This window comes from Lolium rigidum, chromosome 7, assembly GCF_022539505.1.
Source record: "Lolium rigidum isolate FL_2022 chromosome 7, APGP_CSIRO_Lrig_0.1, whole genome shotgun sequence".
Lineage (NCBI taxonomy): Eukaryota > Viridiplantae > Streptophyta > Magnoliopsida > Poales > Poaceae > Lolium > Lolium rigidum.
This window is the reverse complement of record NC_061514.1, coordinates 292,102,613-292,174,701: the sequence shown is the minus strand read 5'-3', so window position 1 is coordinate 292,174,701 and position 72,089 is coordinate 292,102,613. Positions and strand designations below refer to the sequence as shown.

The window sequence follows — 72,089 nt, the reverse complement described above, 5'->3', positions numbered from 1 at the left end:
GATGGATCGCTGTTGGGCAGACGCATGCTGGCCAGCCCCGCCGCCGCGTCGGCACCGACGCCACCACCTTCGCTGAGGCTCGCACCATGGATGCATGGCCTCGTCAGGAAATACGGTGCCAGCCACGTCAGCCTCGTCGTCAAGCATGAAGCAGAAAGCAAGAATGGCGTAAAAAGACCAACAGTAGGGACCCACCAAAACCTTCGCTGACCTCGCGGACGCGGTCATCGCGACCGCAGCAGATCCGAGGCTGGTGGAAGCTGCCGGAACACCAGCTGGCACAAGCCCATTGGCCAGTCCCCCACCTACTGCACGTCGGAGAGATGGTGGACCAGCGCACGACTGGGTCGCCGACCAGTTCGAATTTTGTACCACCCACTACGCCACACGACAACCAGGAGGGGGCCAATCCCGATGAGACCAACGGATGTTCTCATCGAGATCCCTCCTTCTCCCTTGATAGTGTGGTACCTGACTCGCTGTTGACAAGGCCTGCTCCCAATGCTGATTCTTTGTCGGGGCAAAGTGAGGCTGCTACCTGACAAGAACCTGCCAATGATTGGAGTCCACTACTAGCCAGGAAGATCCAACACAGGACACCGTGGCAGAGACCGTGTGCCAGGACAATACTCCTCTGGAAGCTACCTCAGCTGGGACGTCCTCTCCAGCTCGGGAACAGGAAGCCCAAGAAGCCCAGCAGCCACAAGACCAATTACTTTAGAGGCCCACGACTTAGACAACGCCCACGAGGCATGTGCTGACGGCCAGCTGTGCACCCCAACTCCGGCAACTGACGATCGCGCAGCTTTGCGATCTGCGCCTAGCCGTTTTGCTTCGCCGCCGATCACGCTGCGTCGCTCCAGAGGCAATGCTGCGGCGCCACCGTAGCAGTAGATCCTGGGAGACTTCCTCAAAGTCGCCACCAAGCACCTAGACGCAGCCCTGCCGACCCCTGGAAGGAAAACGCGTCGGCATCCCCTGAATTTTGCCGCGCGTCGTGAACGCTCAGCCACCGCCGCATCGAATGGTGCACCACCCATGTTTTATAAAAGCGACAAGGAAATAACGAAGAACGATAAAAGAAAGCACAGCAGAGACACGAGATTTAACGTGGAAAACCCCTTCCAACACAGAAGGGGAAAAAAACCACGGGCGCCAGCCAGCAAGACTATATCGGGGAGTGTTTACAAACGCCATGGGTTATCTTATAATATGGTAAACCCTAGCCGGCGGCTTACAAGATGTATATATAGGCGGTGGCAACGATCCGCTAGTCAGAAGTTAGCCTCCTTTTAGTATATGAATTTGGATCACAATATAACACCACGCCTGAGCGCAGAGCCCAGATCCAGGTCCTCCAAACCCTAGGCATAATAGGAGTGGACCAAGTCATCTCAACCGCCGAGATGGCCGCATAAGATCACGTGTTCGCTGCACCGATCCCTCTCGCCGTCTTGACGGCGATCGCGGCATTGGTCGATCAACAGATCCCATCCGCCATCGCTCCATCGCCATTGGCAGCAATCGTCGACGTAGCATGCGAGTGATAAGCACTGCTCTGTATCTTGTCGTCGATCCCCTCTCTATGGATCACGGCCTACGTATCGATATCTGGAATGTTAGGGGTCTCAACGCGCGTGCTAGGCGCCTGGCCATTAGATCGCTGATTGACACTGCAAATGCATCCATTGTATGCTTACAAGAAACAAAGATGAACTTGATCTACTCGTCCATTGTCATGGAACACCTTGGCCCCGAATTTGACGACTACATGTGCTTGTCAGCGCAAGGTACTCGAGGAGGTATTCTCGCATGGAAGAGAAGGGACATGTCTATCATAGATCCAATGTTCACCATGAATGCCATCACTGCCAAGGTCACTGTCGGCACCAACACTCCTTGGTGGATTTCGATGGTTTACGGCCCACAAGAGGAGGACGACAAGGTCAACTTTCTACAGGAGTTACGCGACACCAGGGCCGATTGTCAAGGTCCATGGATGCCATGTGGGGATTTCAATCTCATATATCGCGCAGAAGACAAAAACAATCGCAACCTAAACCGGAGAATGATGGGAAAATTCTGACGCCTCCTCAATGACCTGCTGCTCAAGGAGGTTTACCTGAACGGGCACCTCTAAACAGGTCGAATGAATAGTCGCCTCCCACGCTGGTTCACCTTGATCGGGTGCTATGCACCGCTGACTGTGAGGAAATGCAAGGGGAATGCCACCTTCGATGCCTCCCATCCGTCGTCTCTGAGCATAGCCTTTTACTGCTAGATTGCTCCCCTATGCCCACTGCTCACATGCGCTTCGAGGACCATTGGTTGCGCCTTGACGGCTTCCGGGTAGTTGTGACCGAGGCATGGAATTTGGTTTGGGACATGGATCCTTTCCAGCGACTACGGCTATGCCTCCAGGCCACCGCTCACAAGCTCACGAGCTAGAGCTCACGTTCTTTTGGCAACGTGGGATAAATTGGCTATCTCGTGCGAACTCACTGATGACCCACAAGTATAGGGGATCGCAACAGTCTTCGAGGGAAGTATTACCCAATTTATTGATTCGACACAAGGGGAGACAAAGAATACTTGTAAGCCTTAACAGCGGAGTTGTCAATTCAGCTGCACACTGGAAACGAGACTTGCTCGCAAGAGTTTATCGATAGTAGCGGTTTTATGGCGGTGGAAATAGTGAAATAACGGCAGCGGTGAAATAAAGACAGCAGTAGTGATTGTAGTAAACAGCGAGGATTAAAATACCGTAGGCACAGGGACGGATTTAACGGGCGTTGCATGGATGAGAGAAACTCATATAACAATCAAAGCGAGGGCATTTGCAGATAATAATAAAACGGTATCCAAGTACTAATCAATCAATAGGCATGTGTTCCATATTTAGTCGTACGTGCTCGCAATGAGAAACTTGCACAACATCTTTTGTCCTACCGGCCGGTAGCGGCCGGGCCTCTAGGGAAACTATCTGGAAATTAAGGTACTCCTTTTAATAGAGTACCGGAGCAAAGCATTAACACTCCGTGAACACATGTGATCCTCACATCACTACCATTCCCTCCGGTTGTCCCGATTTCGTCACTTCGGGGCCATTGGTTCCGGACAGCGACATGTGTATACAACTTGCGAGTAAGATCATAAACAACGAATATCTTCATGAATCAATAACATGTTCAGATCTGAGATCATGGCACTCGGGCCGTAGTGACAAGCATTAAGCATAACAAGTTGCAACAATATCATAAAAGTGACATCTACGGATACTAGGCACTATGCCCTAACAATCTTATGACTATTACATGACCAATCTCATCCAATCCCTACCATCCCCTTCAGCCTACATCGGGGGAATTACTCACACATGGATGGGGGAAACATGGCTGGTCGATGGAGAGGCGTTGGCGGTGATGGCGGTGATGATCTCCTCCAATTCCCCGTCCCGGCGGAGTGCCAGAACGGAGACTTCGGCTCCCGCGACGGAGTTTCGCGATGTGGCGGCTCTCTGGAGGGTTTCTGGCGATTTCGACTTCTCCCCGTGCGTTTTTAGGTCGAGGCCGATATATAGTCCGAAGGGGGGCGTCGGAGGCCGGCCGAGGGGGCCACACCACATGGCCGCGCGGGCCCCCCCTGGGCCGCGCCGCCATGTGGTGTGGGGCCCTCGGGCCTCCACCTCTCTTCCCCTTCTGGCTCCGTCAGTTTTCTGGTAAAATAGGGCCTTCTGCATAAATTCCGAGGATTTTCCCGAAAGTTGGATTTCTGCACAAAAACGAGACACCAGAGCAGTTCTGCTGAAAACAGCGTTAGTCCGTGTTAGTTGTATCCAAAATACACAAATTAGAGGCAAAACAATAGCAAAAGTGTTCGGGAAAGTAGATACGTTTTGGACGTATCAACTCCCCCAAGCTTAGCTTATTGCTTGTCCTCAAGCAATTCAGTTAACAAGCGAGCGATAAAAGAACTTTCACGAACACATTTGCTCATATGATGTATATATTCTCATGCTATGGCTAATACTTAAACGAGTTCATAATGAGATACATGCAAATAAGATCATCCAACAGCTATGTCAATCATGGAGAAGTACCAACAATTAATAATAAGCACCATGAATCATGTATATAAGCGAGGATTGCAATGTTCATAAGAGAATATGACAAAGTGGTATCTCGCTTGCCCGTATTTGATCGGCAAAACATAAATGCCGAGGCACCTCTTGAGTTCATAGAAAGACTAGAAGTAGTGATTGTCAAAGATAAAAGCATCAAAGTTATACCACAATTAATCATATTTTGAGACAAGCATATTATACTAAGAATGACAGTTGTGCTCTCAAGATAGTGCTCAAAGAAAGAATGGAGACACAACATAAAAGTAAAAGATTGACCCTTCGCAGAGGGAAGCAGGGATTAACATGCGCTAGAGCTTTTCATTTGTAAAATAGGAGTAAAGTTATTTTGAGAGGTGTTTGTTGTTGTCAACGAATGGTAATGGGTACACTAACTACCTCATCAACCGGACTCACAAGAGCGGCTCCCATTTTATTTATTTTTGGTTGGCACTCCTTCCAACCTTTCTTTCTCAAACCATGGCTAACCGAATCCTCGGGTGCCTGCCAACAATCTCATACCATGAAGGAGTGCCTTTTTATTTAAATTTTATTATGATGATGACACTCCCCCCAACCTTTGCTTACACAAGCCATGGCTAACCGAATCCTTCGGGTGCCGTCCAACAATCACAAACCATGGAGGAGTGTCTATTTAAGTTGATTAATTCGGGATTCGGGAATCCCATTGCCAGCTCTTTTTGCAAAATTATTGGATAAGCGGATGTGCCACTAGTCCATATGAGAGTCTGTCAAAAGTAAATGACAAGGTTGAAAGCTAAACACCACATACTTCCTCATGAGCTATGAAACATTAACACAAATTGAGAAGCATTTTGAAAGTTTTAAAGGTAGCGCATGAGAATTTACTTGGAATGGTTTGAAATGCCATGCATAGGTATTTATGGTGGACACTTTTGGAACAACTTGGTTTTCAGGTGTTTGGAAGCACGAGCGGCGTTCCCGCTCGAGTACAAGTGAAGGCTAGCAAAAGACTAGGGAGCGACAAATCAAGAGAGCGATGAATCGTCATAATCATGCTTGCGGCAAAATAAATTAACGGAGGCATAAAAGTGATACAAGAACTCTGAAGCAATATAAATCATCGAGACTTAATTGACTTTTTGTTCAGTCATATGCATGCGTGAGCATGTGCCAAGTCGATATAAATGAATTATTCAGAGGAGGATACCACAATGCCATACTTAGTTATGAATAAAACAATGCAAGCAAACATCCATGACATGCTACTCATATTAATAAATTGGAACTAAACATGAGAAATCATGAACTACTAGACTTTCTCAAATAACATATACCTCACATGAACCAACTAAGCATGCTCATATGGATGAGTATATGTACAAAAATGAAAGCAAATAGAGTTCATACCAGCCTCTCACCACAATCAGATTGTCGTAGATCGTCATTATTGCCTTTTCACTTGTGTAGCTTGGATAATATGAAATGAAAACCATGCTCCATCCACCGAAGACCATTGAACTCACGATGAACTTTACAAACCAAAGAAGAACAGCAAATATTTTTGGTGTTTTCGAATTAGAAACAAGAGCGAAAGAAAACAAGCAAACAAAGCAAAATCTTTTTGGGTTTTCTCATAGCAAACCAACGATAGCAAACGAAATAAACTAAGAGCAAAGAACCAAATAAACAAATGGTGAAGAGAAACAACAGAAATATTTTTGTTATTTTTGTGTTTTAGGAAAGAAACAAAGTGAAAACAAAAGAACGCAAACTAACAGAAACACTGTAAAAGCAGGATGACGAAATCTGCCAAATCCCGACAGCGAGTACAGAAATCGAAATTAACAAAAATCTTCCATTGCTCAGCTCAAAAAGTGTTCAACTAATGAAAGTTAGATGATAACCTGGGGCACATGCTCAAAAATTGGCAACTCAAAATAACGTTCTGGCTGTGCGTACGTTTTTTTTGGTAACAGCACAGAATCTGTTTTTGGACAGCACTTCCCCAAATATCATCTCCCTCTCATTAGAAAACCACTCTAAGAGACTAAACAAGTATGTACAAGTATCCAGCAACCATAATATGCAAAGAATGAGTGATGCCGGTATACCTCCCCCCAAGCTTAGGCTTTTGGCCTAAGTGGAGTTCATCCCCAACGAGGGTCGGAGTTCCACGCCGGTGGATCATACATGGAGTGGTAATAGGGCCCCTGCGCAGAAGAATATCGCGGAGGTTCCACATGCCCATGATGTTGATATGAGGAGCTCGCTGCATCGGATGAAGAGTCGGGGTGCTCCTCGGCCTCCTCCATATCTTCCCTTGCACGGCGGCTTTCCCTTTCTATGTATGCGTTTAGCTCATTTTCCGTGATCGACCACCCGTTCCTGGCATCAATGTTAAACAAAGCAAGTGCAGGCAAGCGTACTAGTTTTTCAATTTTCTTAGTTATACTCCAACTTTTCTTATACAAAGTTATCCTATAATACAGGTTGTTCAAATTAGATGCATCTGAAATAAATTCATGTCTGATCATGGAGCCAACATCAAGTTTCTCTATAGAAAGCGGAATATCTAAATGGTGAGGTCCTACACCATGCATAGCTAATAAGCGAGAGGCAATAAGACCTCCACAAATTCCTCCTTTCTCACGGTTAGTAGCAAGTCTACAAGCTATTAAAGCACCCAAATTATAAGTCCTATCCTGTTGCAAAGCGGCAGCTAAGAAGGCCATATCTTGAACAGATAACTTACCTCCAGACCTTCTCGCAAGAACGCACTTTGTAATGAAATAGGCAAAGTAGCGGATGGCTAGGCTGTTGAATGCTACTAATCTTACCACTATCATTGGAGAAGCTCCTCCCATTACAAATCCTCGCATAAAGATTTGAGAGCTCCCGCGGTGTTCCCCGATCTTCTCAGCGGGATCCCCACCGCGGCACTCTAATCGCTGTACAAAAATCAACTGAAAGGCAAGTCGATAGTTTTGTTATAAATCTTATACCGGACCATGGGGTCGGTTTGAGACCGGTGAAATTCGAAATCCTGCACAACCGACACCGTTAGTTTAGCATATTGGTGAGGTTCACCAACAGACAAAATCTCCCAATCCTGCATTGGAAATTAGTGTTTGAACGTCTTGCAGGATTCCTGCATTCCGCATAAAGTCCGTGCATGGGTAATAAGAGGGGTATACTCCCTCTTCACGATGAACTCTCATGACTTGCTGTACCTCCAACTCTTCTTGGTTAAGTTGGTGCATACTTCCTTCCATTTTCTGAAATTTTTCAACAATCATTATAAAATTTGATTTCAAGGTATGTAATTGAAGGGAACTACTATAGGAACTTGCTAGAGTACTAAACATGCATCAAAACTAATTTCTTCCACTTAGAACAAGCATGCAAGCTCACTAAACATGTTATCTACAGCAGCAAAATATTCAAGATATACTCAACCAAATGAAATTCTAATTGGACAATCAAATGAGTCACATACCAAAGAGTAAATGTGCCAAATTTCAGACAGAAATCTGGGCTGAGCAAGGAGATCGAAAAATCGCGAGTTCTTGAGCAGAAACACGAGTGAGAGAAACTTGGTACGAGCTTTTTCGGGAGAGAGAAGATGCTGGGAGGAAGAGATGATGTAGTGGGGCAGGGGTGGCCCACACCACAAGGTGGCACGGCCCCCTTGCTGGCCGCGCCGGCCTATGGTGTGGCACCCCCGGTGCCCCACAGGTCATCCTCCGGTGCTCCCAGGTGCCTCGTCGAAAAATAGGACCAACGGTGTAATTTTTGTAATTTTTAGAGAACTTCGAAAAATGCACATTTCTGGGTATTAAATTAATGATTACTGCACAGGAAAATGATTTCTAAAATCTTAAATGACTAAAGCATATTGCAAAACAAAAGTGCTACAGCAAGTAAAATAAGTGGAGGGAGAAAGAAAGAAAGAAATGTTGTTTAGCTCTCTTATGCATTAAAATATACTTGTTAACAAGGTTGATCAAGTCTTGCTACCAAATAAATTTTATATGACATAAGAAGAAATAAACCTCAAATCAATCATGTTACCTTATATTGAATTGATATGGATCCAATCACAAGAGTTTGATATTCTTCTTTAGGCTCATATATAGGACAATCAATGGATCCCACTTTGATAGTTTTCACATTAAAAATTGTATTAACTCCACATACTTTATCAATCCTCTTGGGAAAATAGACGAGTGTGTTCCTTATCATCAACATTGAAAGTAACCATGCCTTTATTGCAATCAATAACAGCCCTTGCAGTATTAAGAAAGGGTCTTCCAAGAATAATGGACATATTATCATCTTCGAGCATTTCCAACACAACGAAATCGGTTAATATCAAGCAATCGTTGAGTAACTTGCACAGGAACATTTTCACATAAACCAACAGGAATAGCGGTAGATTTATCAGCCATTTGCAAAGATATATCAGTTGGTATCAATTTATCTAAATCAAGTCTCTTATATAGAGAAAAAGGCATCACACTCACACCTGCTCCCAAATCACATAGAGCAGTTCTAACATAATTATTCTTTATGGAACAAGGAATAGTCGGTATACCTGGGTCGCCCAACTTCTTTGGGATCTTACCATTGAAGGAGTAATTAGCGAGCATAGTAGAAATTTCCTCATTGGGGATTTTCCTTTTGTTAGTAACAATATCTTTCATATACTTTGAATAAGGAGGCAATTTAATAACATCAGTCAAAGGGATTTGCAAAAATAAAGGTTTCATCCAATCACAAAATTTATTATAATGTTCCTCCTCCTTTGATTTTAGTTTCTTAGCAGGAAAAGGCATTTGCTTTTGAACCCAAGGTTCTCTTTCATTACCATGTTTCTCAGTAATAAAATCTTCTTTAGTGTACTTTTTATTTTTAGCAGGCTTTTCAGGTTCCTTTTCAATTTCTTCTTTATCAGGAGTATTATTCTTATCATTATCTTCCTCATGTTCATTACCACTTTCAGTTTCAGACATCGAAATAGAAATACTATTAGGATCATTAACGGGTTCCAGAGGATTCTACAACATTCTTATGTTTCTTTTTCTTTTTCTTAGATGGAGCACTAGTTTTAATTAGTTGAGAATCTTGTTCAGCTCTTTTGGGATGCCCTTCAGGATATAGAGGATCCTGGGTAGAAGCACCACCTCTAGTTGTTACTTCACAAGCATGTTTTTCTTTAGAATTATTTCCCAACAAGTCATTTTGCACTTTAGTAAGTTGATCAATTTGAGTTTGAACCATTTGAAAATGTTTAACAAGTATCTTAACATCATTGGAGGTTCTCTCCACAATATCATGCAATTCACTAATAGCTCGAGAATTTTCCATTAAATGATTCTCTACTCTCATATTAAAGTTTTCTTGCTTAACAATATAATTATCAAATTCATCTAAGCATTGAGCAGGAGATTTTGAATACGGAATATCTTCCCTAGTAAAGTGTTGAAGCGAGTGTACCTCAATCATGGATGAAGGGGGAATTGTCTCACATAAATCTTCTATAGGAGGTAAATTCTTCACATCTTCGGGTTTAATACCCTTCTCTTTAAGAGACTTCTTGGCTTCCTCATATCTTCATCATTCAATTTAATCATACCCCTCTTCTTCACTATCGGTGTCGGGGTCGGTTCGAGTGTAGACCAATTATCATGATTCCGGCCTATTTTAGCCAATAATTCTTCGGCGTCGTCCGGAGTTCTTTTCCTGAAAACACAACCAGCACAACTATCCAGGTATGCCCTAGACTCAATAGTTAGTCCACTATAAAATATATCAAGTAAATCATGCTTTTCCAAATCATGGTCAGCTGAGCTCTAATAAGAGAGCAAAATCTAGCCCAAGCCTCGGGCAATTTCTCTCCATCTTCTTGGTCAAAATTATAAATTCTCTCGCAAAGCAGCATGTTGAGCACTAGCAGGAAAGTATTTTCGAAAGAAAACATCACGCAAGTCAATTGGACTTTTAATAGAACCAGGAGGCAAATTATTATACCAAGTTTTAGCATCATCCTTTAATGAGAAAGGAAAATTTTTAGCGACAAAATAAGTACGCATCTTGACATCATCAGAAAACACACCACTAAGAGTAGATAACTCAGTCAAGTGTTCAACAACACTTTCTTTTTCAGTACCACAAAAGGGTGTTTTCTCAACAATAGCTATATGAGATAGATCAAGAGAAAAATCATAATCTTTATCCCTAATGTTTATAGGAGATGTGGCAAATTTAGGATCAGGAGGTGGTTTATATCTAACGAACATGTTACGCAAGCAACTTTTTAATTTTTCTTGCATCAGTAGTAGCATTGCATTTTTCAATAAAATCATCATCAAGCTCTACATAATCTTCATTAAGATCATCACTAGAATATTCAACGAGACTCGGGTGAATTAACAGGTGTAGCAGCATTTTCATTAGGAATTTCAAGTATTTTCAATTTGTCTAGACTTAGCAATTGTAGCTTCTAGAAAAGATCCTAACGAACCATCATTATCAAGCACAGCAGAAGCATCATCATAATTATGAGAAGAAATTTCAGATTCAGCAGAAGTACCAGCATTTGAAGCTTGTGGTGGTGAAACAAGTTTACTTATCACAGATGGCGAATCAAGAGCAGCAGAGGTACTAAGAGTTGTACCTTTTCTTGTAGTGGATGGTAATATGGAGATCTTAGTATCGCGAGGTTTACCCATGATGGAGAATTTGCAGCGAACAATATCAATCCAAGTGAACTTCCAAATAAAGCTATGCTCCCCGGCAACGGCGCCAGAAAATAGTCTTGATGACCCACAAGTATAGGGGATCGCAACGGTCTTCGAGGGAAGTATTACCCAATTTATTGATTCGACACAAGGGGAGACAAAGAATACTTGTAAGCCTTAACAGCGGAGTTGTCAATTCAGCCGCACTGGAAACAGACTTGCTCGCAAGAGTTTATCGATAGTAACAATTTTATGGCGAGTGGAAATAGTGAAATAACAGCAGCGGTGAAATAAAGACAGCAGTAGTGATTGTAGTAAACAGCGAGGATTAAAATATCGTAGGCACAGGGACGGATTTAACGGGCGTTGCATGGATGAGAGAAACTCATATAACAATCAAAGCAGGGGCATTTGCAGATAATAATAAAACGGTATCCAAGTACTAATCAATCAATAGGCATGTGTTCCATATTTAGTCGTACGTGCTCGCAATGAGAAACTTGCACAACATCTTTTGTCCTACCAACCGGTAGCAGCCGGGCCTCTAGGGAAACTATCGGAAATTAAGGTACTCCTTTTAATAGAGTACCGGAGCAAAGCATTAACACTCCGTGAACACATGTGATCCTCACATCACTACCATTCCCTCCGGTTGTCCCGATTTTGTCACTTCGGGGCCATTGGTTCCGGACAGCGACATGTGTATACAACTTGCAGGTAAGATCATAAACAACGAATATCTTCATGAATCAATAACATGTTCAGATCTGAGATCATGGCACTCGGGCCGTAGTGACAAGCATTAAGCATAACAAGTTGCAACAATATCATAAAAGTGACATCTACGGATACTAGGCACTATGCCCTAACAATATTATGACTATTACATGACCAATCTCATCCAATCCCTACCATCCCCTTCAGCCTACAGCGGGGGAATTACTCACACATGGATGGGGGAAACATGGCTGGTCGATGGAGAGGCGTTGGCGGTGATGGCGGTGATGATCTCCTCCAATTCCCCGTCCCGCGGAGTGCCGTAACGGAGACTTCGGCTCCCGCGACGGAGTTTCGCGATGTGGCGGCTCTCCGGAGGGTTTCCGGCGATTTCGACTTCTCCCCGTGCGTTTTAGGTCGAGGCCGATATATAGTCCGAAGGGGGCGTCGGAGGCCGGCCGAGGGGCCACACCACATGGCCGCGCGGCCCCCCGGGCCGCGCCGCCATGTGGTGTGGGGCCCTCGGGCCTCCACCTCTCTTCCCCTTCTGGCTCCGTCAGTTTTCGATAAAATAGGGCCTTCTGCATAAATTCCGAGGATTTTCCCGAAAGTTGGATTTCTGCACAAAAACGAGACACCGGAGCAGCTTCGCTGAAAACAGCGTTAGTCCGTGTTAGTTGTATCCAAAATACACAAATTAGAGGCAAAACAATAGCAAAAGTGTTCGGGAAAGTAGATACGTTTTGGACGTATCACTCTCCTTGCGTTTTGACAAGGCCCAGGAGGATAGAGTACTGACAGCGCAAGAGGAGCAGTTTCGGAAACAACTCAAGGTTTCCTACCTAGGCCTTGCTTCCCTGGACCGAACAATCGCCCGACAACGAGCTCGCATTGCCTATCTTAAAGAGGGAGATACCAACACCTCCTTCTACCACCGTCATTGCACCTATAGGAGGCAGAAGAACAGGATCTTCAGCATCACTGCGAGCGATATCAGGTGCTTACCGCCCACGATGACATGGCGGAGGCAGCTTTTGCACACTTTGACACACTCCTTGGCACGAAAGTTAACCGGGAGCACACGCTGGACCTATCAAACCTGGTCGAGCCCCAGGACCTAAGCCACTTCGATGAGCCTTTTGGCGCCGATGAGATCTGGGACACGGTGAAGAAATTGTTGGCACGCAAGGCGCAAGGGCCGGATGGATTTACTGCCGAATTCCTGCGGTCTTGTTGGCCCACGGCCAAGCAAGACTTCGTTGACGTTTTTCAGCAGTTGTTTGAGATGCGTGGTCGTGGCTTCAGTAAGCTGAATCAGGCCCTCCTCACCTTGCTGCCCAAACGTGTTGACGCAAGCCATATGTTTGATTATCGCACGATCAGTTTGATCCACCTCGTCGCCAAGATCTTCGCCAAAGTCTTGTCCCTAAGGCTAGCTCCCAAGCTCGATAGCCTCGTCAGCAACAATCAAAATGCTTTCATCACGGGGAGAAGCCACCACGACAACTTTGTCTTTGTGAGGAAATTTGCGAGGTTGCTGCATCTGATGGGCGCGCCAAGAGTTCTACTCAAGCTGGACATGGCAAAGGCATTTGACTCCCTCTCATGGACCTTCTTATTCAAGGTCATGAAGCAATATGGGTTCGGGGATAGGTTCCTTGAGTGGCTGTCCATTCTCCTATCATCTGCGAGCACACGCGTCCTCTCGAACGGGGAGCCAGGACCACCAATATGGCACCAACGGGGACTACGCCAGGGAGACCCCTTATCACCCCAGCTGTTCGTCCTTGCCATTGACATCCTATGCAGGTTTTAAGCACGCAGTTGAGTTGGGAATCATGCAGAGGTTACATTCCAGGAAGTTGATACCGCCCATCTCCCTATATGCCGACGACGCCGTGCTCTTTTGCCACCCATCTGATGGAGACGCTACGGCTGTCAGGGAGATCCTAAACCTGTTCGGTTGCTCCTCTGGCCTCCGCGTCAATTTTACCAAGAGCTCGGCCACACCACTGCGCTGCAGCCCGGAGGATACTGCGCTGATCTCTCAGTGCCTCGGCTTCCCGCTGGCGACCCTACCTGTCACCTACCTCGGCATCCCACTGACAATCCGACGACCAACTGCTGCTCAGCTCCATCCAATCGTCGACAGCATCGCTAGCCGTTTGCCGACCTGGAAGGCTGGGCTCATGAACTGTTATCACCGGAATTTGACCAAGCCAGATGTGGGCCGCGATCGAGATGGACGTGAAGATTATACATGGAAGAAATACGTGAATCGGCCTTTTATACCAAGTTGGGCTAAACTGCCCATGTATCTGTAACATATTAGATCGCATCTCAGTTTAAAAGTTAGAATCTATCTCGTGCACGGTTTAGTGCACGCCCACATTAGAAAGTCCCCTGGACTATAAATATGTACCTAGGGTTTATGGAATAAACAACAACCAACGTTCAACACAAACCAATCTCGGCGCATCGCCAACCCCTTCGTCTCAAGGGTTTCTCCGGTAAGCACCATGCTGCCTAGATCGCATCTTGCGATCTAGGCAGCGACGAGCCTGCCCACGTTGTTCATGCGTTGCTCGTATCGAAGCCTTTTTGATGGCGAGCAACATAGTTATCATAGATGTGTTAGGGTTAGCATTGTTCTTAGTATCATATGCTCGTCGTAGTGCAACCCTTGCGCATCTAGCCGTCCTTGTACCTCATCATGGGTGCAGGGGCGGCACCCCGCTTGATCGTTATTTAGTAGATCTGATCCGTTACGATTGCTCCTTGATTTATCAGGGATTAGTTTAATATCTGCAATAGTTAGGCCTTACAAAGGGTTGGAGGATCCAGCGGCGTGTAGGGTGTAGTTTGCTGGTCCTAGACAGGATGTTCCGAGGGTCAACCTCGTGTTGGTTTTTAGGCCTTGTCTAGGGTTGGCTTACGATCACCGTGCGCGAGCGCGAGGCCCAATCGTGAGTAGGATGATCCGATTATGCGGTGAAAACCCTAGATCGTCGTGGATCTCATATGCTTTATCTTGATCAAGCGGGACCACCATATATTCGGCCACCTTGGACGAATCATGGGTGGATCGGCTCCATGAGCCGATTCACGAGATAACTCGAGAGCCGATCGAGGCTCGTATTTAACGTGTACGTGTGTGCCCTGCAGGAAACTAAGCGAGGCATCATCCACACCTTCCCGACCGGGTATAGGTCGGGTGGCACGCCCTGCAATTTGCATCGGCGCGCGACCAGGGAGGCTTTGCGGGCCGTCGCTCCGAGGGACCAGGGCCAGCCGCAGCCCTAGTTGTTCCTGGCTCTACGGTGTTGGCCAGTCACTGCCCGCCGGTGGGTTTCTGACGTCAACACATTCTGGCACGCCCGGTGGGACCCATCTTCGACGACAACCACCTCGCCATCCACATCAGAGATGGCGGAAAGCACCCCGGTCAAGCACGAGGACCTGGCTGACGAGCTCAGGAAGAAGCATAACATGGTCAAGGCGGTCCTCGGAACCGAACTCGTTGGCTCCTGTGGGAAGGCCCGTTCACACGGCATCACGCTCGACGAAGACACACGTCCATCGCTTGGCGTCAACACGGTCGACCTCAGCCACTCCATAAGGGAACCAGGGTTCTCTTTCGATGCCAATATGGCGGGGTTCGTGATTCGCCATAACGCGGACCAAGTAGAGAGCAGCCACTCTCGTGGCAAAGAGAAAGAGGAAGCCGGTCCACGTGACCGGCCCCAAGACGACAATAAACGGTACCTGGCCAAGGAGGAGGTGAGAGACCCACGGCATCCACGCCCATTTCCCGAGCATCTCCTCAGCAAATACGATCAGCCATACGACCGACGTCGCCGCTACGGCGAAGGCGATCAAAGAGATCATCGGTCTGATGCAGACGGGAGGTATCGTCAGAACAACGGCCACAACGACGGGTACGAACGTCGCGCCAGAGGGAGGTCTGAGGAGCCGGACAACGTGGATAGGCACTGGGACTGCCCCTTCTTCAGATACTGCTGGGATTCAGGAATGAGCCGATTACCAACAATCGGCAATTGCCCAGAATGTAAACAAAGGAAGAAGGGTACAGCTAAGGTGTCCGTGTTCGAGCGGCTAGGGCCTCTCCCGCCTTGGAGCAAGCACGCTGAGTCCGTTCAGATGGAAGATCGCGAGGAGCTAGAGGACGATGATGAAGAAGACAAGTATCATCGGCCAAGATGGTGTCCTGATGGGCTCAGCCATTCCAAAAAACGAAGGGTTCAGCGACTACGTGCGTTAGAAGAAGCCGAAAGGTTATATCTGCACGCGTTGAGGAAGGCACGGCCGACTCGGCCGCCAAAGTTCAGCGAACCCTGGATGAGGAAGGTCGACCACAAAGAAAAGAGTGGCGCCCTAAGCAAAGGAAAGCCGATGATGAAACATCGGCTGGCACAAACATGGTCTTCATCCTTCCTGCGGAATTTAGCGCTCCAAGGTTATGTGAAGCACCTGTGGCACAATTGGACTGCGGCCCACGGCCGGTCATCTTCGAGAAGCCGCGAGAAAAAAGTTACAGGCATCTGAAGGCCCTGTACTTACGAGGTTACATCAATGGGCAGCTTGTCAATAAGATGTTGGTGGACACCGGAGCGGCAGTCAACATTATGCCATACTCCATGCTACGGCGGTTGGGACGCTCCAGCTCGGATTTAATCAAAACCAATGTGACATTGAGCGATTTCAACGGCCAAGCATCTGACGCGCAAGGTGTTCTAAACGTGGATCTGACCGTAGGGAGGAAGACTATCCCTACGACATTTTTTGTTGTCGACGAGCAAAAGCACCTATGCTTCGTAATACTAGGGAGGGATTGGATCCACGCCAATCTGTTGCATCCCATCCACGATGCACCAATGCCTGATACAGTGGGATGGAGATGAAGTGGAGGTCGTCCACGCCGATGATTCAGCCGAGATTTCAACAGCCGGCATGGGCATTTGGGAGGCATCGGGTCAAGAACCGCTCTCGGGCATCAATTTGGACGACTGCGAACGCATCGATGTGACAAAGAACGGGGTAAGGCTGGTTCTATCTACCGGACTGACCGTATAACGAGAACAACATCGATGGACAAATGTGTTGAGGCTGATCCTTGCGATCGGCCCCAAAAATTTGTGGAGGAACATTATAAAACCTTCACCGAGCAAGCAATGTGGAGGCCGATTCCAGCAATCGGCCAAAATTATCCCCACCATCTATTTCGCTTGGAATCGACATTTGACCCAGCAGGGACTACCTAAAGAGCCGATACCATCAATTCTCTTGACAGAATCGGCTCGGGGGGGCATCTAGATGGATTAAATACATATGAGGCAAGCATAGGGGCCGGCGCACAAGTCGGCCGTGATTAAATACATATGAGGCAAGCATTGGGGCCGGCGCACAAGTCGGCCGTGATTGAATACATATGAGGCAAGCATTGGGGCCGGTGCACAAGTCGGCCGTGAAAAAATTGAAAATTTTTGAGCACAGCCGATGCATGGCCATCGACTCAAGGAATACAACTGTTGCAAATGGAAGCCTAGGGCCACTTTAGTTGGCAGGTTACTCGCATCAGGGCGACGATCAGCCAATGAAGCTCGGGGGGCAACTCACCCTGAAGGTTCTTTGCTCTTGAAAGCCGATCTGGTTAGAATCGGTTGGTCGCTGCATTACGACTTGGGGACTCACAAAAGAGTTGGAGAGCCATTGATGAAAGCTGAAGAAGCTCGGAGGGCAGTTTGCTCCGGAATACCCTGAGAAGCCGATTTCGTTCGGATCGGCTGTTTCTGTAGTGTAACGAGGAAGCCAATGCTGGCATGTCTGGTTGGCTCATTACGGTTCTCGCCTTGACTGAGGCTCGGGGGGCAGTTCGCCCTGAAAGGTCTTTCGTTCTAAGGAGTCAATCTTGTTGGAATCGGCTTTATTACAGTTTGGTCAAAGGTGGCGAAGTTCTTACAGAATAGGACCACTGATTCGAAGAGGAAGCCGTCATAATCGACAGGCTTTGGACCAGTTTGTTGCTGCGAAGAACAGAGCGTCACAAGAAAGACGTAAGCGGTCAAGATTTGCAGCAGTGGTCCTGAAATTCTCCTGAAGGCGTTGACTCCGAGTCTTGCCGATTTAAGCTAACATTAAGCTCGGGGGTTTGGATTTCCGAGGTTTAAGGTTTGCGCGACTACGGTTTGATCCTGATCGACGGGAGTCTTGGGTCTGAATTGATCTATCTCAAAATAGATCATAAGAGTCCGGTGCGTTGCCATCGGCTCATGGAGCATGGGTCGGGATAGCAGTCGGCAAAGCTGAATGAGGAAGAATTGGCTAAATTGGCATACAAGGAATCGGCAAAATCAGACTAAGGAGAATTCTTCATTGATAGCCAGATTCTTACATAAAGAGCTAAAATTGCTCTGAAAAGAAGATGCTAGGGGCTACAGTGCCCTATTTACTACTGCGGATCCTAGTCTAAGGATCCCATCTATGGGCCATTGCTGCCCTCGTCGTCGCCGTCATCACCGCTGTCGGCGCTGCTCCCTGCGGCTCTTCTTCGCTGCTCCAGCGGCCGCCGGCGGGGCCTTCGTTGTCTTCATCCTCCTCGTCAGCGTCGTCGTCGCTGTCGAAGTCGCTAAGGTTCCCCGGCCAGGGGCAAAATCGTTTGGCCGGGGGCTCGTCGGAGGAATGCTCTCCTCCTTCTCCTCCTCCTCGGAGGTGGTGAAGTCCGCCCAGGAAAGGCGGTCGTCGTCGCTCTCCTCCTCCGGGTCCCCGTCAGCAAGGAGGAGGGGGTCACTCTCCCCGTCGGTCAGGGATTTGTCATCCTCTGACCAGACAGAGAAGTCGTGGTCCTCTTGGTCCCACGCCGTTGGGGCAAGAATGTCGTACGCCGCCAGCGTACCCCACTCGAGCGTCGACTCCCGGATGGGGAGGACACATAGGAAGGATCCGATGAGGAGGAAGACGAAGAAGACGAAGACATGGTGGCGAGAGGAGGGTTTTTCGAAGGCTAATGCGAAGGGGATGAGGAAGAGGACTGTTTGATGCGGTTAAATAAAGGGGATATAGTGGAAATTTAATACCCAAGCAGTTTCCGAGGACGTGGTGCCAGAACCGCCAAATCGCGAGGACGTGGTGCCAGAACCGTCAAATCACGCAGAGAAGGCGAGGAGGCGAGATGTCATCATGAAGCATACTGCGACAGTTCTGCTCTGCCACGACTTGACCCGACGAAAGAAAGCGTAATGATTTTGGAAATGTCATTTCCAAAACCAGGGGGGCATGTGTTATCACCGGAATTTGACCAAGCCAGAGGTGGGCCGCGATCGAGATGGACGTGAAGATTATACATGGAAGAAATACGTGAATCGGCCTTTTATACCAAGTTGGGCTAAACTGCCCATGTATCTGTAACATATTAGATCGCATCTCAGTTTAAAAGTTAGAATCTATCTCGTGCACGGTTTAGTGCACGCCCACATTAGAAAGTCCCCTGGACTATAAATATGTACCTAGGGTTTATGGAATAAACAACAACCAACGTTCAACACAAACCAATCTCGGCGCATCGCCAACCCCTTCGTCTCAAGGGTTTCTCCGGTAAGCACCATGCTGCCTAGATCGCATCTTGCGATCTAGGCAGCACGAGCCTGCCCACGTTGTTCATGCGTTGCTCGTATCGAAGCCTTTTGATGGCGAGCAACGTAGTTATCATAGATGTGTTAGGGTTAGCATTGTTCTTAGTATCATATGCTGTCGTAGTGCAACCCTTGCGCATCTAGCCGTCCTTGTACCTCATCATGGGTGCAGGGGCGGCACCCCGCTTGATCGTTATTTAGTAGATCTGATCCGTTACGATTGCTCCTTGATTTATCAGGGATTAGTTTAATATCTGCAATAGTTAGGCCTTACAAAGGGTTGGAGGATCCAGCGGCGTGTAGGGCGTAGTTTGCTGGTCCTAGACAGGATGTTCCGAGGGTCAACCTCGTGTTGGTTTTTAGGCCTTGTCTAGGGTTGGCTTACGATCACCGTGCGCGAGCGCGAGGCCCAATCGTGAGTAGGATGATCCGATTATGCGGTGAAAACCCTAGATCGTCGTGGATCTCATATGCTTTATCTTGATCAAGCGGGACCACCATATATTCGGCCACCTTGGACGAATCATGGGTGGATCGGCTCCATGAGCCGATTCACGGGATAACTCGAGAGCCGATCGAGGCTCGTATTTAACGTGTACGTGTGTGCCCCGCGAGGAAACTAAGCGAGGCATCATCCACACCTTCCCGACCGGGTATAGGTCAGGTGGCACGCCCTTGCAATTTGCATCGGCGCGCGACCAGGAGGCTTTGCGGGCCGTCGCTCTGAGGGACTGGGGCCAGCCGCAGCCCTAGTTGTTCCCGGCTCTACGGTGTTGGCCAGTCACTGCCCGCCGGTGGGTTTCTGACGTCAACATGAACAAGGCTGGCTGCCTGGCCATGGTCAAATCTGTGCTCTGCGCCATCCCTATCCACCAGCTGCTGGTTTACGCAACGCCAAAGAAATCGCTAAAGATGATTGAGAAGATCAAGCGTGGCTTCTTATGGTGTGGGCGTGCCGCCGCCAATGGCGGTCACTGCCATGTCAATTGGATCCGCGTGTGCCGGCCCATATCCTTCGGTGGCCTTGGTGTCCATGATATTGGGCGTGTCGGCCTTGCCCTGCGGCTCAGATGGTTATGGCTATCCCTTACGAATGACGATAGAGCTTGGAGTGGCCTTGACTTACAGTTCTCCGATGAGGAACGAGCACTCTTCTTTGCATCGACAACCATGAGCATTGGCAATGGGCAGAAGGCCCCGTTTTGGGAAGACCGGTGGGTCAATGTCAGGGCTATCAGGGAGATCGCACCCTTGCTATACAATTGCATCCCTAAAGGACGACGCAAGACCAGGACAGTGGCCGATGGGCTACAAGGGAACAGCTGGGGAAGGGACATCCAAGGCGTTCTTGGAGTTCATGAGATTGGACAGTACCTCCAGCCATGGCACTTGATCCATGTTACCCCACTCAACGACTCACCGGACATCCTGCTATGGAAGTGGACAACTTCTGGCACTTACACCGCTAGCTAATGCTACCTGGCTACCTTCCATGGATCAACATCTTGTTACTCCTGGAAGCTCATCTGGAGAACATGGGCGCCGCCGAAAGTAAAGTTCTTCCATTGGCTTGATAACCAAGACAGATGCTGGACCGATGAGCGCCTCGCTAGGCATGGACTCCCACACCATCCCAGATGTCTGCTATGCGACTAGGCACCTGAGTCAATGCGAGACCTGATGCTCGAGTGTCCCTTTACCCGGCAGGTTTGGCATGAGATCCTTGCATGGCTGAGGATGACTGAAGCTGCCCTTGACCACGAGCCCTCCATCATGGACTGGTGGCGTCACGCAAAACTTGACACTCCCAAGCCGATGCGCAAGGGCCTTGCCTCTGCCACTCTCCTCATCCCATGGATGACATGGAGGCACAGAAACTCCTGCAATTTTGAGGGTGCCCGGCCATCAGTCCCAATCTTGCTCTCCATGATCAAGGAAGAGATCAACTCATGGGCGAAAGCTGGTGCTAAAGGGCTACGTGTGGTACTGCCATCCACCTGGGATGTGCACAGATGTTTAGTTTATATCATGTAACCCACCTATTAGGAGGATGTAAACATACTCTATATTTTCATTGAAATGAAGCGCAAAGGTCCTTTGCGTTTTCTCGAAAAATACCTGTGGTGACCTATGTAGCGGAGCTGAAACAATTTTCGGCTTAGTTGGATCATCGTGATCCCTTCTTGCTCATTCTATATATGTGTTGTGCAACAAATAAATTGGTTGAAGGTAGGCGAGTACTGAAGTTTTTGAAGGGATTGAATTCAAAGTTTGAGAATAGAAGGGAAAGCCTGATGCACGAAACTTAGTTGCCTTCACTTGAATGTGCTATAGCTGATATTGATCGAGAGGAGACAAGACTGAAGTCTAATGAAAAGGAACAATTTACACGAAGGCCAGCCTACCTTGTGTCTGAGTGGCAGGAGACCAGGGACTGCTACAATTGTGGAGTAAATGGTCACCTAAGCCATCAATGTGCAGCTCCACCTCGTCGTGGAAGAGAAGGTTTCAGAGGTGGTGGCAGGTACAACAAGGGATACTACAGAGGTGGTAGAGGCAGAAAATGGAGGAAATTACTATCACAACTCGGGTGGTTCACAAGGAGGGGCAAGAGCCAACATAGCAGTTATGGATGGAGGTAAGTCAGTAGGAACTCAGATTCAAGGAACTGTAACGGAAGGAGGAGGGAAGAAAAGTGAACATCAAGGCGAAACAAGCTTTGGTAAGTTTGCCCACTTCATCTACACCAAAGGTAACATTGATGAGGTCTCTCTAGCTGCACATAAGCAAATTATGATTGAGTATTGCATTCTGGAGCCTCCAAACATGTTGCTGGTAACATTAGAGAGTTTGAGCTCTACAACCAGTATCCATATATCTACATATCATGAACCATTCAAACTGTAAATGGCACTGCCCAACCTATAAAAGGTGTTGGAGTTGTCCAATGTTCATCTAGCATAAAGTTATCATATGTCCTACATGTGCTTGCATTCACTGAGTAATTTGGTTGATCATCTTGATTGCTCCATTACACTTGATAAGTATATGTGTCTGATTTAGGAGAGGAGGACTGGAACAAAGGTTGGGAACATAATTAGGCATAGAGGATTGTGGTACCTGGACCGAGAGTAGCCTAAAGATGGTATACTCGGTGCTCCTCACATCGGTCCAAGGTGACAAGGATAAAATGAACAAAGTAGCCTAAGGCCATGATTCATCATTATAGAATGGGGCACATTTCTTTTGATAAAATAAACAAAGTATTTCATGATGTAATGAGTGGAGTAGACATGAGTCAACTGAAATGTGATGCATGTGAGTATGCTTAACATACTAGAACATCTTATGTGAGTAAGGGGTTGAAAAGTATAGATCCTTTCACACTTGTGCACTCTGATGTATGGACATGCCCCATTCTATCTATTAGTGGAATGAACTATTTTGTAACCTTCATTGACTGCTATACATGCATGACTTGGGTGTACCTTTTACGCCACAAATATGAGGTGTTTTAGTGCTTTAAGGATTTTTGTGCATATCTGAACACTCAGTTTAAGGTGCAGATGCATGTGCTTAGAACTGATAATGGGACATAATATGTTAACAACAGATTTGGAGGATTCTTATCAGAGAAAGGCATCATGTATCAGACTTCCTGTCTATATACTCCGCCCCAAAATGGAGTGGCTGAAAGAAAGAATCACCACATATTAGAGGTAACTCGCTCTCTTGTGTACACTATGAATATACCTAAATTTTTGTGGAGTGAGGCTTTTCTAACTGCTACTTTTCTAATTAATCGCATGCCTTCACGGATGATGGGCATGGAATTTCCATGTGAGCTTCTATTTGGTGAAAATAAGTTCTCTGTTACTCCCAAGGTTTTTGGCTGCACCTGCTTTTTCAGAGATCACAGACCCACAGTGAGTAAGCTCGATCCCAAGGCGGTGAAATGCATCTTCATTGGCTATCCTCATGGGCAACAAGGATATAAATGTTGGAATCCAACTGCGCACAGAATGTTTATGACTATGGATGTTACTTTTCATGAATCTGAACCCTTCTCTGGTGAGAAAATATATTTGAGCATGTTATTTGAAGGCCTTGATCATATATACCCTATCTATGACTGGTGGTCAAGAGGGGGAGAGTACAGTCAGACTAGCAACAGTTGCACCTCATGAAACAAATGGGAAACCTCCTTCTTTGACTATTGGACCGCTTCCCTTCCTATTTCAGCCCCTGAAATTGATGATGCCCGCACAATTGCACAACCACGAGGCCAAGAACAACCGCTTTAGGTGTACTTCAAGAGGTGGCAGCGTGAGAATGTTGAACAGGGGAGGACAATAATCGGGTGCAGCAAGAGCCACAAATGCAAGTGAAAGAAAAATCTTCACAAGGTAGTCCATCTAGTGCACCGATGGATGAGAACTCAAGTGTCATGGAGGGTTCAATAGACTTACCAATTGCACTAAAGAAATGGATTAGAGCAGCTACAAGTAGAACTGTGAAGAGGTATGGCTTTAATGTTCATGACATTAGCAACTATGTGTCGTACGAAGCATTGTCACCTTCCTACCGTACATTTTTTACGTCCCTACAGTTGGTGAATATTCCTACTGATTGGAAAGTAGCATAACAAGACGCTACATGACGAGCAACCATGAGGGAAGTGTTAGAAGCGTTGAGGAAAAATCAAACGTGGGAGTTGACTGACTTACTTGAAGGAAAGAAAGCAGTTGGATGTAAGTGGGTGTTCACAGTAAAACAAAGTCCAGAAGGAAAGATAGAAATGTATAAGGCAAGATTTATTGCAAGGGTATATACTCAAACATATGGGATAAACTATGATGAAACCTTCGCTCATGTGGCAAAAATGAACACCGTGATGATATTGATATCATGCGCGGCAAATTTTGGATGGACATTGCATCAGCTAGATGTGAAGAATGCATTCTGGCATGGTGATCTTCAGGAAGAGGTGTATATTGAGATGCCACCACGAATGGCTACAGCTAAAAACGGGGAAAGTGTGCAAACTAAAAAAAAAGCTCTTTATGGCATGAAACAATCTCCAAGGGCCTGGTTTGATCGGTTTAGAAAGGGTTGTGTGTGACATATGATATGGACAGTGTAATGGTGATCACATTGTGTGTTACAAACATTCAAATCAAAATATTACTATTCTAGCGGTTTATGTGGATGACATTATAATTACTGGTGAAGATGAAGCTAAAATATTCAGATTGAAGAGGTGTCTAAGTAAAGCTTTTGAGGTGAAGGATCTTTGCCAACTCAAATATTTTCTGGAATAGAATTAGCACGATCTGCAAGGGGCATAGTGTTGACACAACGCAAGTATGTTCTAGATCTTCTGAACAAAATAGGGATGATGCAATGTTGAGAAGATTGTAGGAAAGCTACTATATCTATGTCATACAAGGCCCAACATTGCTTATGCAGTAAGCATTGTAAGTAGATATATGCATGAGCCTAGGACTGGTCACTTGGATGCAGTACATCAAATTTTGAGGTACCTAAAGGGGATTCCAGGAAAGGGTCTGTGGTTCAAATGTAATGGGAACCTAGCGGTGAACGGCTATAGTGATGATGATTGGGAAAGTTGCCTTGATGACAGGATATTGTGTGTTTCTTGGAGGTAATCTGGTGTCATGGAGATGTAAAAAAAGCAACCAGTTGTATCAAAGTCAATTGTTGAAGCAGAATATCGAGCAATGTCTCAAGGATTGAGAGACATGTTGTTGGTAAGAATTCTCTTAAGTGAATTGAATGTGTTAAGAGATGAACATTTTAATGTTTGGTGCGATAACAAGTCAACTATATGCATAGCAAATAATCTAGTACAACATGACATAACCAAATATATGGAGATTGATAGATTCTTGATCAATGAAAAATTTAGATGTTGGAATTATCAAGATTGATTTTGTGAACACAGGACAACAAATTGTAGATTGCTTAACAAAAAGTTTGTGAGCAAAGGAATGCAACTTGGCTTCTAACAAGATGGGTATGGTAGATATGCATCACCCATCTTGAGGGGGAGTGTTGAACATTTATTGGGTTTTATGTTGCTGGACCATGTGGCCCATCTATTCACCCAGGAGCTGATGTATATATATCTGCCCCCTTACTCCACAAAACCCTAAGAGAGACAGAAGTTGTGCACCCACCTCCAAGGTCAGCCGCCACCTCTCTTCTCAACACATACGATCTTTATTTATATTTTATTCAACAAATATATACCAAAGGCATACATCACAAAAACTGAAGCCACCACCCAATACCTACAAACCCGACAATGGGTGGAGAAACATGTCGTCAGGGTCATATGCCCGAAAAACAGAAACCAACGCCCCGTCAGCTAATCAGGCATCAGGGGCATCACTCAGTCACCCTATGGAAAAACAAGAGCACACAATCGGTGTAGCAGAACCTTCATGATCGCCTCATGCTCTCGCTTCAGAAGTCGTCACCTCCATTAACCGTTGGTCCGTCTTCAGGGTAGAGCTCCGCACAGTCCCTGGCAGGCTTGTCATTGACACCACCACTGCGCCACAGAACACCCCCACCTTGTGCGAGTCCATTACATCGCGACCATCAATGAGACCCCGCTGCAGCATGTTGCTGAGACTCGTCAACTTCAACATTGTAGAGGGCGAGTGAGAAAGATCGAATGGGAGGGGAGCGTGGGCGGTGATGAAATTTATGGTGTGCGTTCTCGGTGGGTTGGGTCGTGATGTCTCCCGCTATCCCATGTGTGTAGTTGTGTGTCCACTTTGTGCGCGCCAACGCATGTCCCGCCGCGAGTATCCGAATTGATTGTGTCTCGCGTGTTAACTTTTGAGCTGCTTTGAGACACCATTTTCTAGGCCAAACAAACGCCCGAAACTTGGCCCACTAGATGCGAAAAATGACTTTTTTTTTTGCAAATGGATGCGAAAAATGACTTGATCAGCTAACAAAGTGGCGCAAGACGAACCAAGCTCCGAGCCAAGTCCTGGCCGGAGCCTCACGCCGCTCATGCATGCCTAGTGTGTCGTTTGATATGGACCGTCCGATGGAGACGTGACAATCGACACTCAATCTTCACGCACACGGCGAGCTATAGCCATCCATGGATTTCGCCTCACTTGGACAGAGCAGCACAGCAGCCTCGTCTCCGCTCACTCTGATCCGCTAGTGCACGCTCAGCAGACGCGCTGGCCGAAGCGTCACGCCGGTGATGCACGACAGCGTCCAAAACACAACCTCTTTTCCTCGTCACCACCCACGGACACGGACAGAAACACGTAACGAAAAGGCGGGAGAAGTGGCTTTAATTTGCTTCCACGGCTAAACTAGCGCGCGCCTTGGAAGCGTTCCTTCCGACCCCCACACGAGACGAGGAGGCCGCCACGTACCTCGCCCTCCCGCTCTAGATCTCACACTCCATGCCGCAGAGGCACAGACCACGCCACTGCTCGCTCGCTCGGCCTCTCCCTCCCAACCCCCGGTCAAATCCATCCTTCGCAGCCAAGCCACGCTCGCCTTTTCCGCACACAAGCCACCCCATCACATCCCCAAATCGCACGTAAACCAACCTTTCTGATCGATCCATCCATCACACCGCCACCACCCTCGTGCTGTTGTCCCCTGGTGATCACGATCGGAGGGATCGATCAAGCGGGCGGGTGTGGAGATGGGACGGAGGTCACCGGCGCCGGCGCGATGGTGGCGGTGTGCTCTCCTCCTCCTGGCGCTCGCGCTCGCGGTGGCGGATGGGAGGTTCGTCGTGGAGAAGAACAGCCTGCGGGTCACCTCCCCCGCCGCGCTCCGGGGCGTCTACGAGTGCGCCATCGGCAACTTCGGCATGCCGCAGTACGGCGGCACCATGCACGGGGTCGTCGTCTACCCCAAGGCCAACACGAAAGGCTGCAAGCCCTTCAGCGACTCCGGGCTCTCCTTCAACCCCAAGTCCGGCGGGCTCCCCGTCTTCCTCCTCGTCGATCGCGGAGGTGAGCGGCAGAACGAAGAACCCATTTCATTCCTTCCTTTCTCGGCTGTTTCTGTAATTTCCTTTCCACTTGTCAGTTGTCAGATCGAGCGATTTGAGTTAATCAGTACACGTGCGTTTCCATTTCGTCCCCGAAAGCCATTCCGTCTACATGCACGAATAATTTAATACACCTACTTTCTCCTTTTCTTTCTTATATATGTTAAGAATCCACACGTTTTAAATTGGAACCTAGATTCGGTCCATGGTACTGTATTATGCATGGGTTATCTCTCTTTTGTTTGTGGAAAACATGGATTGAGTCGTAGCCATGCTCTTTGACTGAATACGGAATACTAGTGCCCGGTTCTCGCCAGACACAGTTGTATAACTGTAATTCAGTTAGCACTCAGGGTTCATTAAAATTCTAGTTAAATATGTTTGAATGTAGTTATTGCGCTTTGACCTTTGAGTGAGGCAGGGGATTGAACCTGCTAATTTGGTTGTCTGACTCACACTATCCAATTGGTTGGTAATGGAATGTTTCTTCTATTTGGGCATTTGCTTATGTAACTCGGTCCCAGTTTCTGACTAACTACCACCTTGCTGCTCATGTTCTTTTTCTTTCGAGCAACTGGTGGAAGCGCTCATGCCAAAAACCCCTGACGTTCATGTTCTTTGAGTGGAGATATGTTTGTCAGACACACTTCTATAACTATATTCAGTTAGCACTGCAGGGTTTGTTAAAAGTTTAGTTAGGTATGCCTGAATTAGTTATTGTCCTTCGAGTGAGTCAGCGGATAGAACTTGAAAATTTAGTTCTCTACTTTAAACTGTTCACTTTCAACACATTTGGTAGCATAGACATCTCTTTAGAAAATATTTTCCCTATCTTGCTATATTTTTTTTTGGAGCAACCGGCAGGAGCTCTGCCTATTCATTAAGAAGAGGGAAATTTAGCCGGTTTATAAGGGAAACCGACCGAAAACCGATACAAACTCGACACCCGTGTCCGGTTTATAAGGAAGACCGGACAAAGAAAAACCTACACGGCACAGTTTTAAGGAAAACCGGCGAAAACCACACTTGGCCACACGACCTAGCTCAACTAGGTATGGAGCGCCGTCGAATGACACCAGCACGACGGCAACGGCAAGCACCACGACTGCCCGGTCCACGTCCCCGGAAAGGAAGTCGAGCCGAAGGGAACGGCTAGGCCTTTCAAGCTTCGCGGGGAGAGGCAGGCCGCAAGAAGCAAGCCAGCGGCACTCGCACACCGACGGTACCCGAAGACCGCGACCCAAACCAGTGGTGCAAGCATCGACAACAAGAGGCTACCAAGACTCCAAAAAATGACGCCTCCAACGAGGTCACGACATCCAAAGACGCCGCCGTCATCCAATCCGGCAAGCCGGATTTGGGTATTCACCCTGGAATGATGGGCGGAGGGGTGCCTGGACTCCACGACAACGCCTTCAAGAAGGAAAGCGACGCCCGAAGGCGACGCCGTTGTCGGCACCGACCAAGTCGGGCAAGATTTTCATCCGGAAACCCAAGACAGCCACCTCCACTGGGCTATCACGAGGACAACCCAAAATGCCGGACGAGCACAGACCACCAGCCATAGGGACGCCGCCCACGCCAACGGAAGCATGCCCTGCCGCCCACGCGGCCAGAGGCATAGCAGCAACACCACCTCGCTCCCGGAGCCGCCGCTCCGGCTTCCACGCGCAACAGGCCGACCCCTCGCGTCAACCTGTCGCCGTCCCGAGACGCTAGGATCAGCGCCCCGCCCGCCCAGAGCCGCGCCGCCGCGCCGCCATCCTTGCACTGTGGCTCACCTCTGCCACAGGCCTGCAGGAACTGGCAAGGGCCGCCGCACCCCAGCCAGCCTGCCACACACGGTGGCCCTCCACAGCCGCCCCGAACTCCGACCTCCACGCGACCGCCACGCCAAGGAGGAGCTGGGCCGGCACATCCCCGTCGCCACCGCGTCCCCGGGGCCGCTGCCCCGGCATCCTCTTCTCCGGCCAACCGTCGGCGCCGAAGATACAGACCGGCCTCCCCTGCCGGCTGTCCGTTGTCGGGGGCACGGCCCCGACACCACCAACGCCATCCAGGCGTCCCAGGGCCGCCGCCCTGGCCTCCTTGAGCGAGGCCGACCTGGAATCCCCCAAATCGAGCGGATCTCGATCTGGGAGGACGCCGACCAGGCCGCCCCGCAGGGCCCCGCGCCGAGGGCAACCGCCGCCAGAACAGCCGCGACCTCCGCAGCGCCGGCGAGCAGCCACCACCGCAGCCCCCCGCCCGAGCCCGCCGGCTCGGCATCCTCAAGCCCCGACCGCCATCGCCCCCACGAGCCGGCCCTCCACCGCGCGCCCAGGAAATCCCCGACCACCTTCGGCAGCGGGGTGCCGCCACCGCCGCGGAGGAGGCCGCCGGCGGCAGCGGCGGGGGAGGCCCAGGCGGGGCGGAGCTTTGGCGGCGCTGGGTTTCGCCCCTGGCGTCGCCTGGGGGAGCGACGCGAGGGGGTTCAAAAAAGGTATCCCTTTTCAGAGTTTTCAGAGTTTTTTTGGGGAAATTCTTCAACTGATAATGTCCAAAAGAAGAGAATCGCTACTATAGTAGTACAGTAGGTTTTTTTCTGAAAGGGAGGATGAGACCCCAGCCTCTACATCGAAGAGATGCATACGGCTCTATCTCTACTATCAAACTAAGGGTTTTAATTACATGTGTCATGATACTATTCAGCCATAGTTGTTCAACACGTATCATCTTAAATTTGTTATCCCAGCTATCATCTTAAATCTTCTTCCTGTACTTCTTCGACGTGTTAATCTCACTGACAAATATTTTCGATCATTTCCCAAAATATGGTGTTTTAATTCTCTGCGATGTGCAGACTGCTACTTCACAACCAAGGGATGGAATGCCCAAACGGCTGGAGCTGCGGCAGTTCTCGTCGCCGATGACAGAGCAGAGCCATTGATCACAATGGACACTCCAGAATCTGCAGGCAAAGAGCACCTAGAGAACATAACCGTTCCGTCAGCACTTGTCTCCAAGAGATTCGGCGACGACCTGAAGGCCGCTCTGGAAAACGGTGATATGGTAAATGTGCTGCTGGACTGGAGGGAGTCTCTGCCCCATCCAGATGAGCGCGTGGAGTACGAATTCTGGACGAACAGCAACGACGAGTGTGGAGCCAAATGTGACATGCAGATGAATTTCGTCAGGAACTTCAGAGGAGTCGCGCAGGTCCTTGAGCAGAGGGGTTACACCCAGTTCGCGCCTCACTACATCACTTGGTATTGTCCTGAAGCCTTCGTCCTGAGCAAGCAGTGCACATCGCAGTGCATCAACCATGGGAGATACTGCGCTCCGGATCCGGAGCAGGACTTCACCACCGGATATGATGGAAAAGATGTCGTGGTTCAGAACCTGATTCAGATTTGCTTGTTCAAGGTTGCTAATGAAAGTCGCAAGCCGTGGTTGTGGTGGGATTATGTGCATGATTTTGCAATTAGGTGCCCTATGAAGGAGAAGAAGTACACACGTGATTGTGCTAATGGTGTCATTAAGTCACTTGGTGGGTCAAGTTACTAGCTGTACTCTTTTACTCCATTGTTTGCATTATGTTTTCTTCATAACAAGCTAACTGAAAATGAAAATTAACTTGGCCGTTTATTTGTCATGTCCTTTTTTTACAGGAATGGATATTGACAAGATTAACAAATGTGTGGGAGACCCTGACGCTGATGAAGACAATCCAGTGCTTAAAGCAGAACAAGATGCTCAAGTAAATCTTCATAAACTCATAAGCCATACTAAATTCGTTACTCGTTAGCTAATGACATTCTAATCTTCATGCCTTTTAACCTTCAGATTGGTCATGGTTCTCGAGGGGATGTTACTATACTACCGACTTTTGTCGTCAATAACAGACAATACAGAGGTTCGTCCATTGTCCTATGGTACATTTGCTTTCAGGTCAATATTATTTATGTTTATGTTTACTTTTTTTTATTTTAGGTAAGCTGGATAAAAGAGCTGTTCTAAGAGCAATATGCTCGGGATTTGAGGAGACTACCGAACCTGATATTTGTTTGACTCAAGGTTTGTGAATTTTTACCTCTTAAATAAATGAACCTAGATTTTTTCTTCAGGAATTATATAATTTTTTGGTTCCATATCTTCTATATAGATATCCAAACAAATCAATGTTTGGAAAACAACGGAGGTTGCTGGCTGGACCATAATAGTAATAATTTTACTGCATGCAAGGTACAGCTTTATTAGGGAATGCTGCTGAATTTATTTACCCCTCGACCCCTCCTTATGCCTTGGGGCGCACATTTCAAAATTTATTGGTGATACATTTTAGGATACCTTCCGTGGGCGAGTTTGTGAATGCCCAATTGTGAATGGTGTAAAGTTTGTTGGTGATGGGTACACACACTGTGAAGGTATAGTTTTGCAATTTACTTGATGTTGTGTTGGGAGAAATTATTTCCATTAGGCATGAGTGCTGTTACACTGAAACAAAATGGTTCTCATAGGACCCTTGCTATATATTCATGCTTATGCCTAAGATGCTTTGGTATTTCAGCTTCTGGTGTTGGTAGATGCCAAATCAACAATGGAGGCTGCTGGAAGGAAACCAGGAATGGGAAGTCTGTCTCTGCCTGCTCAGTAAGATCATCTCTAATGCATTCCTATTAGTTTTCTTAAGGCTACTGTGTTTGGTTCAAAACTGATTATGGAAATTTACAGAATGAAGTAGCTAAAGGCTGCAAATGTCCGCCAGGTTTCAAGGGTGATGGCATTCACAGTTGCGAAGGTATTTCTGTAGGAAATATATTAGTATTCCGCAACCTTCTGGGCAATATTAATCCATGTTTATGTAACATATTTGTACATGGATATTAATTAGCATTATAATTGCTGCAAGATTGTTTTCGAAACATATGCAGAAAGACTTAAGTGTGTGGCAGAGCCAGTGATATCTGTCATAGATATTCATCCTACAAACTATAACAGTGGCTCAAGTACTGAACTTTTGAGCTTCTTATGTTCATTTCTTAGACGTAATTTCTGTCTGCCTGGCACTTGCATGCAGATATTGATGAGTGCAAGGAGAGACTTTTCTGCCAGTGCAAGGGCTGCAGTTGTGAAAACACATGGGGAAGCTATGAGTGTGGCTGTGGTGGTAACAATATGCTATACATGAGAGAGCATGACACTTGTATCAGTGAGTTGCCTAACCTGAACTTTTTTGGAGCCTCATTATATGGATGGTTCAGTTATCGCCATATTTTCACTCCTCTATTCCAAACTGTTTGAAACATAGACCGACCCCTAGGCATCTTGGAAATGTCTGGAACAAGGATTCTTTTTCATTTCAAACAGTACTTTGTTTCTATGCAGTAATCTGACGCCTTTTCCCCCATTGCTGTGCAGGCAAAGTTGCGAGTTCATCAGTGGGCTGGGGCTTCCTGTGGGTTGTTTTCTTCGGCCTCGGTTTTGCAGGAGTTGGAGCATACGCTGTCTACAAATATCGGCTACGGGTAAACAACTATTCACCCTTCTAATGATCAAAGATAATTGCTAGTAATACTTTGTAATACAAAGAATGTGCACAAATTTATGGGATGTGGGACTCATACTTTGTGTTATCGATATTGTGATTCCAGAGTTACATGGATTCCGAGATCCGCGCGATCATGGCTCAGTACATGCCTCTGGAGAACCAAGATACGTCGAGCCATCAACGACCAGTGGAGCACGCTGACATCTGAAATAGCATAAGAGCTAGTCGCATAGCATTGGTGGTGATGGTCTGGACAAAGAGGATTGGTTCCCCAAATAGCTTATGATTCTGAAAGACCCGCTCTCATTTCTTCTTTCTGAAACTTGAAGAACGGATTAGGATCTCACCAGAGTTTAGCCAGCCGTCCTTGGCCCCTAGTCATAATTTTGAGCTTCTGGTCTTGTTCTCTATGCTGCGCAAGATAACATTGTGTAAATACCGTGTTCCAGACTAATTCGTCTTTACTGTCATTAATAAAGAGACCAGAAGAGAAGAGTATTTAGCATACTGCCCAAAAAAGAACATTTGAAACTTCCTCCCCATGAAGAAATGGTAGCATTTCTTCATAAACCCCGCAACAGGGCATCCTGACTCCCATTCGCTCTAGGACCACTACTTGTCGGATCTCGCTTTATGCTGACGACGCTGGGATCTTCGTGAACCCCCGCAAGGAAGACCTCAGTGCCATCTCTTCCATCCTCGACTGCTTCGGGAAAGCTAGTGGGCTCGTCACTAACATGATGAAGACGGAGATCTTCCCGGTGCGATGCGATGATACTGACCTTGAGGGCATTCTAGCTGACTTTCCGGCGAAGATTGCCAGCTTCCCTGGCAAGTACCTGGGACTACCTCTCCACTTTCAGCGCCTTCAGAAGGTAGATCTGCAGCCCCTCATCGATAAGATTGCCGGAAAGCTGCCGAGATGGATTGGGAAGAACCTTGCTCGGCCTGGAAGGGTCATCCTCGCCAAAACGGTGCGCATGGCTACCGGTATCTATCATGCCACGGTCATTCCGTTGCCTAAATGGGCTCGGGACAGGATCAACAAGATTGCCAGGACCTTCGTTTGGACAGGGGACGAGAGTGAGCACGCGGCCCAAGGGAAAGCCCTCGTTAACTGGAAAACGGTGTGCAGACCAAAGACCCTTGGAGGCCTTGGTATGCCTGACATTGAGCGATCTGGACGCGCTCTGAGGCTGCGCTGGCCTTGGCTGCAATGGACCGACCCTGAGCGCACGTGGGCTGGGTCGAAGCTTCCCTGCGACGCTGCCGACATGGCGCTCTTCAGGGCTTCCACCAAGATCACCCTCGGCAACGGGAAGGTGACATCCTTCTGGCATGACAACTGGTGCGGGCTATCTATTTGGGCGCCTGACCTCTTCAAGATTGCTTCCCGGAAAAACCGCACGGTTGCCAAAGAGCTAAGCGACTACAATTGGATCCGCCCCGTCGCCACCATTAGCACTCCTACCCAGATGGCACAATATTTGGAGCTTTGGGACATCATCCACACCGTCACCCTAGTCCCTGAGCAAACAGACTCCATCTCCTGGACTCTCACTAACGATGGGACTTAACTGCCAGCTCGGCCTACAATCCTCAGTTCTTCGGTGGACATGGCAGATTCATCGCCAACAAAATCTGGGAGGCCCACGCCGAGCCGAAATGCAAACTTTTTGGCTGGCTTGCTCTTCATGGAAGGACTGCTCACTGCAGACATGCTCGCCATTAGGGGATGTCCCCATGACCCTTTTTGCCCTCTTTGCCTCCGTGCTCCTGAGACAGCCGAGCATCTCTGCAAGGACTGCCCCTTCACCATGGCCATTTGGAATCAGATCAAGTCCTGGGACAACGATGATACGAAAATATTGGGTTTCCACCAAACTTGAAGTGCGTTCATAAAATGTCAAGATGTACAGCCGCATTCTTTTGATCGAATTTTTTAAGACATTTTAGAATATCTTTTAGTAGTGGCAAGAGCATATGAAATGAACCCAAGATCAAAGGTGAATTTTAGTTACTTCTGGAGGTACTGCCTGAGGTACGGGAATGCAGAATATAATCAATTCTTTCAGCTGTTCCTGGATCTCTTGTTTGCAATGCAGAATCTAGTCTATTCTTTTAGTTAATTTCAAGTGAAGGCACGGCTCTGTCAGGTTACAGCCTTACAGGCTGGCGAGTGCAGCGAGAACAATGATGATGTGCCATGCGTGTATGGAATAATACGGGCAGAATTATACGAGGAGTAGACTGGATTCGATTGCCGCATCCGGTGGTGCTCTAGTGGCGGTGGACCACGAGGAGGATGAGTGGATCCATGATTCGCTCCCAATCGCAAAACAAAAAGAGCAAGGCTTGGTACGGCTGGACCAGGCACAACGCGAGACCCAGGAAACGGTACCCCGGGCGTGAGGGATGTCCAGTCGTTTTGACCGTTGGGAGCTGGGGCCGAACGAGCAAACGTACCGACTACTGTTAGCCTTTTCTGGCTTTGCTTTGCCGTGGAAGCGCTTTCGGATTACACCACGCCGAGATCTTTTTTTTTACAGATCGTCTGCTTCGTTTCATTGCGCTCTGTGTCTGTCACGGTCGCTTCCCTACCATTCTGCCTTTGGCGATCCAAATCCCGATGTCGATTTCCCAACCACCTTGTCTTGTTTAAAACGGTAACAACATGTAAGTGTATCGGTGCATGACATGTGTACAGAGACCAAAATCTTCATCACAAAAAATATATATATGAGAACTCTATTTACGCAGTTGGAAATATTAGCATTATTTACCGAGCCCTTTTACGGTGGTTGGCAGGTACTACCCGGTACTTATGAGTACTACTGCATGGAATTATTTCAGCCGTTGATCTCACAAAATTCTTAATTTGCATAAATAGGGGTATTATTGTAACATCTTCTCCGCCCACAACATGTCCGCTCAAGAGCACGATCTGGTCACGCGGAAGTGGGCGTTGCGCGGTTGGGATCTCGGCACGCCAAGGTAGGTCCATCGCCGTTCGCCGGTGCTCGCCGGGGATTCGCCTCGCCGCTGCTTTTGGGGGAGTGAGTGGAAGAGCATTTGTTCCCTAGCTATGCCTCAATCATCCGCCACCGCCACCGCCTCCGGCCCTCGCCCGCCGCCGCCCACCTCCTCCTTCCGGTGAGAGGCCGATTTGCCGATTCCACGTGATCAGCTCGAATTTCTCTGCTGGGTTGCAATTCGCAAACTGGGACAGACAGGTTGGTTGTGTATTGCCCAGTTCTAAAGAACCTGGATATGCCGTACAACATTTTCTCTTTGGTCAGAGCCAAATCATGCAGCAGTAAGCCAGTAATAGTACTATGATCTTATAAAATTTCAGCCGATAAATGTGCAGTTGTGCACAGATCCATTGCTAAGTTCATAATCAAATCAGTGTACTAGGTTAGTACTGGCGTGCTAATGCACTACTGCTATAAACCCCAGCATCATCATTTAGAACTTTCGGTGATAGAACAGTTATATCATCAACAAGGAGGAACAATATACTTGCTTTGATTTACAGTACAGCTACTGCACTTTGACTGATCAAGCACCATGAACCCTGGAAGTTTTCTCATGGGTAACTGAACTGACTGAAATATATGCATGTTGCCAAGTAATTGTACATTGTAGTCATGGTGGCATGGGGCATTGTGACCTTTACATTCACCAAATCACAGATAAGCATGTGTTAAAGAGAGAAATGGTGTTTTGTTCTATTTCACAGAAAACAGTTTTTTTGTGAAGCTTAGCTCGTTTTGCGTAGTTTGATATTTCTGTCTAGACTGTTAAAATTGTCATTTGATTTTCTCTAGACTAAAGTATATGTATAAAAAGTTTGAATTGTTTCTAAAAAAATTGAATTGATAATACTCTTTCCCAAGTTACAGCATCCTACATGGAATATCAAATTCAATTGTATGGAGAAACATTTGCTGTCAATTTTCTGTTGTATGAACTGGATTCTGGTAGTGTTAAATTCAAGTACTTGACAAGCGGCGAGGTAAATGCAGGGTAGAGATAAATTTCTTGTGGATTTGAAAATTTTCCTATGACTGAAATTTGTTTTGTGTCATATCAGAAAATATTTGAGCTGTTTCTGTCCTCTGCAGGCAAAAGATTAGTACTTCAAGGAATCAGAAGTTGTACTCCTGTCCAAATCAATGGGAAATACCAGGAGTGCAATCCTTGGTAACGAGGAGTGCTCTGAGGATACCGTGTTTCAGAAAGCGGCATCAGACAATAGGCTCTCGAAATACTTGGATGAGAAAGGATTCAAGTAGAGAATTAATGTGCCTGAAAGGATCTTGAATGTTATACTAGATCAACAGAACGCAGTGAGCTTGTAAATTCAGTTGTAGCGTTTTCATTTCCTTCTTCATCTTCCCTTTTAGAGCTAGCTTGGTTTGTGTGGTGAAGAGCACCGTGTGTAATATAGTAAGGTTGTACAAGGATGTGAGGCTTGGGAATGAGGCTTGGTGTGCAACTTGATTTGAGTTTTCTGAAAGTTTCTCCAATGTGAGATAAAAACATTATATAATGAGTTTCAACATGGCATTGCACCATGTGGTGTCATGAAGTGAACTTTCAAATTAAGTAAAAAGCCATAGTGGTTATGTAGAGCAAGCACCGACTTTAAAGAAAGAGAAAAAGAAACCAACTGCTCCAAATTCATCCTAGCTTCTAATTTGATAAATTTCCATACTATTTGTGAAGCGAAACTAGACCCGGTAGGGGTCAAGCCCGATCGACTCGGTAACACAAACTATCGATGCATATTCGATGGTACTCCGGTGAGGGGTGCCTCACGGAGCGAAGAGAGAGGAAGCCATGGGGCGAGGAGTCACCGGGACGGGGACACACAAATTACCTAGCTTTAGAAACCTCACGACGGTGGCGAGGCCCTACTACTTATTTGGAATTATCACGCAACAAGTGCGAGATTACAATGAGTTGTTTTGTTCCTCTAGGGTTCTAGGACCCGGCTTATAAAGGCACCCGGATGTAGGGTTACAAGAAGTAGTACAGGTCGGACTCTGATAGCACTAACATAACTTGCCCTGCATGTAAGGATCTGGCTAGAGCTTCTGATCCTACACCCTACGTCTTGGTCAATCAGCAATTGGGCGGCCGACCATACGCCCATCCACCATCTGTGGGCTACTCGGGTTTGCCGAAATTGGTGTACGTTGTTGGTATACCCATGGAGTATATCCACAACACACTGGTAGAAAAAAGGGCTTTAGTCCCGGTTCGCAATGGCCATTAGTCGCGGTTGCGCAACCGCGACTAACGAAGCGCGACTAAAGGCCCCCCCCCTTTAGTCGCGGTTGGTTGCTTACGAACCGCGACTAAAGGCCCCGCCACGTGGGCGGCTGGCATGCGCCGGGGCGAAGGACCTTTAGTCCCGGTTTGTAACACGAACCGGGACTAAAGGCTATTTCGAGTTATTTTTTTAATTCATTTGGGTTTCTAATTATTTTTCACTCCCTCTTTTTTTTTCTATTTTTTTAGAATTTCTACTATTTCTGTTATTTGCATAGTTTAGTCTCTATCTCTAACTAGACTTATCTCTAACTAGACATATCTCTAGTCAAATTACATACTCATGGTCAAACTTCCCGCTCGGTCACCCATCCTCCCACTACTCTAGCACTAGCACGCTTAACTTCCGAGTTTCATCCCGTTCCGCATCCAAGTGCTTCGCGCGCATGTATGTGATAGTAGTATCATATCAATTCTATTAACATGTTGGTCGATGTCACATTTCTTTATTGTTTGAATTTCAAATAATTCTTTTAATAAACAAAAGTAATGATGTAATAATCTTGAACAAATAAATAAACATTAACTTTTTAATTTGCATTATTTTTAATTTAATTAATTAAATAAATTTTTTAGCCAAACCTAAAACCTAAAAAATTTGAAAATCTAAAAATTGGGTAAAAATGATAGTAATCTTTATGCAGGATGCAATTATTAATTTTAGGTTTTTAAAAAATAAAAAAAATATAAAATCCGTAATTTATAGCAAAAACTAAAATCTTCCTGCTTTTGTATTTCCATTTGGAATTTTGAGAATCTAAAATTTGGCTAACCTGGTAAATCCAGGTGAATTCGGATGTATCTTTTTCCCAGGATTTTTTTGATATATTATACGTTTTTTTCCGACATCGTATGCAAAAGTTATTGCAGTTTTACCATTTTTTAAACTTTTTTTGCAAAAAAGTGAAAATTCGAATTTCTTAATATCTCCGAATAGTAGGTTGCATAACATACATACAAGAATCTGAAAACAAATTATTTTTTTGAAATTTCTATCATTTGTTTTGTATTTTACAAAGCAAAAAAAGGCGATCCGGGGGGGGGGGGGTGCAGGGTGCGTGGGGAGCTAAAAATCCGGAAAAACCTTTAATCGCGGATGGGGACACCAACCGCGACTAAAGGGGTACCCTTTACTAAAGGTTTTTCCGCCGGCCGCATCCGTCCATAGCCCTTTAGTCGCGGGCTGCCTCCCGAACCGCGACTAAAGCCCCCTTTAGTTGCGGGTTGCCTCCCGAACCGCGACTAAATCCTCCTTTAGTCGCGGTTCGAATATTTCCGGGACTAATGAGGGTGGACGGAAGCCACTTTTTCTACCAGTGACAGTAGCCCCATAGTTCTTCGAGATTCCAGCATTCTTCCGCCTAGCTCAGGCCGCTTCATTTCTCCGTCTTGTATCTTCAAGGCGGATCTACAATGATGTGGGCACGGAGACCTCTCTCAGCATGCACCTTTAGGAACAAAACCTTCTCCTGCAACTTGTCATTTACCTGTGCGGAGCTTGCATATTTCTCCCGAAAAGCCTTGGACTAATGAAGTGGAGGTAACAATTCAATCATGAAAACATAATTTGATTGAACATATTTAATATTGACAGAGAATGCTAGCTAGATATCTAGATAGGTGTGATGAATTAGTTAGACACTTCAACTAGATAAACTTACAGTTAGAGTGGAAATATAAATACATCAGGACAATCTACAGATCTACTGTAACATAAAGTTCAACAAAAAAAATCTGACAGAACATTGGGGGATACAATTCATACAGACAATGTGCTACAATAAAACAGAGAAGAACTTGACAAACAGTAGGTGAAAGGTACAAGCAATTTTTCATTTTCTAGCTCATTATAATTTCGAATTCTGATCCCTATATCTGATAGTTTTTAACACAATATGCATAAGAGCTTTGCCATCTGAATCATCCAATGACTAGTAAGAGATGTTGAACAGATTGTATTATGCTAATTGGGTATTGAAGACCTACATGGCTACATACTCCACAAGCTACCCTAAATTGAGGCTCATTTCAGGGCCGGGTTTGGAGATACTCTCACGCATCCATACTGTTTGTGTAGCAACAATCATACACAGCCACAGGCGGTGGAGCAGAAGTTTATGTACATGTACATGGCCTTCTCCGCGTCCTCATACTGAAGGTAGAGGAACTCGGCGAGCATTAGCTCCGTGACGGACGGCAGGAGGCACATCCCGACGTAGAAGATCCTGTTCTTGTAGAGGAACGAAGCCATGTCCGGCGGCGGCTGCTCAAATGCGGTTCTCCGCAGCCGCAGGAACGGGATAATCTGCCAAGCAAGAAGAAGGCAATTAATTCACTCTGCAAATTCAGTCGGTGCATCGATCCAAGTCTAGCTCCTCATATTATCGCGACGACGTCTATGGCGCCGCGGCTGCGGGCGGGGTACGGGTGGGCCGTCAGAAACCTTTGCTTGGGGGTGGCGGCCACGGCGGCGTCGGAGGTGGGGAGCACGCGAGGGCGGCGGAGGTGGGAGGCCGGTCGGAGGGGAGAAGACGCGGACGTCGAGTCGCCGTGGAGCGGACAGGGCGGCTCGCCGCCTCCATGCCATGACAGGAGGGCCTGATAGAAAGTTGAAGTTACATCTGAACTCGAAATTACCTGACTACCCTTTTAGTAAATAAAATAAATTAATATTTCCAGTACTTTCCACTACATATTTTACAGTACTTTCCAGTACTACTATTTTTTCCACCGTTGGATTGCCTACGTTGGACGGTTCCTAAAATCCCCAACCATGAAAAAACAAATATTATTTACCATGATTTCATCCATGAAAACAGTTGATAAACATGGCCAACATAGTAGAAATTAAGCTAGAGATGCAAATGATCATTGAATAGATAATAGCAAATATAAATGACAACTTGGTACGAGCAATATTTATGCACCAACAAGTCTAGGAAAATTGCTAGAATAAGAGTTTGAAGCATGATCTGATAGGTACGAGGTAAGATCACATCCAGGAAGGTGTCGCCACGAGCAAGAGAGAGCCAAAATTATACTCGGCTGGTAGCATAGTCGAGCATATTTAGAAGAGTTGGGCTGCTTTTGAGGAGAGATTTTTATAATTTTACTCCTCTATTCATTTATGGGATCGGTAGGGTGAGGTTTCGACCGACTTTTACTCTTCTGACTAATTATAAGGTATCAGTTAGAGATGCTCTAAGCGCATATTTAGGGATTTATACGCCTTTTCATTCTCTTTTAAATTGCATTGCAGAGCCTAAGTCAACCTTCAGGATATTGAAACCTGTACTTTGTTTAGTTTGGCAGAAACAAAAAGGATCTTGAGAGACTGCTTGCTCAAGTTGCTAGAGGATATGCAGCTAACAATACTAGCATGTTCGTGCGTGCATACCACTTACCACAACTATATTTGGGCAGTGGATCTAAAAAAACCAATTTTTGGGCGGTTGCACTTGTTTATTTTATGACGGCATTGTTGTTGTGTAGCAGTGTTCTACTACTACTCTTTCTCATCCATCTATGTGAAAGTATTACATAATACCTTTGTTAAGATCTTTCAGATACTCCGTATTACAAAGTGCGCTCTCAAAAAATATTATGACAAAGTGTACTAGATATAGAGTCAAAATAAGTCAAAATGTTTCTAGATATGCATTTAAGGAAAAAACAAAAATTGTAAGTTTATCTAAATTTATTAGATATACCTATAAACTAAATAATGTCTACATATATTTAAATTCAGATAAATCTAATACTCCATCCATCCTATAAAACTTATCTGATATTTGTCTAAATTTGGATGTATGTCGTAGTAGTATATAGATACGAGGTCCAAATTTTAATAAACTTCCAAAAGATGGAGGGAGTAAAAACACAGGTATATATATCTGAAGGAGAGGGGGAGCGGTGTGACAATCGAGAAAGCAGTCCGGTTGTGATTGTGCGACTAACAAGTAACAACATGTTGGGTAAGAGGAATCAGGGCGTTGCACTGCGGCGCGCCGTGTCGGTCGCTGCACATAAAGGGCATGGCAAAGTGATCTTCGCTTCTGACTGCTTGTCTTGATCCAGTGACAAAATTCTCCACATTTGGATCGGCGGTGGTGATGAACATCAAGAGTTTGGTGGTGACATTTCCTTCAATCTCCTTTCAACATGTTAGACGGTTTCTTAAAGAGATGGCACACGTTCTAGCTAGAACTTGTGATGTTTCTACCCTAGGCTTTATTTATGATTTCGCATCAGATTGTATTCACTAAACTTTTCGTATTGATACTATTTGATCAATAAACTGCCGTGTTCTCAAAATTTGCAGGACCCCACGACGGCAGATGTCACTCACTCTTATCCGTTCATTTTTCTTTCTACATGAGATGCATCCGCAGTTTTTCCGTCTCCGTCAGGCGATTGTTTAACCATCGCTTTTCTTTTGCAAGTGTCAATCTGCATATCGGAGGGGATTCTAAAATGACAGCGACTCCTTGTATCGCCATGCCACACTGTACATTAAACTAGCTGGTCGACTCCGAAGGAGGGAAGCGTGCGACGCGGAGATTCTACATGGACGTGGGTGTCCGGTCTTATCACCACTGACCACTTCCTGTTTGAGATTCGTGTGGTTCGTCTTGCACAAACAACCTGCACTTGTACAACTTCTGTCCTCTACAGGCAACGAAATGTACCTGCACAACTTGTCTGTCTCCCATCCCGTGGGCCGTGGCTCCTCTGCGTTTCTTTCTTTCTCACACGTTCTCCCCTCGAGGCTTTGTTTGGTATTAGAATTTTTGTGAAGATTAGTGAAGACAATCCCACCAAATTTTAAATCTCCAGATACTTCTAAAATCGTTTGGTATTAAAGTTTGAGCAAGTTTAATCCCTGTTTATTCCCACTTTTTCCTAAATAGTAGTGTTTTTTTAATCTCCAATATTTTACCCCTATCTAGTAGATTGGAGATAGGTTTTTGTAGGGATTAGATGAGAGTAACGGTTTCACCCAATACTCTAGAGTATTGTCTCCACTAATTCCGATAAAAACTCTAGTACCAAAGAAAGCATGAGCGGGCAATTCTGGTGCGGAAGGAGCCGGCAGATCTGCTACCATTGCTCATGCCACGGGATCCTGTCGATCTGCTTGATCTCCCTAAACATAGTCTATCCCCAACCCGATGGATATTGCTTTGACTTTCTTTCCTTTTGGGGCTAACCGCATGCCTTCATTAATGCCGGCGTTTCGGCCGGTCTCCACGTCAGGAATCCAATGTCTTGGCCGTTTAAGTTGGGCACTTTGTCTTCTTAAAGTAAGACGGTCACGACATGCTCACCTTCATGGTCTTTGAAGAGACCATGTGCCATAACCACTACCACTCCAACGAATATGACTAGATGAGAGTAAGATGATGGTCGGGCCATTTAGGGCATCTACAACGCACCCTCCTATTTAGAGGCGCTAGGATTTTTTCCTTCGTCCATGGAAGTTGAGGCGTGAAATTCCAGCTCATGGGCGCTTATTTACTAGAGTCGATGCAAATAGTTGCGTCGGGTGCTTAATTAGTTTATGGCCTGATGCGTGAAAGGCAGAAGGAGTCCGTTGGAGCAAAATAAGCGTCATGCGTTGGAACTCTCGGCTCTTAGGCGGACGCTGGGATTAATAGCTGCATTTTTCTTCAGTTCAGTGCCTAAACAAGCGCTTACCATTGAAGATGCCCTTAGGGCATGTACAATGCAAGCGCTTGGCTTGCCATCATGCTTTAATTCCCGGTAGTTATGGTCTAATCCTACCCGATCGTAGGAATTTGCTTCGCGTCGATGCAAAGTGAGGAGTCGGGCGCTTCGCGAGCTTTTCCCTTGCTCAAAACAGTCTGCCCAACCGTGGAGGCTATTTTCACGCACAAAACAAATCGCGTTTAGCGTCCCAGTTGGCGCTTTGCGTTGGAGGAGTATACGCATGCGTTTATGTTTTAGATAAAATCCTTTTTTTCTCCTCCTAAGCGTCTATGCAAGAGTCTGGTATTGTAGATGCCCTTAGTCAGTTTGAATCGCATCGTTGGAGATGGCTCTAATGGGTGAAGTGGTAGCAGTAAAAGCATCGGACTGGCGCCACAGAGGAGCAAAACATGCTGCTTTCCAGGCCGCTTAATCACAGATAATGCACTCATAGCATTTGAGTGTATACATGCAGTACAAACAGGCTCGGCAGCCCGAGGTTTCTGTGCGTATAAGTTGGACATGACCAAGGCTTATAACCGTGTGGACTGGAGATTCTTAGAAGGGGTATTGGTGAAACTAGGCTTTCAAAGTCAATGGATACAGTGGATTATGGCGTGTGTAACCACTGTACGGTACTCGGTTCGCTTCAATGGACACTTATTGGACTCCTTTACTCCATCTCGTGGGCTGCGCCAAGGTGATCCTTTGTCGCCATATTCTTTTTCTTTGCTGATGGTCTATCTAATCTAATCAAACAACAAGTGGAAAGTGGTGGCTTACATGAATTAAAAATCTGTCGCCAAGCTCCAGGAATCTCACATTTGTTGTTTGCGGATGATTGCCTTATGTTTTTCGAGGGAACGACACAACAAGCTACTGTCGTGAAGTCAATTCTTAATCGGTACGAAAGAGGCACTGGGCAACTCGTGAGTTTAGGAAAATGCTCCATCTTGTATGGAAATAGATGCCAAGATAATGTGCAAGCGGAGATATAGGACATCCTACGGTATGAAACTCTGGCTTTTGAGGAAAAATACCTAGGCTTACCTATACCGGAAGGGCGCATGAAAAAAGGAAAAGTTTCAACCTTTAGAATTAGAATCAAAGTTCATGAAGAGAGCTAGCGATTGGGTGGAAAAATATATGACAGAGGCAGCAAAAGAAATCCAAGTAAAAGCGGTGTTGCAATCCTTGCCAACATACGCTATGGCCTTTTTTAGATTTCCTGCGGGGCTTGTTGATGATCTTAGTCAAGTGATTCATAACTTCTGGTGGGGCGATGAACATGATTGTCGGAGAATGCATTGGATGTCATGGGATAAAATGACACGACCCAAATCGCAAGGGGGTATAGACTTTCGTGATCTGAGGGTGTTCAACACCAAGCTTTGTTGGCCCGCCAAGCGTGGGGGCTTATTCAGAAACCGAATAGTCTTTGTTCGCGACTATTGAGGGCTAAATACTATCCAAATGACAACTTGTTGGACACGGCTTTTGTGCAGAATACATCGCAGTCATGGCAAGGCGTGATGCATGGGTTAGAATTGCTGAAGCAAGGAGCTATCTGGAGGATAGGCTCGGGCTCGCAAGTTCGTATATGGAGGGATAGTTGGATTCCATGTTTTGATTCACTTAAGATATAAGGCATGCGTGAGCACTCACACCTCAAATGGGTGTCTGATCTGATTAATCCGGCTACTCGTACATGGGATGAGGTGACTATAAGGAAAATCTTATTTCATCATGATGTGAAGCGGTATTGGCTATAAAGGTGCCAGCTAGGGCCACTAATGATTTTGTCGCATGGAATTGTGAGGACAATGGCATGTTCACGGGTCTGTTTGGCTTAATTATCGACTCGGCCTAGCACCATATGTTGAGAGGTTGAGTACGGATCAGTCGAGCTCATCCCTGTCAGGTAACCTATCTGGGACTTGGTATGGAAGGCAGTTGTCCCCCCCCCCCCCCAAGATCCGTGTGTTTGCGTGGAAAGCAGCGACAAATACTTTGGCGGTCATGGAAAATGTTCATCATCGATTAACAACCGTTCCTGCGAGATGCACCATGTGTGGTGCTGTTTCTGAAGATGCACATCATGCCTTGGTTCTTTGTACTCCAGCAAGAGCCTTACATGGTCAACTAAGGCAGGTATGGGCACTGCCACCAGAGGGGGACTTTATTCGTACAGGGGAAGAGTGGTTTTTGCAGTTACTCACAAACGTACCAGCTGAAACGAAACCATTGCCACTGTTCCTTTTTTGGCGAGTTTAGCATCACAGAAATAACATAGTTCATGGGGACGGAAAAGCCCCTATTTCGACATCCATGCCATTTTTACAAAATTATGCCGAGAGTTTCAAGCTTGCGGCCTCAAATCTACTCAAAAGGAAAGGAAAAGGTGTTTCGAATGGATCCCGTCGTTTCGGACCTCTCTTCCACTAAGTCGGACTGGCGACCACCTAATGTTGGTTGCACTAAGGTAAATGTTGATGGTGGCTGGGACTGGGCAAGTAAATAATGCAGGCTGGGTATGATCGTCCGAGATTGCAGAGGCAATGTTGAACTCTCTGATTGGCACCATCTCATAGGATGTGCTGGGGAAGCTCTTGCATGTCTAGAAGGTCTTAAAAAGATTATCGACATGCGATGTTGACCGGCTATTATCGAAACTGATTGTGTTATGGTGGTGACTGCTATTGCGGCTGAATCAGCTGATAGATCATCACTTTGGTGTATCTACTGGAAGATCCAAGAACTTCTAAGGTTATACCTAGATATTAGAATCCAGAAAGTAGACCGTGAGTGCAATAACGTAGCGCATGTCTTAGCGCAATTAGGCAAGTCTGATTCTAGTGGTTCTTTACGTTGATTCAGCTCTAGCATGTGCGTTGGAGTTAATCATGAACGATTGGTACATAAGGAGACTGGAAGATTTTTAATGAGACGGTTTGCTGCTCTATTAATATATGTGTTCTTACCTTAAAAAATGAAAAACACGCTGCTTTCCTTTTTTTTTTTCCGTCGTACCACCAAACAGTAGGTACTCCGCTGGTGCATGGCGCGCCACCGGCGACGTACGGAGGAACGTCCCGGCGACCGATCTCGTCCGTCCCTACTGAAAGAGCGACAAGCCGAACTGGCCCCTCCGTTCCGCGCCCGACAGATCTGCCGCCGCCCACCATTTTTAAACCCAACCGCTACAAAACCGAACCCAATCCAGCCCGGCCGGCACCACTCGCGGGGCCCGCCCAACTGCCACGGCGCCAAACCACCTGCTTCTCCACGCACACCCATGGCGCACAGCCTAGGCCGGTCGAATAGTATGTTTACGTATCCCCCATGTCACGTTCGTTCGTTCCTTCCCAATGCGCGTTCATCATTCGTCCCACCAGCACCGTCACCGTCGCCCTCAATCAATCCCCGTCACCAGAAAAGAAAAACACTCACCATCCCCCGCCGTCGCTTCCACGCGGGGCCCAACCCGGCGCCCGTGCGATCGATCGAGCCGTCGCCGTCGACGACGCGCGACATGTCGGGTGGACGTAACCTCACCTCGTGCCCACGCAAACGCCTCTACGTACAGTACCAGAACTATACGTCCACAGTTGGCAAGTTGTGTTGGCGCCTCGTTTTCACCACCGATACCCGACATTGACCCGTGGGGCCCGAGCGTCAGTGACCGGGTAGCAGTGGCCGACGCCAGCATGCGTGCCTGCGGACGCAAGCGCCTCGTCGTGTTCGTCTGCAGGGGAAAGGATACGCACGACGTAGGCAACGAACGTGCGACGAGGCAGAGGTCACGTGACGCGAGATCGAGATGGGAACCACACCGGTTGCGCTGTCCACGTCCGTCTCCCCGACCGCGACGGCCACGGCTTTTTAGAAAGTTTTTTCTAAAAATATTACTATTAATTTTCGTATATTTTTGACTTTTGACTAAGTATAAACGGCTTGTTTACGAAACGGAGCTAGTACTAGCTAGTACCACTATAGGCAGACCAAGAGATTTGTCGAAGCCAGGCACGTTGCAAGGTAAGCAATTTTCTTTCTGAGACAAATATAAGAACCACATGGTGAAAATATTTTTTTCACAATAGTTTAAGAGAATGGATCTCTCCATGGGTGCGTTTGCCCAACATATTTTTTTCACAATAGATGTTTTGCCGAGAATTTACATTGTTTCGCGCGCCAGTGGTACCCATATAGTTGGTGGTGGTTCATCACTCCGACATTATAGATGACGATACAAGCGATGAGACTACACAAATCTTAAAGTAAAAAATAATTAAATATATGTGCATATATTAAAGCTACCATCAATTTTTCATATCTCTTGTGAACGAAATATCTCTAGTCTCTAGATATCACCGCCGCTCTCATCTCCTCTCAGTCTCTCAACCATTCTCTCCTGGCAGAGGGAAGCAGTGGAGGCGGCAGTGTTCCTTTTAAACCTGGATCGGCACGGTCAGGCAGGCGAGGGGAGGGTCGACAGAGGCACAAAATGAAGGACATGTGGTTGCTAAGGTGGTAAATAGTTTAAAATTGAAATTTATAGAAAATTTTACAGAATTACAAAGTGTTTAAGAGTTATGATTTTTTAAAGGGTTGAAATTGCAAATGAGCTAAGCTAGCTTCTCATTTCTTTTTTGCAACGCATCGATCAGATGCATGCATGCAATCTCTAAATATTTATCATGGACAAAACAAAATGTACTTGTACAGGCCACCTACCTTCAAGTCTACACTAGGGTGTTACTTTGCAGCGATGCATGCAGCATCAGGGATACATCGGCACAGTGGTGCTGCTCTTTACGGTCGAATCTGTTGAACGATAGAGAGGGAGAGAGATATGTGGAATATGATGAATGTATTATTGAGCCTCATGGGCGAGTATATATATAGGTACAAGTCTTGGGAGCCAAGAAGGCTATCCTAGAGATAAGGCAGGAGATGATTACAAATCATATACTACCAAATATACCTATACCAAATATATCTCTAACACTCCCCCGCAGTCGTAGCGGTAGTGACGTGAACAACAATGACCGTCGCGGACGGTCGGACCGGAGATAAACCGAAGTGGACCCCGAAGGCCGACACTCCCCGCAGTCGTAGCGGGAGCGTCGTGGACGGAGTTGCGTCGCGGCAGCTTGGACTGGAGAGGAGGCTGGTGAGGCGCAAGCGAGATGGTAGCCCTTTATGCCGATGTTGAGTTAGCCGAGAGCGTGGGTGCTGCAACCTTGGTCGAGGGAGCCGCGCGAGGGATTGCCGTGGTCGATATCGTGGGCGGGTGCCGGTGTCGATGTAGCCGCAAGCGCGTAGTGCGCGAGGAGAGTGATGGAGACGCGTCGAGGCAGTCGTGGAGATGGTCGATGCCGAAGTCGATGCAGTCTGAGCCGTCGAGGGCGAAGTGCAACCATAGTTTTGCCAGAACTAAGCGCACTTCGGGGACGAAGGCATACTCTGGTTTTGCCAGAACCGAGTACGCATAGAAGAACTCGGTGGTGACGCGGTCGAGGCAGTCGTAGAGGCGATACCGAAGAAGACGTTGTCGAAGCCGATGAAGACGAGACGTCCGGCGCGAGTTTGCCAGACTCGGGAACGTGTCGGGGACGAAGGCACTTCCGGTGTTGCCAGTACCGGGCATGCGAGGGGCAGGGACCATCATGAACTTGTCGCCATGTCAGAGGGACTAGCAAAGGAGGCCTCCGGAAGCGTCGCGGTCGCACATTGACTGAGAGATGTCGATGCTGCCCGCGGTTCTCAGAGTAGAGTAGTAGGTGGTGTAGACGGGGACGAGGCGATGGTACGGGCGACGAAGTCGAGACGGTTGGAGATGTAGAAGGCGGCTAACCCAGCGGTGACCAGGGGTGGTCATGCTGGACGCCTAGACGGGCGTTGCGATGGTCGGCGAGCCCAGCGCGACCTGTAGTGGTTGGCGAGCCCAGCGGCGACCTGGGGTGGGGGCGCGGCGGCGGTACACGAAATAGGCGAGGAAGACCTAGCGGCGTGACGAAGACCATGCGCGGACGGAGGAGACCCGCGCCGAAGGGGCGGCGCTGTGGTGGCCTCTGACATCAATGCGCGCGGGACAGCGAAGGTGACCGCATGCAGCGACGCCACGGCCCGAGGGGCCGGCGTAGCTGCCGGGCGCGAGTCGATGCCGCTGCTACGGCGCGGCACACCGCTGTGCGACGCCGAGCACAAGGGCGTGACACATCCGCCTCCCGGGTCCCACGAATCCACGTTGGCGTTTATGTGGGGTCGAGAAGCTCGGCGTGACACTGTTGTCTGCGACGTCCCAGACACGGGGCGGCACAAAAAGATTATTTGTGTGTAATAGTTTCACCAAAGATTTATTTTCCAAATTAGTTTCACATTTAGGTTATTTTTGTCGAATGTGCCGCCCTCTGTCGCTCGTTACGAGGTACGTCCACCGTGTGCCGCGCCGGAGCACGTACGTCCTGTACTGTACGTGGAAGTGAGCGCTCGCGTGGCCGGCTGCAAACGTGCGCGCGTCGTCAGTACTAGGGCTCCGCCCCACCCACCTGAAAGCGACGCCACAAGCGGGATCGGGGCGGCCGCGCGCGCGTCGCCGGCGCCGGAGCCGGCGAGCATTCAAGAGTTCAAGCTGCATGCAGGTCGATTGGCGACTGCCTGCCAGGCATTCTAGTACAGTAGTACTACTACTCCCCGCCAAGGGTAAAATACATGGTGGATCATCGGACTTCTCGGCGGGTTTCAGTTTGGTCATTGTACATCAAAAATACCAATTTACGGTCACTGAACATGTGCGAAGGTTTGTCTACAGTCACCGGTGCTCGAGACGCGGTGTATTTGTCGACTTGACACTCATGGGGCCTACATGTCAGTCTTTAATTGTATTATATTTTACAGAAACCTCCCGGAAATATATTCCTCTGTGTCTTCTTCCTTGCCTCTCACATTTATTTCATCCTTCCCCTCTATCAGCTCCTGGTGAAAGAGAAGCATAGCATGCCTCCCTCTGCTCGCCGCCCGCATGAGCGCATGGGCGGAGGGTTCCTTCGCCACGTGATGAGGGTCGCCGAGAGAGGCAGCGTCGGACGGGAATGGGACGCGGGGTGGGGAGGCAGGGAGGCGGCGGCGTGGGGAGGTAGGGCGCACGCCGGCGTGCTAAGTCGACGGCGGCGTGGAGAGACTGCATCGCACGAGCGCCATATGCTTCTGCGGCCCATGCGATGCGAGGAGCGCATGCATTCCCATCCGCGCCACCCTCCTACCCTGCTGGAAACCGCTCCAAGACGAGCTCAATCTCCTGCTCCTTTGCCTGCCGCGACCCTTTGGACCGCCTTGACCAAGCAGCGCGCGGGAACCAGTCGATGATGGGGAAACCAGTGGCGCGCGGGCACCACTACAAGGAAAAGGCCTATTGCCGGCGCACCAAAAAGGCCTATTGCCGGCGCACTTAGAGCCCGCCGGTGGGAACAGGCCGGTGATAATCGCTTATTGCCGGCGCACCAGTTGGTGCGCCGGTGGTAACTCGCGTTATCCCCGGCGCACCTGTCTTGTTCGCCGGCGGTAGGTTATACAAGAAAACAAAAAAATCAAATCTAGATCTAGATCTAGATCTAGCTAATCGCTGGTTGTCGTCTCGCGCCGGTGTAGGAGGTACATGAGGTGCAGGGATGATGGCGGAAGCTCCCGAGGTCATCGCGTCGGTGTAGGAGGAGGAGGAGTAGGCCGAGGTGGAGGAGCCCGGAGTAGGTGGGGGAGCCCGGAGTTGATGGAGGTGGCCGGAGTTGGTGGAGGAGGCCGGAGGTGGTGGAGGAGGCCGGACGTGGTGGCGGAGGCCGGAGGTGGTGGAGGAGGCCGGAGGTGGTGGAGGAGGCCGGAGGACGTTGTGGCCGTCGGTGGCCATCGTGGCCGCTCGGTGCAGTAAAGGTCGCCGGAGTAGCTCGCCGCAGTAGCTCGATGTAGTAGATGAGGAGGAGGAGGAGGAGGAAAAGATAAGGAAAATGTGAAAGTGAGGAGCACAGGCAGGTGTGGAGTATATATATACCATAGGTTACTGCCGGCGCACCAAGTAGGGTGGTGCGCCGGGGGTATTTTTTTCTTTTTTTCTCCCAAATCTTAAATCTGAAAAAAGTCCTGTTTCTGTTTTGAATTTGACGAATCCATTTTTTCTCCAAACGGCCGTAGGCGGTTGTATTTGAATAGGAAATTTCGAGTAGATCGATTTTGATATAAAAAAGTTTTTCATCGGAGGTCGTATGCAACCAGAAATCCCGTTTTACCGAAACATGACGCCATTTTGCATAATACATCGAAATTCAAATTTTCAAGTTTTCACGAAAACTAGATCACATATTACATGGGCATTTCAAAGGATTTTATTTTTTGAATTTTCAATCATTTTCTATTATTTTTTCAAAAACCGAAAAGGCGATTCCGGGGTGGGTGGAGAGAAAATCTAGGCAACTTACCCCCGGCGCACCTCTATGGTGGTGCGCTGGTGGTAAATTTTTTACCACCGGCGCACCACCATAGAGGTGCGCCGGGGTAAGGTACCCAAAATTTGGAGTTCCGGCCGGATCTCTTCGAATTTTATCCCCGGCGCACTAATTTTTTTTGTGCGCGCGCGAGCATAGGTCCATCGCCGGCGCGGCGGAAAAGTGGTGCGCCGGCAACACTTTCCACCGGCGCACGTGCAAGGTGGTGCGCCGGCACATATTTCCTCCACCTATAGGCTTTTTCCTAGTAGTGCACATATCGGCGGAGGCAAACCAAGCGCCTGGCTATGGGGACGCCGGCGGCGGGGTCACCCGGTGGAGGCGGGTCGACCGTGCCTTGGCCGGACGCGTCCTGGAGATCCGCCGGCTTAGAGATGAGGAGGCCACCACGCAACTCGGGAATGAACGGGGCCACGCCGCTCTACCTAGCGGTGGCCGGCGACCTGCATATGGAGGCGCTCCTAGCTCATCCGCCGGTAACACGCACAGACCACGACGAGGAGATTGGGGCGGTAGTTAGCTGAGATTGAGATGGAGGTGGATGTGAAAAAATCGGGGGGCTTTTTGCAAAACGATTTGCACAGTTACAATCCTACTTAGTCTGACAAATAAGGTCCACAAATTGCCACGTCCTCAAATACAACGCTGTACTGCCGACCAGTGACCGTCTATGAGCAGGCAACACGTATTTGATTACCGTAAATTGGTATTTTCAAAATACGGTGACCAAACTGAACCCAGTCGAGAAGTCCAATGACCCGCCATGTATTTTACTCCCCCGCCAATTCCCTTCGCATTCAATTCGGTGCGTTCAGAGGTTGCCCGCCTGGCCCACAGAGGCGCAGACACGCATGCAGACATGCAGTTCATCCTCTACTTTTTGTTTTCTTCCCAAAGAACAATCTGCGATAAACTAAAACTCTGTCACGCATGCGTAAAAGTAGCACGACTTGCTAGTGCAAAAGTAGCCGTACTGGTACCAGCTCAGAGTTATGCTACCGCAAACGCGCCCGCCCACCCGCATTTTTTACGGGTTTGGCCATAAACTTGGTCGACCAAACGAGGCCCGGCCAGCAAAATCTCGATGCGTAAATCTTAAAATCACCCCGCAAGCAAGTGTATCTCCGTTTTTCGGTCGCTAATCCACATCACATTTCTCATTCTTCCCCTTCCATTTCTGGTGGTCGGCATTTTCGATTACGGCCGATTTCGGTAGTCCCGATAGTCGGATCCAAGCTCGCGGAGCACTGACCTACCAACCCGCGCAACGTCACCCTCCACTTTGTCTCGTGGCGGCCATGCCTCTTCGTCGAAGAGGCGCGCCGCGGAGACCTCCCTCGACGCCAAGCTAGTATCTCCGAGCAGGCTCGTCGCGACCAAAATCCTATGTCGCGGCAATTCGACGTCTCCCACGTAGTCCACCTTCGACGCGGCGCATGCAGCTCCCATTGCTCTCAGACAACTCCTACTGACTCTTACATCGACGCAACGCTCATCGAAGCGAAGTGGGAGCGCGTCAACTGCCACCGCGACGGGACCGAGGAGGAGGAGGAGAGACGGATCGAGGAGGCCCATCGTGCGGCACCTCGGCTTCGTCATCGTCGACTAGTCCGACGACTCGGAGTCAAGCCTTCGATGATGCCAGGACCACCCCCAATCCTGCTGAAGTATCCGGGCTAGCATATTTAGGGTTTAGGAACTAACTATATGATCTAATTTCCCTTTTTGGATCGATTATACGGAGTATGTAAATTACCTAAATACAATGGATGAAGTAGTTTCAAAATGCGACGGCGATTCATTTTGTTTTAGATTTACAGTTTCAAAATTCGCGGTTGTCACAAACAAACTTTTGCTGGTTGCCCATTCGCGAGATCTAGTTAGAGATGCTCCAAACACAGCCTGACGGCCGATTACTGATTGGCATTTGTGCCCATGACTCGCTGAAGGAACGTACCGGCAAGCAAGTACGTCGCCTGCAGCCGCAGCAGCAAGGTGGATCGTGGAGGGGAGCAACAGCCAACACTCGAGCCAGCCAGCGGGGCAGGAAATATAGAAAAAGCAGAGCATGTCCGTCGTCGTGCATGCACGCACGGCATAGCCCAGGAACAAAAAGCCACGCCCGCTTTACCATCACAAAAACAAAAACTCCTCACGTCGCTTTCGAGATTTTCACGGAGAAAAAGAAAATCAAATCCAGCGGAAATATTCTCCCATCGAGTAGTAGTACTCCAACTCCGTAGCGAGTAGTGTCCCGTAGCTGCCTCCTCCCACATCTCGGCTCGTCTCGTTTTCCCTTGGCTTCCCCGCGGCGCATCCATCCGCGCCCGCATGCACCAATCGCCAGCGATCGCCCGTCCTTCCTGCGTCGGTTGCTCTCTCCACATCCAGCGGAAAACTACGCCTCCCCCACCCCCTTCCCCTTCCTGCTTTCCTCCGTATCCCGGGGCTGGCTGATGAGGTGAGGTGGACTGGGTTCTCCTGTTTTGGTGGGGGCAGCTTCATCGGCCATGGCTGCGACGGCGGCGACGCCGAAGAGGTGCATGAACTCCGCGTGCGGCGCGCCGGCGGCGGGGGCGGGGGAGTGGAGGAAGGGATGGCCGCTGCGATCCGGCGCCGGCTTCGCTCTCCTCTGCGGCAAGTGCGGGTACGCCCGCCCACTCTGCTACTACATCCTCAACCCCGCTGCTTGCTCTGCGTCCGTCCTCGCGTGCGTGCGTGGGGTTCCGTTCTTTGTGTTCCTAGTGGGATGGCTGCCTCGCAATTTGTTGGATGAATTACTTCGTCTCGATGCCTTCTCACCCCTTTCTCTCAAGGAGAGCACAAGAATCTATCTGTTCCTTCCTTCTTACAGTGCCCAAATTGTAGATTATTTTCACTTTCGTTCCCTCTTGCTACCCCTTTTACAGTGGCTTGATGTTCGAACCCAGCCAATCTCTTATTTGCTGTGCCAACTGGAGTAGCTTTGCACATGTACTAGTACCAGTTTGTAGAAAGCAGAGTTGACTAACTTGGTTGGCTCCGCTGATGCCCGCGGTTATTACCGGTGAGATACAACACATAGCTTGCTTGACTGCCTAGTAGTAGGGATCATACAGAATTCAGATTTAATCAACGTTCGGTTACTTAGAGCAGCTGCTTAATCGCGGAAATTCTTCCTGTATGTTGACCGCCCGGATTGGTCTCTCTGACGGGCACTGTCTTCCCCTTGGTAGCAGTCTGTTTGTTGAATACATGGTTGACTCAGAATTGCTGCTTGGTAAAAAAATTTGGTGTTGCGAAAGTCTCCTAACTTTCCAGTGGCTTCATATTCGATCCCATGTAATATGATCTGTGCGCAAACTGTGCCAAGTGGAAACAGTTGCTTTGCGCATGTAGCAGTTTTCAGAAAGTAGAGTTGACTCGGTGGCTCCCATGATGCTTGCGGTTAGTATCACCGGCGAGATACAACAGATAGCTTGCTTGACTGCGTGGTAGAGTTTAATTGTGCAAATTGATCGTATGTGTGTGTTGACCGGATTGGTGCCCACGAACTGACTTCTGCTTGCTAAAAGTCTGCTGTCAAACATCTCTGGGTTGTACCATTGGCACCGAATTGCTGCTTGTAAAATTTTGGAGTTGTGTGGCACTGGACGGTTTCTTGCAGTTGGTTGGTTTCCGATGATTGGGAAAACATGTTTAATCTCGGTATAGGAGGTTACTGCTGCTCGATTACAGTTTTGCAGTTCAGTTTTCTGGACTCTCGATGCTTACCGTATCACTTCTTCTGTATTTAGGTTGGCATACGAGCAGCTTGTCTTCTGCGATATATTCCACCAAAAGGAGTCTGGCTGGAGGGACTGCTCATTTTGTGGGAAGGTGATATTGGTAGCACATGTTGTGAAGTATATTCAACTAAATTGCGCGGTGACTACGATTCTAACGGCCTCTGGTATTTCAGCATCTCCATTGCGGATGTGTGGCTTCAAAGTATTCCTTTGATCTACTTGATAGCGGAGGAGTTCAATGTGTGAATTGCATCAAAAACTCTGGAGCTCAATCTGTAAGCATCTCTGTCGCATGATCTGCTTTTGTTTTTATTCCAAATCTGATTGTTGCTTCTGCAGGTTCCATGTCAAGTGTCCCCGAAGCTTTTCTTGTCTCAAAGTAATCAGAGACTCTTCGGTAAGAGCGATGAGTTTTTGCCAGGTAGACCGTTGGAGGCACCTACCCTAATGCTTGACTCCAGAAATGATGATGTTGCTATTATTTCCAAGAGCCATCACGCATTCATGGTAAAAAACATAGAACCTGGGCAAAGCAGTAACATTCTGAGGCAAAAAGAAATTGAAAACGGCGCAAGGCAGATTAAATGGGAGCAACCAACCCTCACTATGGGGGACATGGGAAGGATGCCTTTCTTAATTAGGCCTCAAAGTGCATTAGAGTCTCCCCAATCCCAATGTACTCGAAGGGATGACAATAGAGATCCAGCTGCTGATAGCACAACAAGCGAATCAGTTTCTGAGGCGTGTCTCAGCATGAGCTTGGGAATTGCTAATAATGGAAACAAGATGGAGGCTACTTCAACAATGGAAAGACCTATGCTATCACCAACGACGCCGTTTTCTGAAGGAAGAGAACTTGCCACTACATTATCTCCATTTCAGCATGCACAGAGAGCTCGGCATTTTCTGAGCAGACCACCAAGGGTGGCCGAAGGTGCTGCTTTTGATCCAATGAAAGATGGCTTTCCTCATCTTCGCGGCGAGACCACCTGCTGAGGGAAGGGGTCGCAATCAGTTACTTCCTCGGTATTGGCCAAGAATTACTGACCAAGAGCTGCAGCAAATTTCTGGAGAGTATCCTTGATATTTTTATCTTAAACTCCTTGGCAATATTGATATTAAAATCATATGATAGCAAATTACATGATCCAAAATTGACCAAGTAGTACAGGAATGTCTTCAATATGTAGTATACACTATACTTTCCTTTTGTTGTGGATATTGTGTTGTCTTCCTTGACTATATTTTGATTAAAGTTCAAATTCAACCATCATTCCACTGTTTGAGAAGGTTTTAAGTGCTAGTGATGCAGGCCGCATAGGACGCCTTGTTCTTCCAAAAGCCTGTGCTGAGGTGATATGTTTTTCTTTAGCAAGCCTTGTGTTTCCTCTTCATAAATTTTAGTATACTGTCACCACACTTTGCTGATTTAACTTTGCCATATAATGTTCCCTATGAATTAAAACCTTTATGCAAAGGAGCACATTGAAGCTCCCCGATTTGGGGAATCCCAGCTGGCTAAGTTCAACAGATTGATTCTAAACTAAAGTAAACGTTGTGTAAAACCTATCTTAACACATTACTATAACACATATGGTCAATCAATCCAATACCTAGAATTTAGTCCCTTGACCCTTGCCATTCTACCTATAATCCAATATGCTCATTACTATGGTCGTAATATTTTGATGATACTTGTATTCTTAGGCTCCTAATGAGGTCATTCATACTCATGTCTAAAAAACCCGTTTCATGGCTACGCTATTTTGCTTCGATAGTACCATTCACAAAACTGTGGGATGATGGAATATATAAGAATTTATTTACTTATCCTGTCATCCTGAGTTGCTGAGATACTCTATGCAGGCATATTTCCCCCCGATCTCTCAGCCGGAAGGTCGTCCCTTGACAATTCAAGATGCAAAAGGCAAAGAATGGCATTTTCAGTTCAGATTCTGGCCAAATAATAACAGCAGAATGTATGTGTTGGAGGGTGTTACACCATGCATACAGTCCTTACAATTACAAGCTGGTGATACAGGTGAATTGTAACTTCTTGGATATGATTCTAAGCACTTGCTCTATTGCATCATATTCATGACTTCTTTCATGGTTTAAGCTTGATTTTACATAAGAGTCTCATTGATCCATACAAATTTTGGAAGATTCTATTCCTCAGTAATATTGTTCTGTAAAGCTTGTTGTTATGTTGGATTCAAAACCTTAGCAATTTTGCCTATGAACTACGTTGCATGCATTGTCCCGTGGGATTAATTTTCATTAAGGTCCAACTTCATGGGAATGTTCTTTTGTCTCTAACAGCTATTACAAACACTTAGCTGTTAAAAAAAATCCTATCCTTTCTTGTGGTGCGACCAAAGAATTTATGTCACATAGGATTCAGCATGGCCTGGCGCAGTGGTAGAGTATATCCACTTGTGTCCTGGAGGTCCTGGGTTCGAATCAGCCTCCTTGCACAATAAAAAGCAAGGGACTGGCTGCCTAGAAATCCCCTTCCCCAGACCCCACAATGTGTGGGAGCTTTCAGCATTGGGTGCGCCCCTATTTTTAGGATTCAGCATGCCATTGCATACAATTACTATGTTTTTCGTCTTCCTGTATTTCTAGAATCCCGCAAATTTAAGAAAACCTATGTGGATTTTATTCTATTGAATACTTAAGTTTACCGTTGCATTCATACTAGGAAAACACTCAAAGCAGTAAAACTGTACTTTGGTAAGAAAACAATTCATGAATCCCCTTAAAAACCTCCTGCTTTCTAAATATATGCATTGCCACTATTTTGGACTAAACAAGTGCAAGTGGGATCTGTGACTTGATTGTTTTGTCCATTGTCTGATCTTACATGATTAAGTCACATTTTTCATTTTCTACATAGTTTCCTTGCTACATACAATGTTAAATATACTACATAGAAATATCTTGCGTATGTGATTTTACTGTGAAGCTGCTTATATGTAATGGTATTCTTTGTATACAGTGACTTTCAGTCGGATAGAACCAGGAGGGAAACTTGTTATGGGCTTCCGGAAGGCCACAAACACTGTCAATTTGCCAGTAAGTTAAAATTTAAAAAGCAATCTTGCTGCAAATCCATTGTTCCTGCAAATGTTTGTTATGGTTTACTTATTCCCTTATCTGTGTCCTCCAGCCTTACTTCAGTGTGTTTATGTTACTCCTACACAGGACTCACAGATTTCAGCTATTGCAACTGGTTCCCTTCTCGGTGATACATTATTTTCTAGTACCAACGAGAATCTATCAATAGTAAATGGCTATTCAGGATTTCTTCAGTCAATGAAGGGAGCTGCAGATCTCCAGCCAAGCTCTCTATTTGATCATCATGCTAACTCAGTTGACGGAGATGCTAGTTGGCTTAAGACGGATAGATTTGGCGGCAGGCCAGATGAGGGGTCTTTGCAGTTCTTACAAAAAAGAAGCCGCAATATTGGTTCTAAAAGCAGGAGGCTTTTAATTGATGCCGAAGATGCATTAGAACTGAAGCTTTCCTGGGAAGAGGCTCAGGAGTTGTTACGTCCTGCTCCATCTGCAAAACCAACAGTTGTGATGATCGAGGACTATGAATTTGAAGAATATGATGTAAGCTTGCTACCATTCGTTCTTCCCGTTTGAGCACTTCAGGGAACCCCTTATTGGAAGCACAAAAGGACAACTGTTTATTCTCAGCAATGTACTTGAATGTTAAAAGAATTCTAACTTAACTACATATATGCAGGAGCCTCCTGTCTTTGCAAAGAGATCAATTTTCACAGTACGTTCTACAGGGTAAGAAAGTCATTGAATAAAAATCTCACCAGACTTTAGTCTTCAACATGTCATTATCATTGTTTGTCCTTGCATAGTGGACACCCAAATGTTCTTAGTATGAGCTGTACCAATTTTGGCAAATACCTGATTATGTTTATTTAGGGAACAAGATCAATGGATTCAGTGTGATGATTGCTCAAAATGGCGCCGGTTGCCTCTTAATGTTATTGTCGCCTCCAAGTGGACATGTACTGACAACACATGGGATTCAAAAAGGTATACTATTTCACACCTGTGACTAAATCAGTATCAGTTTTTTATCTGAGAAAGGATGGATCTGTCGATTATGATGACCAGTATATGCTGTGAAATGATGAATTGCATACTGAAAGCTAGGTTTTAAGTTTTTAACAAATTCTGGTTTTTGCTGAACCACGACCTTACTCGATCAAGACTTTTCGCTAGTTAAACAAACTTTATTTTATTATCTGACTGACTACTTGATTAAGGATTTGTTTGCCTTACCTATTTGAAAAGATATGAGCCTTTTCATTCTCTTGTATATGATATCTTGATAACGTCTATGAATAACTTAGTTGCATCAGTTATTTAATAATGTTCAGTCTCAGGAGTCATATGGGGCTTCTAATGTAATACTGTCAAAACATATGAATCCTTTTATTCTTCAAACTATATATTAGTTCTATGATCATCGTATTTTTCTTCAGTTATAGCACATGTAGTCATATAAGTTAGTTTGTGATTCTCTTTGCTACCGTTTCATATTATTTGATTCCATATCGCGATATTTCATATTCTGCTTTAGCTGCTTAGACTTAAATCTTTGCTACACATATGCAGCTGTTCCTGCTCTGCACCTGAAGAATTAGCCCAGAAAGAGTTGCAAAGTATTCTCCACCAGTACGAAGGTAGGCTTTACTTAGATTTACTGGTGTTAAACTAGGATACATGGATAGCTTGACCTTGTGAAAAATACAAATTGAAAGAGGAAGTTTTAGCTTAAGACATCACTATTGACAATTTTGTAAGCGAACATAATTCAAAAAGCTGACTACCGCCGCAGATATCAGGAGGCGGAAGAGCAGTATTTTTCTGAAGCAGAACATCTCTGAAATGGATCCATCAAGCCTTGACGCCTTGGCCACTGCTGCAGTCTTTGGAGAGGTCGGGAACCAAGGTGCTGCTTCGGTTGCAACGACTACCAAGCACCCCCGGCACCGCCCTGGCTGCACTTGCATAGTGTGCATCCAGCCACCTAGCGGCAAGGGCCCAAAGCACAACCCGTCGTGCACTTGCAACGTCTGCATGACCGTCAGGCGCCGTTTCAAGACACTGATGATGAGGAAGAAGCAACGGCAGTCTGAAAGAGAGGAAGCAGAGGCGAGCAAGAAGATCGCTTGGATGGGCAGAGACGACCCTGAGGGAAGTAACCTGTCACGGTCCCCCCAGACGGTGGACACCACACGAGATGGCGATGTGATCATGTTCGACAAGGTTGACACGAACAAGAGTCACATAGACCTCAACTTCCATCCCGGCAATCGAGGCGAGGAGCAGCATGGTGGACAGCCTCGGGTGAGTATGGTCAGCCTTCTCGAGGTCGCAAACCGCCCCCTCGAGAGCTACATGAAGCAGAACGGCCTCGTGAGCCTGGCAGTGGAGCAAGGGAACTCTGGCACGGGTCTGATTCTTCCTCAACCTGCTCCAATGGAGAGCGAAGAGCGACCCTCCGATGAGGGGCAGCTCACGTTGGTGGAGCGGGAGAGAGATCCTGCAGACAATATGGCCGTCGACGAGGCAGCTGATGAGAACCAGGGTAACGCTGTCAGTGCCAGTGACAGCGCTGCTGCCTGAACTGAGCTTATTGGCCCTGCTTGTATTAATTAAGTAGTGGGTGGGTGTTTTTAACTTGTTTACGTGTGTCTATCTGATCGGCTTACCCTTTTTTTTTCTTAAGGAACAGCTGGCGAGTTTTAGTGTGAAAAGCAAAAGAAAATCATAGGGTTTCATCGCGACTCTCGTTGTAACATACGTGTACAGGGCTGTGCAATCACGTTTGTACGTTGTAATCGACCTCGATGCTGTGTATGGAAGGCGGCTTGGTGGTCGACCGGCCAATGTTGTACTCTGAGGCATTCGGCAATGCAACATTTATCCCAAAACCACCCGTACCGTACGCATCAATATAGGAATAGAGTAGAAATTGCAACTCTGATTTCATGTACTCCGTACAAGCCTTCAACCCCTATAAATCATAATCAATCATAGTGGTGCCCAGTGCACCGGGCCAATATTGGCAATTGAATGGTGAAAATTTACATCAATATATAGACAAATGCGAAGTTAGTAGCATTTCCAGGATTGCTAAACTGGATAGGAAGAGGAGAGACATGGTTTAACTGTTCAAAGCACTTGGTAGATGATGATCATCCCACTGCTACTAACATAGCACCATCTTATAATCATCGGCATCCGAATGAACATATAAAAGCATATGGGCAAGTAAAAGGATGAGTAAACATGTAGTAGCCACCGAATAGGCATGTAAAAGACCCTGCCTCCTATCGGTTACCCTCTACAGTAAATGCAGTTCATCCATAATAAAAGAAAAATGAGACAAACCCAGGCACTAGCACTCGTTGACTTTTTTTATAGAAGAAAACTCCGTGAGTGCACAGCGAGAGTCCCAGGACTCGAACGCTGGCCGGCAGCTTGCGCTCACGCAAAGCTAACCAAGAGACCGACGGCCCGTTCTCATAGTTCATCCATAATCTACAACCTATTTGGCGTCAATCAACCTTGCATGTGAGCAATAAAAATATATCGAAGCACCGCATAAACGGATTCCTCATAACCTTAAAACTCATTCCAACATCTCGATTAATCGCAAGCAATATGCAAATCCGAACCTACTCTATTGGTTGCCCTAAAAAATCTTGTGTGCATGCCATTGGAATCTCTCGCACTATGCGTGTTCGTCCAGATCCACGAAAAAGGAGCATCAAAGAAGAAGAAAGTTGTGCTTACCGCCATTGAAGCCGACCGGTCTTGCTCGAGGTCGAAGTCGCGTTGCAAATGTGGGCATCGATGCAGATGATTGTCACGGTCGAGGTCGATGTCCCCTTCCTCTCGACATCCCCTCTCGCTCTTCCTCATCGCGGCGAAGCGCGATCCATCGATGATACTGCAACCGCTGATATGCGATGTTACAGTTTGGGGTGAGAGTGAAAGAGCAAGAGCGAGAGGAGGGAGTTGAGGCGGCGAGGGGATCTACGGCGTGTATTTTGTGGTGTCACCCTCTCCTTCCCCACGTGTGCAACCCAACGCGACAACAATCCTGACAGTAGCTCCTAAGGCTGACCCGAAGATGCTCAAGTATTCCTGCTAAGGGCATCTCCAACGGGGCTTCACGTCCGTTTGCGAGCGCCCAGTCAAAAAATGCGTCTGCACCCATGCCCAGTGGCCCGACATATAGTGACCGGGCTGTCCGCGGAGACGCAAACATGATCCAAATATGCGCATCTGATGCGTCCGCGCGGACGCTGTGCGGTCACGCCACGTGACCGCTCGCTTCTCCCACCGGCCCGCCTGGCAGCGACCTATGTTGATGCGTCTTCTCAGGCGGGCCAGTACTAGCGACGAGGCATCGCTTCTGCAGTCTGCGCCACGTTAATGGCGATGCCTCGCCTGCCGAGCAGCCACCACCCACCTCTGCCAATGAAGTTAGTGACGATGCCACGTGTGTCGCGCCCCTTGGTTGCCTCCGGCGTATATAAAGAGGGGCGCGTGCTCGGCTGCCTCATCATCTCCTCCACACAAACCCTAGCCGCCACAACCTTCACCGTAGCAGCGCCTCACACCTCTCCTCCACCTTTGCCATGATGGGCAGCGCTGGCGGCGGCTAGGCAACTCCGCCTCCACCTCCCCGGACTGGCAGCTTCGACGCCGAAAGAAAAGATAGCGCAGACAACGTCATCGACGTGGCCATGGACGCGAAGTTCATAGCTGACGCAAAGCAGGAAGCAGATGTAATGTCCCAGGTTTAGAGACGATCGAGGGGTAGATTTGAGAAAGGGATGTGCATGGCATTGCAAATTCTGGGGAAATTTCGCGCTTTTAAACAAAAAATGCAACGAAGGGGGACAAGTTTCTCTCTCGACACCTTACAGGGTTAGGGTTTCGAGAGTGCGACAAACTTGCATCTCACCTAACTAGTTTAGGGTTTTGAGAAGAGAGGGGTGAGATGGCATCAAACTTAAGTTGCATGATTGGATTCAAAATTAAGTTGCATGGTTGAATTTCAAATTAAAACATTAAACAAATATCTCATAATTTAATTATAAGGAAATTCATTAAGTAAATAATAAAAATACACATTATAAATATTACACATAATAAATAAAGCTCAATAGAGAAAAACTTGAGCTTTATTGATCATCACACACTTTACATTGTCATTTACAATATCCAGAAATAAAAGAAAGAATATTACAACTATTACAGGTATTGCAAAAATAAAAATAAAAAGAAATAAAATTACAAAGTAGATAATCTATCTTAAATTCTATGAGATGAGTTGATCTTCATCTTGATCATTCCAAAGCCCTGCACACAAACACAACAAATAGAGATTATGCCAAGTGGTAAAACCACTTGGCAGGTTAGTAGAATCATGGAAATTGAGCAGATATGGATCAGCTCTGCCGAGCTGATCAACTCACAGCCAAGGACCAAGCCAGATACCAAGTACTGGTACACACACACAGCCTAGCAGCTCACCAGGCCTTGTGCATGCTCAACACCACACACAAGCCTGAGGAGTCATCAAATTGGTGCCAGGCCAAGCTGTCGACCAGAGGAGCCAACAAAGGTTCATATAAAACCTTTTCACAGCCAGAAACCCTAGCAGCTCATCGGCAAGCATCTCCAAAGAGTAAGAACACCAAGAACAAGAAGAACAGGAAGAACAACCAGAGCTGTTCAACCTGTCCAAGATCACCACTGAACCAAACCAAGACTCACAAGCTTGCAAGGAGGAGAAGGGGAGGCAAACCAGAACCACCAGAAGCAATCCTCTACACCAACAACTCATTCTAGGAGCTGGAGTGAGGTATACACACCATCATGAACAAACCAGATGGTTTTGTTCATAGATTGCACAGGCATGAGCACAAGCACACAAAAGGGTGGGATAACCCTATTTTGATCATCACTTGGTCATAGACCAAGTGTAACCTGGTATAAATGGCAAAGCCCAGGGATCAATCAAGCCCATGACCATGGTTATGCCAACCAGTATAGTGGTAGCATCTTCCAGATGGAAACAGGAAAGAAAACCATCCCAGAAACTTACCCAAGCATAACCAGTCTACACTAGCCCATTTGAAAACCATCAGAAATGCAGAGATATTGATCTACTGCAAGTATTTGTCAACACCAAAAGCTCTGGCAACCAAATTTGGTCAGGCCAGAAAGTAACTGTTCATACAACTCAAGCCAACAGTTGTGGGAGCTTCCTGAACAGCAAAGAGTTGCTGTTGAGGCAACCTCAACCACCAAAACCAACAAGACAGAAAGCATATCATCACCCTGCTGGGTTCAAAAGGAGGGCTAGGGTACACAACCAGTGTTGGCATCCAACTAGCCCTACCAAACTCAATGAAATGATCATAACTGCAGAGCAGTTCACATTAATTATCCATGTGATCAAGCCAAACTAGATAGATAATTGAAATACACAAAAAATCTGTGGTACAGACACTTGCTAATGATCTAGATGATCACTGCAAGCAACAGCAGGTGCTGGGGTAAGTAAGAGCATGCACCAGCACAGGCTAGAGTGCCACACAGGTCCAGTCACAGCATCAGTAAAACACAAGCCATAGGCTAGCAGCAAGTCATCAAGTACTGGTGATTATATGATCATCAGTGCTTGTCTTAGCATACAAAAGCTTGACAGGGGCAAGCCTGACATCAATTCATAAATCACATAAATGAGAAAGCCACAGTTTATCAACAGATGCTTCACAAATAATCACATAAATAAGTTATGATTGTATCTAGAAGCATACATGAATACACTTGAGCAATTGGCAAGAATAAGCATCACACAGAGGCACTGGCACATGCATAATATAAGGACCATGCATCATGATCAAGTCAGGGCCAAGGATATGCATACACAGGATGTCCTAGTGGCAGTAGCTATCACAGGAGCCAGCCAGTAGGCCATGAGCATCACTGGATGCTCATGAGCAATCACAGGAGGGTCACAGTAGGAGTCCAGCATACCACAGTAGTGCATAGAGCAAAACTAGTAAAGCAGCAGTAGCTAGAAATTCATGGCAGCAGCAGAGAGCGTAGCGGCGCACACACAGCCGTAGCACAAGCACAACAGCTTGTAGCCATTGCGCTTGTAGGCAGCAGCAGCCAGCGCATCAAGACAGCACCTGGGCGAGCATGGCGCAGCGCCCATCGGCAGGGCCAGCATCTCCATGAGGGGAAGCAGACCAGTAACCAGAGCTAGATGATAAGGTGGAGTAGAGAGAGAAGAAGGAGGGGAGCACTTACAGGCGGAGTGGGAGAAGCACGGCCATGGCGGCACGGCGGCACACGCCGGGCGAACGGCGGCGCTAGGCCAAGCCTAGCCAGGCATCACCTTGCCGCAACGCCTGCAACACCATGGCGGCGCCACGGCGCCAAGAGCGTCGGCGGCGACGAGATCGCCACGGCAATCCACGCCTGGCTATCAGAGGCGAAGGGGGCGCGACGAGCAGGCGGCGCAGCACAAATCGCCGCGGTGGATCTGAAGCACCGTTGAACGGCGGTTCAGATGCGCCAGATCTCGCCGGCGGAGACGGCCGGAGTTGGCCGAAACAATCCGAAGAAGGTGGCGGCGACGCGGGCGCCGCGGGAGCGCGTGGAGCTAGGGTTCGGACACGCGAGCAAGTGAGAGAGAGAAGAGTGGGGCTGGTCGAGCCGGACCGGGCCGGTCGGTTCGACCTAACCCACTGGGTTGCACCGACAGGTGGGCCCAGGGGCATTTTTGCCATTTCACAATTCAATTAAATTACAGAAACTTTGGAAAATCACAATAAATATTTAAATAACTTTAAAAAATAATTAAAAATATGAAAATTGATCAGCATAAAATTCTCTACCTGAATAAAATATCAAAGGGAATTTTTGAAGACAACTAAGAATAAGTTTTAATTTGATATTTAAATAATCATTTAAATCACACATAAAATAAGTCCATTAATGCCTTTGGACTATAAAAACACCTTGACAACATTTCAAGGCTGTATTTTACCCTAAACAGAGTATCCCTAAATTGTTCTTAGTATTAACCTTCCACATAAAATAATAAAGCACCGGAAAGGGGGGGAACAACCCTAAAAGCTGAATCATGCATAATTGCTTCTTTAACCATTGCCCTTATCGGACAATGATGCTATTTTTTAGCAGCAGAGGACAAGAGTCAGTCCACACCATCCAACTGCAACACTTTGCAGTGTTCAGGCAAGTTCATCGCTTGCTCATGTCATTTGAGTATTTTTTACCAAATTACTTGCAAAGTACTATGTTTATCACTATTGCATAAAAAGCAAAACCACTATTTTCATAACTATGAATATGACTATGTGGTGGGCAATGGAACCATGGATTGTGTTGATATGGTGGAGGTTCCATTGCGAGGGTTTATATCCATCTAGGATTAAACAACAAATGTCGTTCAGTGATTCTTGTGCCGTAAAACTCGTGTTCACCATAAGATCTGGAGTGGGACGGAGTAGCCAATTGTATTTCCACCTCTCGTACATCAATGGATGCGCTTACCGTAGACACTTGACCCAGGTTGGGCAAGCGGTGGGGTGGGAATCCCATTCTAATTCCCCACGGTAAGTGGTCTATGATGGGTTGCAGCTACCGGCGAAGGAGTTTGGTTAACGAGTCCCAAACTGTTGTCGTGGTCGGGGTCCATCCTTAATTGGTGTAAGAGGACCGACGAGGACCCAGGGTCGGGGTATGCAACAAAGGGTGGGTGTGCGAGGTAGCGGAGGAATATGAACGGCTAGGACCTTATACCGGGCCTCACACCACAGGAAGTGTGGACGGGAAAGATGCCCGGTTGGCACCAAGGTTAAGATCTCTTATGGGTAAAGAAACACACCTCTGCAGAGTGTAACGAATTGTGACCAGTCACTCCTTGTTCCGGGATTTGGAACTGCGAACGCTGCCGGAAAGGAACTCCATGAAGTTCTAGTCAACCGGTGAAGGCTGACGGACATAGTTCTTCTGAATAAAAACAACCTTTTGAAGAAATGGTTATTAAAACCTGCATGGTATCAGACTTGCTGGTCTGGTATCGTAGATAATGCATCAAACACCTCTTTCCTAATATGAACTTGTTGAGTACGCTCGTACTCATACCACTCTTAAATCCCCTGCTTAGACTGTCTGAACCATCTGGAGGAGGACAACGACAACCCTGAAGGAGCCGACATCATCGGCTACGAAGAACCAGACCTCTCTGGAGGTGTTCGGACTGCTCGGGTACTACTATTACTTCTAATAGGTCTAAGATTGTTCTCCTCCGGAACCCTCCCCGGTTCCGTAGACTATCAGGTAGTCTACACCTTCAACTGGTGTAGACTAGGAGCTCCAGGATGATATGTACCTCTGGTTTGTAATAATGTATGAATGAGATATGGACTTGCTATGTTCTGTTGTACTACTCTGAGAGATGTAATATTTGCTGATTGGTACTTCGCGAATATTATATCAACAACTGGCATACTACAACATGCAGTGGTATGCAGGGTCACCACAGTTGGTATCAGAGCAAAAGCTTTGACCTTAGGTTGGAACCTAGTAAATGGGACGGAAACGTTAGGAGTCAAATAGGATTAGTAAAGAATTCTCTAAAAATATGGTGTATATGTGAGAATAAAACAATCATATCTTTTAGTGCGATAATTCTTTATTATCTCTATTATGATGTATTATTACTAATCTTATATTCTTTCTTTTCTACAGCCAACTATGGCAAGTTCACGTTCGGGACGTAACGTGAACGTGATGGAATCAAACCTGAGTGAATATGATGGAGGACTCGCGGATATTCTTCGCGCTATGTTGCTTGAATTTGGGTGCGATCCCCAAATTAAAGTAACGAAATACATGTACTACGACGGTACAGTGTTAGCAAAGTGTAGGGTAGGATTAAGACTTCCAGAATCCCTAGGAATGAGTGTAGTGATGCCAGCTGGTGAGGCTAGAACGATCCAAACAGCCTACCACATTGCCATAATGAGAGCCATCACCGATATTCGGGAACATAAGACGAAAGAGCTTATTGGATCCGAATTTTCTCATATTCCTCATATGGAGGAGGAAGATGATCCTATGCTCAACCACTTTAAGTATGCTAAACGCAAGCCAGCGGAAGCCGCCAAGTACATGGACAATAGTCGTAACCTACTGACATTGTTCTTTCAGTTGAACCGACATTTGTCGGGAGCGATTGACACAATGTTGGAAGAATTCACTGAGCCCAAGGAGGAGACAAAAGGAAAGGAACCCATGGAGGGAGTGGTTCACACACCAGTTTACTCAGCTGGTGATTACATTAGTATTGACCATCCAGAACAGCAAACCACACCTATTACACCTAGGTACTTTCCTAGTAACTCCTATGGAGGATATGAAGGTGGTGAGGAATCAGGAAACCATCAACGTTCCGTGACTCCTATAGAAAACTCAACAGGTTGGCGTTGGGGATCAGATACTGGAAACCATAGTGATTCGGTTAGGTATAATCCTGAGATGAATGATGATGCCACAACCCAGTTTCAGAACAATCAGTATAATAGAGGAGATATTGTGGGGTATCCGATGCTGATTGAGTCTGATACTGAAGGTGGAGATACCTTTGGCGGAGTCACCGGGGAGTACACCCGATGGGTGGATTATGATGCACTGAATGATCAGTTCATGAACACAGACTTTTCCCTCGGATCATCATCCGATTCCGACTACAAGCCTACGGGAAGACCCTATGTTCCAAATTCTGTCAGGAAGATTGCACGTTCGACCGGATGGAAGCCTGGGATGTACCGGGAGTGAAGCACGACTAGAGACCACCATGGGAGGCGAGACTACAATACAGTTGTACCACATGTATTGTAGTGTGTAATATTTGTATAAATTTGTACATATACTTTAATAAGTGAGTTTGCATACTCACATCGCTACTGAGTATTCTAATAAGACCACTTATGTATGTATATACAGGGTATATGTTTTGTATGATTTGCATTTGCTTCTTGATTTCCATTGTGTGACTAGTTCTGTGCACAAAGTTGAGCTCAGAAAACTTGCGCATGGAGTAATTATGAGTACCACTTTGTGTTGCAGAACTAGGGGGATATGTCGGGAGCGCAGAGTGAGGAGAGTGAAGAGCAGCGCCTCGAGCGTGAGGCCAGACAGAAGGCTGAGGCTGATGAAGCAGCCAGGAATCAGTTTCCACCACCACCACCACCGATGACGCAGCAGAATTTCTTCCAGTATATGCAAATGATGGAGGAAAGGCAAAGGATTACACTGGAGCAGCAAAATAAGTTTTTCCAAGAGCTACTACAGCAGAATAGGGTGGAGAGGCCCGAGAATCAGGGAGTCACCTTGTCAGACTTCCAGAACACAAAACCAATCTCCTTTGCATACGCGCCCGAACCCATGGACGCGGAAGATTGGTTGATGGATACTGAGCGCAAGCTCAATACAGTTGGATGCAACGACCTGGAGAAGGTCCGGTATGCAACACACTTGCTATGTGGACCAGCCGCATCATGGTGGGATAACATAGTAGCCGTTTATCCGGCTGGGAAGGTATTCACTTGGGAGGAGTTTAAGAGGAAGTTCAGGGAATCCAATGTCCCTGAAAGCATAGTGGAGCTGAAGCGTCGAGAATTTGAGAGTCTCGAGCAGAAAGACAATTCTATTCTGACTTATGTCAGGGAATTCTCGAAGTTGTCTCGGTATGCCGTTGAGGAGGTTAATACCGAGGACAAAAAGAAGAAGAGGTTCTTAGGGGGATTAAGTCCCCAGTTTAAAGTGCAGCTCTGAATGATGAGAGCGATCGAGTTCCAGGAGTTGGTGGATGCAGCCATCACCCTAGAAGATGACTTCAAGCAACTACAGTAGGAGAAGAGGAAGAAGGCCAAATATGAGCCTAAGAGGTATGTCATCAACAAGCCTAGTACTGGTTTGAGTTTCAAACCAAGGTACAACAACAACAACAACAACAACAACAACAACAACAGGAGGAATCAAGGGTTCCAAGCAGCAAACCAGATCATTTGCCATAACTGTGGATTTAAGGGACATGTTGCTAAAGATTGCAAGAAGCCCAGAATTATATGCTTTGGGTGTCGTCAGGAGGGGCATATGCTGAAAGACTGCCCCAAGAGAAATACCGGAGGAGGTCAGTCAGGAGGAGGAGGAAGCCGAGGAGGAAACACCGGAGGGGGTTGGAAGAACAAGAAACCCTTCGGCAAGTTGAACTACACCAGCTTGGAGGAGGTGGTGAACTCCGATCAAGCAGTGATAGGTACGCTTCAGATACTCACTCATCCTGGCAAAGTACTTTTTGATACTGGTGCAACAACATCATTCATTTCCCAGCAATTCATCATCAAACATGGGATTAGATGCACTAAGTTAGATGAACCTTTAACCATACTTTCTGCGGGGGGAACGATATTAGTAACCCATACCAAACCTGGACAAGTCATTATGATCAATAAGTGTGTGTTTGACGCAGACCTGTTCATTTTACCGATGAAGGACATTGATGTCATTCTTGGTATGAACTGGTTAGAAGAAAACGGAGCACTAATAGACTGTACCCATAAGACAGTGTCTTTGAAAAGCCCAGGTGGAGATAGAATCATATACCAAGGAGATAAGCATACTCAGATTGAAGTTGAGTTGAAGTTGAATAGTATGAAGGAGGTGAAACTCGAGGACATTCCAGTTGTCAACGAATTCCAAGATGTATTTCCTAAGGAATTACCTGGAATGCCACCAGATAGGGAGATAGAATTTACTATCGACCTAATTCCAGGAACAGCTCCCATTGCTAAAGCACCATACAAGATGGGG

At 47.0% G+C, this 72,089-nt stretch overlaps 1 protein-coding gene and 1 pseudogene across 1 annotated transcript; both read left to right on the top strand.

The window, feature by feature from the left end:
* The first annotated feature begins 26,904 nt into the window (after positions 1-26,904).
* Positions 26,905-33,231, top strand: LOC124674459 (vacuolar-sorting receptor 1-like). Its single transcript, XM_047210502.1, has 12 exons — positions 26,905-27,235; positions 30,116-30,802; positions 30,924-31,012; positions 31,099-31,168; positions 31,246-31,329; positions 31,418-31,497; positions 31,598-31,679; positions 31,823-31,905; positions 31,987-32,053; positions 32,333-32,464; positions 32,674-32,780; positions 32,907-33,231. Exons 1-12 carry the CDS (start codon positions 26,920-26,922, stop codon positions 33,009-33,011), a joined length of 1,902 nt encoding a protein of 633 aa, XP_047066458.1. The 5' UTR covers positions 26,905-26,919; the 3' UTR covers positions 33,012-33,231.
* A 21,591-nt stretch (positions 33,232-54,822) lies between these two features.
* On the top strand, positions 54,823-62,089 carry LOC124673751 (annotated as a pseudogene).
* Positions 62,090-72,089: the final 10,000 nt, after the last annotated feature.

Excerpts from the sequence above, each read along its gene's own strand:
- LOC124674459 (XM_047210502.1), top strand. The coding sequence starts at position 26,920 with ATGGGACGGAGGTCACCGGCGCCGGCGCGATGGTGGCGGTGTGCTCTC. Across the intron at positions 27,236-30,115 it reads CCTCCTCGTCGATCGCGGAG|ACTGCTACTTCACAACCAAG; the intron begins GTGAGCGGCAGA and ends TGCGATGTGCAG. Across the intron at positions 31,169-31,245 it reads CAATAACAGACAATACAGAG|GTAAGCTGGATAAAAGAGCT; the intron begins GTTCGTCCATTG and ends TTTTTATTTTAG.